Source organism: Canis lupus, chromosome 17 (assembly GCF_048164855.1).
Source record: "Canis lupus baileyi chromosome 17, mCanLup2.hap1, whole genome shotgun sequence".
Taxonomy (NCBI): Eukaryota; Metazoa; Chordata; class Mammalia; order Carnivora; family Canidae; genus Canis; species Canis lupus.
Genome location: NC_132854.1, coordinates 19873093 through 19945181, shown reverse-complemented (window position 1 = coordinate 19945181; position 72089 = coordinate 19873093). Strand labels below are relative to the sequence as shown.

The following is a 72089-nucleotide window of genomic DNA, read 5'->3' as shown; positions in this document are numbered from 1 at the left end:
TCCTTCTCCCTCCTCCTGTGTCTCTGCCTCTCTCTCTCTATGTCTATCATAAATAAATAAATCTTAAAAAAAAAAGAAAGTAAAGGCTTTGAATATAAAATAGTAACAAATATGTTAGATGTTAATTAAGTAACATCAGTAATGCTTTGTCAATGGTCTAAATGCATCAATTAAAAAAGAGATAGCCAGAATGTATTAAAAAACACAAATATATGTTTTTTATAAGAAATCCATTTTTAATATAAAGACATATATAGATTAAATGGATGGAGAAAAATATGCCATACTAACACTAATTGAAAATTTTAAGAGTAGCTATATTAATTTCAAAGAGCAGACTTCAAAGCAAAGAAAGTTATCATGGATAAAATATGTCATTATATAATGATAAAGAAGTCAATTGTCTAAGAAGACATACAATCCTTAGAGTGTATGCATGTTAGCAACAGAGAGTCAAACTATGTGAGGCAAAAACTAATAGAAATACAAAGAGAAAGAAACCATTATTATACCTGGAGCTTTCAACACCCCTTTATCATAAATAAACAGATTCAGCAGGCAGAAAATTAGTAAAGACACAGATGAACTCAACAATACCATCAACTGGGTATAATCAACAACAACTATAAGCTACTTCATTCAACATTAGCAAAATTTCCATTCTTCTCAAACTTAAATAGAACATTTACCAAGACACACCACATTCTGGGCTATAAAAATCCACCTTAAAAAATATTAAAAATAGAATTCATACAATGTCTGCACTCAGACTACATGCGATTAAATTAGAAGTCAGTAACAGAAAAATAAGTGGAAAATTTCTGAATACATGGAGATTAAACAACACAATTCAATATAACACAAAGCTCAAATAAGAAATCTCAAGGGAAATTAAGACATTTTAAATGAAATGAGAATTAAAATATAAGTTATAAAAATCTCTGAAATGCAGTGAAATTAGTGCTTAGAAGGAAATTTATGGTATTGAATATGTATATAAGAAAAGAAGAAAGACCCTAATAAGTCATCTGAGTTGCCACCTAGGGAAACTAGAAAAAGAAGAGCAAATTAAATCCAAAGTAAGCAGAAGAAATGAACAAATAATTTGAGCAGAAATAAATGAAATTTAAAAACTAAATGAATAGGGCAAACAATGAAACCAAAAGCTGATTTTTTGTAAAGATCAATAAATTAGATAAATCCTTACCAAAGCTAAGAAAAAAAATAGAGAAGACATGAATTACTAACAGTACAACTGAAAGAGCTGACATCAATAAGATAATAAGGAAATATTATACACTAATCTCTGTTTACAAATTTGTTATCCTAGATGAAATGCATCAGTTCCTTGAAGTAAACAATTTGCCAAAATTCAAATTCAAAAAAAAGAGTAAGCCTATATCTATGGAAGAGATTGAGCCAATAATTAACCTTTCAAAATAGAAAGTACCATGCCTAGATTGTTTACTGGAAAATTCTGGCAAATATTTAAGGATGAAATCATATCAATTCTTTATAATCTCTTTCAGAAAGCAGAACCAGAGGGATTAGTTCCTAATTCATTCTTTGAGGCCTGTACTACCTTAATATACAAACCAGACAGAGATTTTATAAGCAAACTACAGACCAATCTCTATCATAATTGCAAAAGTCTTCAACAACTTATTAGCTAATTGAATCCAACAATGTATAAAAAGAATATACCATGATCAAGTAGGATTTATCCCAAGTATGTTGGAATAAACATGCAAGGATTTTTCAATGTTTGAAAATCAATTAATATAATCCATTAATTAACATGCTAAAGAAGAAAAATCACATACTCATCAAGATGCAGAAAAAGCATTTGACAAAATCTGACAGTGATTTATGATAAAAACTCTCAGTAAACTAAGAATAGAGAATTTCTTCAAATTTATAAAAACACTATCTACAAAAAGCCTAAAGCCAATATCACACTTAATAGTGGACAATCAGAAGCTTTCCCACAGAGATCAAGTAAAAGGTAAGGATGCCACTCACCCCTCCCTCATTCCCTTTAAATATTATACAGGGGCACTGGAGAAGCTCAGTGATGCTTTTGGGTCAGATCGTGGTCCCAGGGTCATGGGATTGAGACCTGAATCAGGGTCCCTACCAGGAGCCTGCTTCTCCCTCTGCCTATGTCTGTCTCTCATGAATAAATAAATAAATATTTTTAAAAAATCATACTGAAAGCTCTGGCTAACACAATAAGGAAATAAAAGGAAATAAAATGTTTACAGATTGGGAAGGAAGAAATAAAACTGTGTTCATAGATGACATGATCATCTCTTTGGAAAATCTGAAAGAATTAAGAAAAAACAAAAACTCCTGGAACTATCAATTATGGCAAGGTTGTAGGATACAGATTAATATAAAGATCAGTCACTTTCTTAAACTAGCAATAAACAAGTAGAATGTGAAATCAAAAACACAGTACTTTTACATTACCAAAAAATAATAATAATTAGGCATGTATAGGATCTATACAAGAAAAGCTATAAGATTCTGATTAATGAAATCTAAGAACAAAATAAAAGGAAATATATTTCATGTTCAGGGCTAGGAAGTCTCAATATTGTCATGATGGCAGTTTTTCCAAAATTGATTTTGGGATTCAATAAAATCTCAGTCAAAATCCCAGCAGAGTTATTTTTCTGATTCTAAAGCTTAAATGCAAAGGCAAAAGGATCAATATGGCCACACAATATTGAAGGAAAACAAGGTTGGAGGATTGAAACTACCTGACTTTAAGACTTAAACTAACTATAGTAATCAAAACAGTGTGGTGAAAGAATAGACAAATAGTTCAATTAAACAAACTAGGCAAACCAGAAAAAGATCCACATAAAATACAGTCAACTGATCTTTGGCAAAAAAAAAAAAAAAGTGAAGGAAAGGCAATAAGGCAAAGATAGTCTTTTCAACAAATGGCGCTGGAGGGGCACCTAGGTGGTTCAGTTGGTTAAGCATTGGCCTTCAGCTGATGTCATATTTTCAGGATCTTGGGATCCAGCCCAGCAACAGCTCCCTGCTCAGTGGGGAGTCACCTTCTCTTCTCTCTCTGCCCCTTCCCCTATTCTTACTCTCTCTCATTTTTCTCTCTCAAATAAATAAATAAATAAATAAACAAATAATCTTTAAAAAGTGGTGCTGGAACAATTGGATATCCACATGCAAAAAACAAACAAACCAGAATCTAGACATAAACTTTATATCTTTTACAAGAATTAACTCAAAATGGGTCACAGAATTAATGTAAAATTAAAAAATTCCTAGAAGATAACATACAAGAAAATCTACATGATCTTGGGTATGATGATGGCTAAATATATAACACTGAAGGTATGATTCATAAAAGCAATAATTGATAAGTCGGACTTGATTAAAACTAAAAACTACTCTGTGAAAGACAATATCAAAAGAAAAAGACAAGCCACAGACTAGGAGAAAATACTTGAAAAATACACATATGATGTTTTGGGAATATTATCCAAACTTTTAGAGAACTTTTGAAAACTCAGTAAGAAAACAACCAACTTGAAAAATAGGTCAAAGACCTTAGAAATCTCACCAAAAAGATGCCAAATAATCATGTGAAAAGATGTTCCATATCAAAGGTTATCAGGGAAATGCAAATCAAAACAAAAGCTATATAGCCACTATGCACCTATTAGAAGAGCCAAATAGGGAATACTGACCAATGCTGGCAAAAATGAAGAGCAACAAAAACTTTCATTGTTATTTGGAATGCAAAATGATATAGCTACTTTGAAAGATAGTTTGGAGGTTTCTTGTAAAACAAAACAAACTTTTAAACTTATACTTAAAACTGTCTTTAAATCTCATGTTTTACTTCTATACTGATAAGATATTATTTTGTGAGGTATGTTTTAACTTTTATAATTGTGATATTAATGTAAAAAAGTCTATTATATTCCCCAAACCAAATGTGACCTAATTTGTGGATGCCCAAAACTGGTGGGTTTCAACCAGACAAGTATATAGGGGAATTAGCAGATAGAAGACACAGGAACTATAAGGCTCAGGTGTGACTGCCTAGGATATGGTGCCACATGGAAGTAGCATTTCAGTAGGAGTCCAAAGGATACAGAAAACAAAGGAGTTGCAGAGGTAGTAGGCCATGAACATCTAAGGCATAAATTCATGACACTGTCTTATTAATGTGAGGAGAATAAAACATTTACATTAGGCAACCAAATAAATGTATATAATATATCCATATACTTTTCTGAAGTCCGGGACACTGTATTTTTCATCTTTTAGTGATCAAAGTTATGTACTCCATTTGTGAATGAATGAATGAATGAATGAATATATGAGTGAGTTAATAAGGGTCAAATCTTTTAAAAATTCACTCTAATCAGAAGTCCTTTGAATTAATGTAAGCAGGTCTTCAATTAAGAATAGAAAATTAAAGAAATAATTCACTAATTTTCATATATTTGAAGTAATATGATAGATAATTTTAAATGAATTTAAAACAATAATTTTGGAATGTAAGTTTGTTTCTAAAATATATTAGAACTTTACATAGAATTTAAAATTTACGTTAACGGTAAGAAGTTTTCACTTATGCTGCAGAACTTTTGAATCGGTAAAATTAATTTGACAGTTCAATTATCATTCTATAAGGTGAATAGCCTTTTCAAAGCAATTAACTAATGCAAATGCCCCATTAAAGGTGCCTTGTAAAAGTGAACTAAACCTACAAATTCATAAAAAAATTTATAATTAGACCAAAATAACCTTATGGAATATATTGATAATGTACAATTAATTTTTGTTTTGTAAATTTAAAATACTGACCATATATATTTTTATTAAATTTGAAATTTTCACATGTTGTTGAAATGTATTTCATTCTTTTAGGTGCACTAATAAATGGAATAACTTTCTTCTCTTGCTGCTACTTTGTTATTACTGTATAGAAATACTACAATTTCTGGGTAGTTTGTTTCCTTCAAATTTACGAAATTCATTTATTATTTCTAGCACTTTTCTGATGGAGTCTTTATGGTTTTATATGTATAATTTAATGTCATCTATACATAGTGAAGGTTTAACTTCTTCCTTATCAATATGGATGTCTCATTTCTTTTTCTTCTTTGATTACTATGGCTATGACTTCTAGTTGAATAAAAGTGGTGAGAGTTGACTTCCTTGTCTTGTTCCTGATCTTAGAGCCATTGATTTTTTACAATTGAGTATGATGTTAGCTATGTGTTTTTATATATAGCCTTTATTATATTGAGGTATGTTCCCTCTAAACCTATTTTGCTGAGAGTTTTTATGATGAACCAATGTTGAATTTTGTCAAATGCTTTTTCTGCACCTATTGAGAAAATTATATTATTTTTATCCTTTGCTTTGTTGATGTGGTATATTATAATGATTGATTTGCAAATATTGAACTACCTTTGCACATCAGGAGTATGCCACTTGATAGTGGTGAATGATTCCTTTAATGTATTATTGAATACAAATAATATATCTGATAAGGGGCTAATATCCAAAGTATATATAGAACTTATACAATTCAACACACACACACACACACACACAAAACAAATAATCCAATTAAAAATGGGCAGAATACCTGAATAGATATTTTTTTCAAAGAAGAAATATAGTTGGCCAACAGACACATGAAAAGATACTCAACATCACTAATCATCAGGAAAATGCAAACAAAACCACAATAAGATACCACCTCACCCCTGTCAGAATGGGTAAAATAGAAAATACAAAAAATAAAAAGCGTTTTCAAGAATATGGAAGAAAAGGAACCCTCCTGTACCATCGGCAGGAATGTAAATTGATATAGCCACTGTGGAAAACAGCATGGAGGTTCCTCAAAAAACGAAACATAGAACTATTTTATAATCCAATAATCATATTTACCCAAAAACACAAAATCATTAATTCAAAGGGATACATGTGCCCCTATGTTTATTGCAGCATTCTTTACAATAACCAAGATAAAGGAGCAACATAAATGTCCACTGAAAGATGAATAGATATAAATACACACATATACACACACACACACAATCTTCCTCATCCATTCATCTTTATATAAATGGAATTTTATACAGCCATAAAAGGGATAAGATCTTGCCAGCTGCCATTATATGGATGGACCTAGAAGGTATTATGCTAAGTGAAATAAGTCATACTGAGAAAGACCAATATCATATGATTTTACTCATATGTGGAATCTAAAAAACAAATGAGTAAACAAGCCAAGTGGAATCAGGCATATAATTACAGAAAACAAACTGATGGTTGCAGGGAAGAGGGCAGGAGGTTGGGAGGATGGACAAAATGAGTGAAGAGGAGAGAGAGATACAGGTTTCCAGTTACGGAATAACTAAGTCATGGGAGGGGTGCCTGGGTGGCTCAATTGGTTAAGCGTCTGACTCTTGATCTCAGCTCAGGTCTTGATCTCAGGGTTGTGAGTTCAAGCCTTGCATTGATAGATGACGAAGGAGAAGAAGAGGGAGAAGGGGAAGAAATGGTAGTCATGGGAATACATATCACAGTATAGGGAATATTATCAATGATATTGCAATAACATTGTATAGTGACAGATGGTAGCTACACCTGCAGTGAGCATAGCATAATATATAGAGAAGTTGAAACACTATGTTTTGCACCTGAAAATAACATAATATTAAAACTAACATAACATTGTGTGTCAACTATACTCAAATAAAAAAAAAAAGAAATTAAAACATTTTAAAATATGGGATCCCTGGGTGGCGCAGCGGTTTGGCGCCTGCCTTTGGCCCAGGGCGCGATCCTGGAGACCCGGGATCGAATCCCACGTCGGGCTCCCGGTGCATGGAGCCTGCTTCTCCCTCTGCCTGTGTCTCTGCCTCATTCTCTCTCTCTCTCTGTGACTATCACAAATAAATAAAAATTAAAAAAAAAAAAAAAAAAAAACATTTTAAAATGTGTTTCCTATAAGATACACCTTAGAAAGAATAAATCTTAATACAAATAAGACATGGCAAAGACTTGTGTTTTTAAGACATTTATACCATAAGTTTAGACTCTTTCTGTACTCATCCTAGTTTAACCTTACTTTCAAAAATAATTCAATTAGCAAAAATCAAACAATTGAAATTCAACAGCACCCAAATGTTTACTCCATTACTATAGTTACCACTATTTTCACTTTTAGTAAAAGATATTTTTGAAAGAATTTTCTGAATTTTATTAAATTTCATTTTTGCTTTTCTTCTGAAAAAAAAAAAATAATGTCAAAATGTGAAGCATTCCTTCATCATCATTCCTTATTCCTCCACATTTTTAAAACTAGCACCAATGCCTTCAGTTAATCATTTTCCCAAACAGAAACAACAAAATGACATACTTCACTGGTTCCTTACCAATATGCCTCCATACCTGATTAGTATTTTTCTATTTACTTATTAAGATCAATGCATTAAGTTTCAATATTATAAATAATAATTTAAGAGTCCTATAAAATCTCATGTTATAGGACATATTGAAACTTCATACCTCCCTAAATTGAATAAGCACAAAAAACCTGAAAGTACTATTTCAATTTCAGTGTTGTTTTCTGTTGAGCCTTTTTGTTCCTTTTGCCTGCATTTTTATAGTGACTCTAATTCACTTTAAATTATACTCTTGGGATCCCTGGGTGGCTCAGCGGTTTAGTGACTGCCTTTGGCCCACGGCACGATCCTGGAGTCCTGGGATCAAGTCCCACATCGGGCTCCCTGCATGGAGCCTGCTTCTCCCTCTGCCTATGTCTTTGCCTCTCTCTGTGTGTGTCTCTCATGAATAAATAAACATTTTTTAAAAAATAAATTATGCTCTTATTCTAAGTATTTTTTCCACTGAGAGCCACTTTGTTTTTGAGAGACCGTTTCAAAACTACAGAAAAGTTAACCAGGTAGATGATGTATACCCATTTACTTTAGTTATTGGTTTGTTGAAAACCAGTGCTTAAATCTGTCGCCAGCCTATCTTCCAATGTTGCAAGCCATTACCACTCCAAAATACCATCTATGATATGACATTCATATTTTCCTCATAAGATGGACTATAGTATGGGGATATATTTAATGTCTCATAGTGTCATTGATAAAATACTTCTAAACCTGAATTCACTCATTGAAGAAATAGCTAACCTTATATTCTAAATGAGTATATTCCCAAAGAATTTAACACTTATGACTGATCATTTTATTTATTGAATCAAAACATAGGTTTTGATCTGATTTGGTTAATTCCTTAAAAAAATAAGAAATGACAATATCCATAGAAAAGAGGATACCCTAAAATTTAGAGAATAACAATTTCATTGATCTTTTTCTAATAACAATTTCATTGAACTTTTTCTACTTGCATTCTCACTATTCTGTTTTATAATTTGGGGCTGATCCACACCAATACTGAGACACAAAGTGGTGTTTGCCACTTTCCAGAAACAGGATGGTTTTTTCAGGAGTCCGTATGTCTTTTACATTGGTTGTCTTCCTCTTCCACCTGCCAAACCATACCTAATGTTATGAACTGAAATATTTTGCCTCAAAATTTATAACTCCAATGTGATAATATTTGGAGATGGGCCTTTGGAATAACTGATTATAAGAGTGAAGTCCTCAAAATGGGATCCTTATAGGAAGAGATGTGAAAGCTTTTTTTCTCTTCCTCTCTGGTTTCCAGGTGAGAATACAAGGAAAACAAGCTTTTTTTTTTTTTTTTTTTTTTTTAATTTTTTTTTTTCAAGGGGAATACCCGGTTTATTTTTGATGTAGGGGAATCTTGGGACAGTGGCAGATTCCAGGCTGAGGGGCGGGCATCAGGGATGGAACTAGAACTGCACCTTGCAGGCGGGGAAGGCCTTGTCTTGCATGGACTTGGTGTTGTTGCTTTCCAGTACGGTGATGCTAAGCATCTGGTGTCGAGCATTTGTCTCCTTGTACCACTCGTGCATTGCCACAATACTCCATTCCATTTCCAGGTTCTATAGTCTCCATATTCCTCAGCTCTGACCTCTTTTTGTCTCCAGAGCCTAGAACAACAGGTAGGATCCTCACTCTACAACTCTCTGACTCTCCTTTTGTGGACCATATGAAAACAAGGAAATAGGTCCTCATCAGACATTGGATCTCTAGGCTCCTTGATCTTGGACTTCCTAGCTTCCAAAACTCTGAGTAATAAATGTTTATTGTTTAAGCTACCCAGTTTGTGGTAATTTGTTATAGCACCCAAACTAGTGCATCTAGTATTCAAACCTAGATTAAACATCATATTTCACTTGAAGCTTTTTCTGACCTTAAAGCGATCAAGTTTCCCGTTCTTGTGAAATTTTATAAATTTGCACATATCATTTAATCCCCATAAAATTATTTTCAGTACGTATAAATATATCCCACTTTACAGATAGAAAACAAAATTATAGCTATTCTAGAACTTTCTCAATGTCATTCAACTATCTATCTATTATCTATCTATCATCTATCTATCTATCTATCTATCTATCTATCTACCTTTATTTAAACTAGCTTCGCTGAAAATTCTCAGGTCTTTTCATTATCCCAAACTGTCATGTTACCTTCCTTCTTCCCTCCCTCCCTCTTTGCACACACTCTCTCACTCCTCCTCCCTCCCACCCCCCCTCCCATCCATATCGATGCTTAATGGAATGCTTTCTAGTTACATGCCAATGAATAATGCTCAATACTTAATCAGTGTGCTATTTGAGGGCAGAAAGCATATTTTTTTATATAAATGTGTTTTTTATTGGTGTTCAATTTGTCAACATACAGAATAACACCCAGTGCTCATCCCGTCAAGTGCCCACCTCAGTGCCCACCACCCGGTCACCCCCACCCCCCGCCCACCTCCCCTTCCAACACCCCTAGTTCGTTTCCCAGAGTTAAGAGTCAGAAAGCATATTTTGTAGTATTTGTACACAACACACTCAGCAAATATCCTGGCACACAGTAGGTGCCAAATGAATATTTATTAATCTAACCTGGAAAAAGATTTTTTTTTTCAAGAAACACTACTATTAACTATGAGCAAGTGTCTTTTGCTTTTCTCGAAGACTTTCCAAGAAATAAATTACTTTTGAATGCACACATTATTTCATTTTGGCATGCCTGGAAGGATTATTTGAAGCCCTGTAACTAATATAATCAAGGTAGTGTGACTTAAAGGATGCACTGACTGGGAGGGCTCAAGAAAACATTTGGCACCTTAACTTAGCTCACTGATATGAACTAATAGGTTTAATAGTTCTGTCAGAATGCCGAGGTACTTCTCTGAGAGATGCTACAGGAATTTTTGCACATTAAAAGTAAAAGATATAATTTGTTATTGTTTCTATCATATCTCAAGAAGTCTGATCTACAGGAATTCTGTATCAGTTGTGTTCAAAGGTTATTCCCATTTAAATAGGAAATACAAAAAGAGCATTATCCAGTATACTTGAACTCCACAGTTAGCAGCATATCAAGTCATTTACACTTTTTGGCAGCTTCCTGGAGTATACCAGTGTTGTTTCCTGCCATTAACAGATGGTGTCTCAATATGAGCACTGCTACTGTAAAACCTGCAATATGTCAGGTTAAAGATTAAGCTAAATCAATGTTACAATTGTATGTACTGTGCCAATTATAAGCTTCATGAATTTACTTATTAAAGATCAAGATTTGTAACAAAAACTTCAATGTAGGTAAAGTGCACTATGGAAAACAAACTTATGTCCCTGATGTGAGTGACAGGTGCTACAGAAGCTGCAGAACATCATGCTCCTCTGCTTTCCAAATTAAAGATGTACAAAACAAGAACATTTTTTATGGGTAGGTTGATGGACCAAGAAGTTGACAACTCCTAAAATGTTTTAAATGCATATAATTGTATATATCAACATCAAAAATTTTCCTTCCTCTTTTTCCAGGAAAATGGTTTAATCTCAAGCAGGACTGTTTCAAAATTCATACATTTTATTGGGCACGTTCCTTAAGATATGTGGCCTTAAGATAATGTATTTTCTATTTGTGTTTAAACTCAAATATCTTTGTAATAATGCAAAGAATTGGATAGTCAGACCAGACAAAAAAAATCAGAGAACTTCAAGATATCACCAAGATTCATTAATAGTTTTGGGCACTTCCTCTTTTTCCAGGTAAATGGATTAATCTCAAGCAGCATTGTTTCCAAATTCATATTTTTATTGGGCATGTTCCTTAAAATATGTGGACTTAAGATAATGTATTTTCTATTTGTGTTTAAACTCAAATGTCTTTGCAATAATGCAAAGAATTGGATTGTCAAACCAGACAAAAAAATCAGAGATCTTCAGAGATATCAAGATTCATTAATAGTTTTGGGCACTAGGTATCATAAGCAACTGAAGAATCACTAAACTCTACCTCTGAAACTTATAATACACTATGTGTTAATTGATTTTAAATAATATTTTTAAAAGATTTATTAGCAGTTTTAATGATCTAACCTATAAAGAGACACAGGCGAAGATTGTGAGAGGCCTGAGACATTCTTTCCTTCATATATCAGATATATGATCTTTGGCCCAGTGTAATGAATGGGGTCCCTAACAAGGTGTATGGATTATTATTCACAGGAGGAAGCATGCAGATTATGAAACAACTCTATTTATATCGCAGATATCGTATAGCTTATGTAATATTATACAGAAAGCCATATGTCATAATTTCATTGACCCACATTTTTTCGACATAAGCAATGCTAAACCAAGGACATCCAGCTCAAAGTATTTCAGAAAATATTTCAGAGCATCTCAAAAAATATCTTTGCCTATTTATAGAAGGATAATCACTACCAAGTTTGTGAAGAAATTAGGTTGGCCATCTGCCGTCTTCCCTTCCAGGTACCACCCCTACTTTCGTAATCAAAGAGAAATGGATAATTGTTCTTGAAGAATTCCATCTAGTGCTTTGAAGTCTACAAACTACCGATTTGGTTTCACTAATACTGGTTATTTATGAATTTTGTAGAACATATTTCCATGACATCTGAAGTTTATGTTAATCTGTATGTTAACACCTTGTGATTAAAATGGTCTCATGAGCAAAAAGAAAGAGAGAGAAAGAGGAATGGATCAGCCATCATGTGTATTACATCTTTCTTCAACTCTAGGTCAATGCCATTAAAAAAAAAATTTGTGATCATGGAAAACAAAGTTACCATCTATTATGGGATAGGTGACCCCATATGTTCTATGTATTCAAGAAAAGAGAACTATATGAAATCATATGTAATGTCAAATTTATTTAATTAAATTTAAATGCAATAAAATGATTCCAGAACACATTAAACATCTAATAAGTTTATCAACATATATGATGTAAACTTACGTAGAGTATCATATATATATATAAAATCCTTATAATTTTAAGAAAAAAAAAACCCCTGCAAATTATAGAACAATTCTGCCATTGAGCCAGTTATTTTGAGGAAATTATTCTATTTCTTCTGGAAAAACACTACCTAGTATAAGATAGGAATATAATTTATAGAAACAATTAAAAAGTTAATCAGACCTCATCCTTTCATCCTTATTACACAGACCTTGAAAGTGTGCAATTTGTTTTCATTAATATATAATAATAAATGGGAAACCTGAGTGGCTCAGTTGGTTAAACTTCTGGATTCTTGATTTCAGTTCAGGTCATGATCACGGTACCCTGGGACTGAGCCCCACATCTGGCCCATGCTCAGTGGGTAGTTTAGTTGAGGATTCTTTTCCTCTCCCTCTGACCATCACCCTGCTGTCTCAAATAAGTAAATCTTTAAAAATAGTAATAATACTAACAATAAAGTGCTTCCATTTACTTTGTCACTATACAGAGTCCCCATCATGGGTATGTAACCATTGCAGTCACACAAAACCCCATTTAGGAATTTAATGCTCTGTGATTACCATCTTGAAATTCTTAATAATTGTATCTTTAAATTTGTGCTCTGCTTGTTACATTGGATAAGGCAGTAATGCGTATCCCTGGGGTTTGGATCCTTAGCTCATACATAAACCTGTTCCCCACTGTCTCTCTGGTTCTCACCTGCCCATTTCCTGATCCTGGTGCTCCCTCACCCCTGCTCAACTCCCTTTCCCCATCAGCACCTGTAACTCCACTACTCTCTACACCAGTAGGAACCTGAGCGTGACCCAGGAATATTTAGGCGTGCACTCTACACATTTCAGGGAGGAACAAGGAAATATCTGGCAACACCATAGCAACATTTGGCAGAAGAAGTGGAAGCCTCTCACTCACATCTAAGCCTACTACCAATTGTGTTGCATAACATACAATTCTCAGGTACAGTTTTTAAATTGTAAGATTATAAATTTCAAATGCAAGCTGAAGGCTGTACAGCAACAATAAGTTGAAATTATCCTAACCTAAAAACTTGGAGGAAAGTTTCCATTGTTCCAGGATTTGTGCCTCTAAAGAATGAGGCCATCTAGATGGTTGACGAAAACCTGTAAAGTATGGAGAAGTGGCTTCACAGAGGCAGGATTTAGACTAGGTGAAGGTCCCTTGCTAGAGGATAGCTTCTAGGAATAGCAAGCAAACTAGATGAAGCAAGTCCCGTCTCCCTTGTTTTGGCCTCCAGGTTTCCATTTAAAGCCAAAAAATTACAAAATATAACATATAAAGAAGGCAGGATGGGTTCTGGTATAAACAAAACCTTAATTTCTAAACAATCTAAGCAATCTATAACCTCAGTGATCTAGCTTTAACTTTCATCGATTCCTATAATATTTCATTAGCTTTCACTAATGGACATGGTATTACCAGGTATCCCATCCCAAATTTATAGAAGCAAACTAATTTCTCCAAAATAATAAGTGTCAATCATTCTAAGCAATATAGTAAACTTCTTAGCCTTTGTTCAGTGGAATAAAAGGACCAAAATCTACATGTGGTTTTCCTAACTTCAGGTTCAATGACATATTGTCATATATTTTGGTGGAAGTATTCTGTGCCTGAGAACAAAGTCCCCAAATATAGAGTTCAAAAATTCGAGAATAGAGATCAATACTTATTGATCTATTATTTAGATTTTGAGTGCTTTTATTTTCAGTCAACATTTATTTAGAGTGTATGTGTGTGCCCCTTTCTTGGTCATAAATCTTGCCAACATTTTCATATTTCTATTTGAAATAATCCTCTTTATGCCTGAAGGAATTATTTTGGCATGACTTTTACTGCAGTTGTACAGGTGTCAAATTTGTTTTTTGTCTAATGAGTATCTTTAACTTACACTTTGAAAAAGTTAAATTTTACTTTTGAGGGATGTTTCCATAAATTTGGAATTCTATGAAGTATTGAATCCAATGTCTCCTGGAATCCACAGTCTCACTTGTAAAATCATCTCTTAATTTTAGTGTTGACCCTTTGAGGTAATATTACTAACACAATATTTAAGACTTTCTCTATAACATTATTTTTAAATTTTAAATAATTTGGTATGATATGCCTAGATGTGGTTTCCCTAAAATTTATAAGGAATGTTAAATCTCTTGGTTGATACCTTCCAGTAGTTTTGGAAAATTCTCAGGCATTATTTCTAGAAGTATTGTGTCTTCCCAATTGTGTCATTTTCACTAGAATTGCAATTATACATATGTCAGATCTTTTCACTGTTTCCCACGTCTCATATATTCCTGCTATTTTGTTCTTTATTTGGACATTTCCTGCTGATATTATTTCCAGTTCACAAAACTTTTACAGTGACTAATCTTCTATTATATCCATCCATGGAGTTTTTAATTAGGTTATTGTATTTTGCAACATTTGCGTTTAAATTTATAGCTTAATTGATTCCAATTTCTGGTGAAATTCTCCATCTTTTACATATTTCTTAAACGAATTGCAGTTACTTAAATATCATGTGTGATAACTTTAATACCCAAATTAGCTATAATTATTTTTCCCTTTGCTGCTCTTATCTAAGTTTTTGGACTTTTGGACCAGGTATGTCTGGTACTTTCTATTTAGTAGCAGACATTATGAAAACAAATGCTTAAAGTTCTAATACATGCTACCTTTATTCAAAGAGTATTGATTTTGTTTTATGGAATGCTATTAGAATTAAGACAAATCATTTGTTTCCAGCTTTATTGAGATCTAATTAATATATACCATTGTATAAATTTAAGGTGTACATGTTGATTTGATTCACTTACTTTTGCAGTATGATTACCAGCACAGAGTTAAAACACCTCCAACAGGTCACATAATTACCATTTCTTTTGGGGCTGAGAACATTTAAGATCCACTCTCTTAGCATATTTCAAGTATATAATTCAGAATTGTAAACTATAATCACAATGCTGTACATTAGATCCCATTTATCTTCTAACTGGAAATGTGTGTTCTTTGACCAACATCTTCTCATTTCCCCCATCCCCCAGCCTCTGGTACTGGTAACCATCCATCTATTCTGTCTTCAAAAGTTGGCTTTTTTTTTTTTTTTTTTTTTTTTTTAGATTCCACATATAAGTGTTATCATATAGTATTTGTCTTCTCTGACTTAACTCACTTAGCATAACGCCCTTAAGGTCCATTCAAGTTATTGCAAATGGCATTATTTCTTTCTTAACTGACTGACCCACCCATGTGCTCTTTTAATATAGATTCTTCTGGATTTTATATGTTATCATATCCTACAAATAACTAATGTTATTAGTAGGTGTTTTTCCCCTTCTGATATTTATACATTTTATTGCACTGGGCAAGAATGTCAGCATAATGCTACTTAAAATGGTACATTTGGTATTAACATATTAATATGTATTAATGAGGTAAATCATACTGACTGAATTTCAAATGTTCAAACAACTTCACATTCCTAGAATAAACTCCACTTACTTCTTTTACATACTGATGGATTCATTTTACTAATATCCTGTTACAGATATTTTAAAAGATTGTTTACATCTGTGACCATGAACATTACTGGACTTTAATTTTCCTAACTTTCTTGTATTTTAATGTCCTTGTTTTATTGTGCTATTTTTTTTTATTGTTGTTGCTTCATAAAGTGGAAAAATTATCTTTTCTATTCCCTGGAAAAATTGCATAAGATTGATTTTTTTTTCCCCAACTATTTAGATAAAGTTATTAGTGAACATATTTGGGCCTGGAGTTTTCTTGTAAGTTTTTTTTTTTTTTTTTTCCTAATGATATAGAATTGTCCTTATTTTAATCATTACTTTTTGATTAAGTGTGAATTTTTCAAGAAATACGTCCACTTCATATAAATTGGAAAACTTATTGTCATACAAGTTACACAACCCAAATGTTTATCCACTGGTGAATTAATAAACTGAAGTATATTCATGCAATGGAATTCTATTCAAATAAAAAAGAATAAAATACATTTGCAATAATATGAATCTCAACCACATTATGCTAAGAGAAAGAACCTACACTCAAAGACCACATACTGAATAACTGCACTTACAGTATTCTGGAAAAGAAAAAACTATAGGGACAATGTTCATGAGAGGCTAGGATTGAGGAGAGAGCAAATACAGAATTTCAGAGACTGATGAAATTGTTCTATCTTTATTTTGGTCATGATGGTCTTGATGACATGATTCAATACAGTTGTTACAGAATTGCACACTGTATAAGTGTGTATTTTGCAGTATGTAAATATATCTTTCTATTTTTTAACAATCCAAAGAAAAAAAAAACCCTTGAAAAAATAAACTTGCTTTTAAATTATTCTTAAAATCTTATCAACTATAGTTTCTTCAATATTAGTTCCCTTTTTATTCCTTTTATCAATGATGTATGACTCCTGTCTTTTTTTTTTTCCCGTCTTTTTTTTAAAAATCAATTTGGGTTATGTAACATCTATGATACTTGAACATCATGAAGGTGATGACAAGTATAAGAACTGCGAAATTGCCTAGCTTTGTTTACCTGCTTTGGAGGAAGGAAGGAAGGAAGGAAGGAAGGAAGGAAGGAAGGAAGGAAGGAAGGAAGGAAGGAAAGAAAGAAGGAAAGAAGGAAGGAAGGGAGGGAGGGAGGGAGGGAGGGAGGGAGAAAGAAAGGAAAGAAGGAAGGAGAAAGGATAGATAGAAGAAAAGCAAAAGAGAAAAGAAAGGGAGAGGAAAGAAAAAAGAAAAGAAAAGAAAAAAGAAAAGAGAGAGAGAGAGACAAATGACAGGTTCAGGCCCATCAACTGTCAAGTGATAGATCACTCTAAAAATCAGAAGAGTTCTTAGCAGCATTTAAGAAAATCCGAAATTCTTGCATTTACTCTTGACCTAGAGTAAGGTCTTATAAGGGTTGAGAAAATAAGGAAGTAGAAATTATTAACCAATTTTGATGTGGGACCAGAGAAGCCACTGTCTGATTATATATATTCCTTGTCAGGGCCTCTGTAGAGGACACTGACATTTAAAAGGCTATTTGACTTCGCTTAAGTTCTCCTCGCAACTAGCTGCCATGGATAGTTCATTCATACACCTTTTGTGTAAGCACTAGACTACAGGAGGAGGCTAGCTAACATTCGGCAGAGTCAGTCCCCCTATTCTCAAGGCTGTTACATGCCTCTTTTTTAGTAAATATTTCCTGGAGAGCAAAAACTCTGTATATTTAAGGCTTAGAAATTCAGGGCTACATGTTATTCTTCCCAAAATTTTCTTCTTTCTCTCTCTGTCTCTGTCTCCCTCTCTCTTCCTTTTTTTTTTGTTCACCTTCCAAGCCCTTGATCAACCAGACAACATATTTACTACTTTCTAAGACTCTATCTTTTCCCACATCTTGGGACACTTCTCCATGAATTCAATATAAACATTTACTGTTACCATTCTCCAGCTCTGCCTATTGTTTGCTACCACATTTTAGGCATAGTGCTTGAATAGGACTCTCCCTATCAACATATCATACTGATCTCTCATGAGTGAATCAGGCTCCAATTTTTCTTCTGATGATTGCTGCTAGAAAAGCCATCATGTGTTCTCATAAGTGAGATGAGAAAGAGGCATCAGTTCAACAGATAGATGCTACAGGAACCTGGGCTACTAATTTATTTTTGACTTCTGGATTTTGGGAGGCCTTAATCTGGGTGTATCTTTCCATCACACAATAGATTATTGCTGTTCTCACTCACTAGAGATCACATATTTGTGTCCCCCCAAAATTCATGTTTTTGGTAGCCTAACATCCAATAGGATGGAAAATGAAATTGGAACCACTGAGATGTAATTAAGTCATGAGAATAGAGCCCTCATGATGAAATTAGTTTCTTTATAAGACAAGAAAGAAAACTACTCTTTTCTCTCTGTGAGAATACAGTAACAAGATGGTCATATGTAATACCAGGAAGAGAGCTCTCACCAGAACCTGATGATGCTGGCATTCTGATCTTGGACTTCCAGCCTCCAGTACTGTGAGAAATAAATGTTTGTGGTTTAATCCATCCAGTCCATGGTAATTTGTTACAGCAGCCTGAGCTAACAAAGACAGCATTAAAATGAATAATTCTGTGGATCTGTGAAAACCCAGCTCCTTGTGTATAACTCCAATTATCACTTGATTCACAGACTCTCTAAATAGTAGTAGCTGTTTTTAAAACTGGTTGTTCTGTCATGGAAAGTATGGCTTTGCTACAGAACTCTAGGGGTCTGTATTAGTCAGAGTACACCAGAATAAAAGAAGCAACAGAATAGATAGATAAAGGTATAGGTACAGACATATAGATATTTAGAAAGAGCCAACACAAGGTCTTCCTGCCAATTCTTTGTGGAGGCCTGGAAGAGACTCCACTTAGCATCCCTACTTTCTTTGGATACCACTTGCACAAAAGGCCCAAGTAGCAGAGCACATTTCAGAGCAATCTGGAACACCTCCAGTGGCCTCTTACCATTGAGCCCTGCTAAAATAGGTTCAAATCCAAGGTCTGCTTCTTATTAATCATAAGATACTTGGAAAATTATGTTCCACTAAGGCTTTGTTACCTGAAATAGAAATATTTTTAAAAAGCATACTCTACTTTCTAAAGTTATTGGAAAGAAATGTATATGAGTAATTACCTTAAGTGATGTTTAACTACCAAGATGATCTAAACAACAATTAAAATGGTAAAAAAAAACAAAATTAGACCTAATTGGTGTCTAATTACTAAATTAAACCAATATTTTTCAGCACATATTTGTTTTGGTTGACTTCTCAGTTAATTCTTACTTTTTCTTGATACTGCCCTTCCTTCATTTTTAAGGCTCTCTTCTCTTATGTGACCTAAGGCAAGTTTGTTTTCTGTTTTGTTTTTATTTTTTTTTCTCACCAAGGTGATCTGCAAAATAAATGACAAGGCCTTACTTTTTAGTTTATAACATTTTTGGTAGCTCTTCTTTCTCACATTTACAAAAAAAAAAAAAAAAAAAAAAAAAAAAGCCCACATATTTCTGAGGTTTCTGCCTGTGGCTTTTTTCAAGTTACATCTACATTCTTTCGCCTTGGATGATTTAATTTATGCCTAATGTTTTCTTCTCACCTGTATGTTGATGACTGCGAAATTTATACCTCTGTCCAAATGCCTCTTCCCACAGAACATTCACATATGTGGTTCAAAATGTTTATATCTTCCTCTCATAAACCTTTCATAACCTGTTATTACCAAATGTAATCATTTACAACAGTTTTTCCCTGTATAAGATTATAAGAAAACATGTATTATTTTATCTTTCTGGATCAAATAATATCTATTATCTATGGTGTAAAACATTAAAACTGTCCTTCTGAGGACTTTCTCTCTAGGGACCTGAGAAAGTTTAGAGGAAATAAATTTTTCAGAATACTCTCTCTCAGTCCTATAGCCTCCAAGCCATACCGCCGCCTGTAGGCATATTTATTGCCCGAGGCCTCAGGTTTCTTTCCTTTTTTTTTTTTTTTTTTTAAGATTTTATTTATTCATAATAGACAGAGAGAGAGAGAGAGAGGCAGAGACACAGGCAGAGGGAGAATCAGGCTTCAACGCCGGAAGCCCGAAGCGGGACTCAATCCCGGGGCTCCAGGATCACACCCCCACATCCCGGGCCAAAGGGCAGGCTCTGAACTACTGAGCCACCCAGGGATCCCCGGCCTCAGGTTTCTCTACAGGTGGTTGCATTGGCTGTTTCTGGACCATAACCAGATGCAAGGAGCTTTGAAAAATTAAGCAGTATACAGTCTAATTAGCCTTCCTGGGGCAAAGTCTGCTTCCATTCTCAAGATCCTGGCTGTTCTCATGTAATCTTTGCAAAGGAATGTATGTAATGACCCTAAATCTACAAAATTCAAAATCATAGTGTCCTTCCCATTTTGACTCTTGAGGATTATCCCTCTAACCTTGTTAGCAGTTTCTGCTTTGTTCTGCCAATCCTAATCTTCAACACCATACAACTCTGTGAAATTTTGCATATTCTCCCCACCACAACCTTTTGGAGTGAAAGTACAACAATCAGAAGTGATATGTCATCTGTTGTTTTGTTTTCTTTATAACTCACCTTGTTTCTGGTATATGGTGCTATTAATTCAATCAACTGTGAGACATTAGACTCATTCAAGTTTTTCTCTCTCAGTTTACTATCAATTCCTAATGATTCTATCTGTAGATCTCTCAAACCCCACCCCTCTCACTATCTTTACCACCGCCATTACCTTAGCATAAAACCCAATTCTTTTTCCCTTACTAGTCTCCCTACCTCCAATCTCAACCCCTTCAAACAATAGTCTAATCTCTTGAGAGAGCACCATTTTTAAAAGCAAATCTCATCTTGCTATCACCTACTCTAACCTCACTTATTTAAACCCCTTATTAGATCTCCCTTGGCCTGTGTTTCTGCCTCTCTCTCTGTATGCTTCTCGTGAATAAATAAATAAAATCTTAAAAAAAAAAAAGCTACTATGTACAGGCTTTAGATCTCTTATCTCTTCTGGTCTGCAATGTCTTGTGACATACATTATTCTAAGATGAGAAATCAGAACTTGATTAATTGATGGAAGTCATCTCTTTTGTTACTGATGGAATGAGGACTTCTACCCAGGTCTCTCTTAGACATATATCATTCATGTATGGATCTTCCCTATTTCTTCACATCCTTGTCAAAGCCTGCCACACCACCTGTATTCTAGTTAAAACAAAATACCTACATTTCCCCCCCAACCACCACCACCACCAAAAGCCGCCATGACTTCATTCCTTTGAATATATCCTTCACTCTACTTGCAACAATAATTATTTCCTTGGCCCAATTCAACTTGTACTTATGGCAGCAAAAGTATCACTATGTCTAGGAAACCATCAATGAGGGTCACTTTGTATGTCAGGTGCCTCCCTTTTATGCACCTGAAGAATCCTATGCATATCATCTTCATAAAATTTATCACCCCACATTTGTCAATTTCTTCTTGAATATTTTATGTAATAGAAAGGGAGCTCTTTGAGAATGAGAACTGTCTCTTTCTCTATTTATATAGCACAGAAGGATGGCAAACAGTGATAAGCATCTGGACACAAATAAAGATGCTTTTACTAAATGAATGAATAAATGGATGAATAGATTTATTTGAATGTTGTTCAGGCAATAGCAAGCTCTTATTCCTGATTTACCAGGTGAATTACTAATGACAGCCATCATTTCTTAGTGATATGTGTTTGGATCATGAGGCTTTTTTTCTAAAGGCCTCACCACTTCTGATTTCAGTGTTTACATTTAATGTTAAGGATTCTGTATAGATTGTAAAACTGCAGAGCTACAATTTGTTTATATATTTTTCTCTTTGGAGTCTCAATTCTTCACTACCCATCTTACACACTTTAAACCTGCCTTATTTTATGAGAATTATTAATGCTCTAATATTTTAGTGTCACTTATTCTATTCATGAATTATTCATCTTTTTTGATATGCTGGATGAATATGATATTTTCTACGTTTTCTCACTGAAGGCAATATTAATTTTGTTGACAACATAGCTCCCCATGGTCAGCAGAATCCTAAAATGGCCCTAAGATTCCTGTTATGAGTTATACGCAATCTGTATAATCCTCTCTGCTTGAAGGGGGCAGGACCTCTAAATATAATGGGTTAATCACTCCTGTGATTATCTTCTATTATATAGACCCCAACCGTCTTAACAGACTTGAAGAGACTCTACTGCTGAATCTGGAGAAGCAAATTTCTATGTTGCAAGAAAGGCACATGGCTAGGACCCAAGGGAAACCTCTAGGAGCTGAGAACAACCCTGACTAACAACTATGAAGAAAACAGGGAATTTACTCATACAGCCAAAAGGAACTGAATTCTGTCAAAAACTACATGAACTTAGAAGTGAAGACCCTGAACTTCAGATAAGGTGGTAGTCTCTGAATACTCTGAATTTAACTGGGGAGGCCCTGAACAAAAGTCTCGGCTAATCTGTATCTGGACTTCTAAACCATGAAACTGTCATATAATACACATGTGTTCTAAGCTGCTATGTTTGTGGTAATTAATCTGTTATGCCACAATAGGAAATTAATGCACTGGTCCTCATTCCTGTCTATAACTCTACTGGTAGAGCACTTCATTTTCATATTTATTGGCTAAAAGTGGAGCACATTTTAAAGATCTCATATCATTTCTTCCTTTTTTTAATGGACACTAAACTTTGAAATTTTTTTTTTTTTAAACTCGTCTCCAGATCTCAGAATTTTTGCTTCACAATGCTTTCCTCTGCTCCACTGACTAGATACAATACTGTCTGCTTCTAACAAATTGCCACCATTTATCAGCAATTAACGGCAGCCTAAAATAGAAGACAAAAAAAAATCTCCAAAGATTACCGAAGAAAACTTTACTTTCTGACCTTCCAATCTGTGTGTAAAAGGCAGGCTTTGGGTATGTGTGTTCTTGGAGCGTTATTAAATGGAGTTCTTAATTTGGATAATATAAATTTATATTTGCATAGTAATTTGAACATTAATCTTCACAATACTATTGTGAGAATCACGGGACATATTATCTTCATCTTATTATTTATTTGATTTCACCAGTTATTTAAGGGATAATGGTAAAGCTGATCATGGAGTCAACCTCTTTTTACATAGCATATTTACACATGCTGGTTATCTGTCTACACTTTCATAAAAGGAAACATAAACACCCATTTATAATTTTTATTTCAACTCCATATTATTTATAAAACTCTTACTGAGCCTTTGTCTTTTTAAAAAAAATGTCTGTTCTTTTCCCAAATATTTTATGGACATTTTCAAACATATAACTGAGTTGAAAGAATTTTACCATGTCCATCCACATATCCACCAAGATTCCATCATTAATATTACACTATACTTCATTATATATATACTTATCCTTCTATCAAGCCACCCATCATTCCATCTTATTTTTATCTATCACAAATTAAATGTCAGATATCACTAGTTTTCCATAAATAGCATGCATATCATCAGAGTTCATTTAAAATATTTTTTCTTTTGACGTAAGTTTTACATACACAGATCTTAAGTATATAGTGCCTCAGTTTTGACAAAGACATGCACATTTAAGATACCGAGAACACATTGGCAGCTTGTTTCAGGTTTATGTAAAGATTAGGATCTTTTGTGTAACCCCTCCATCAATATGCCACTAGCCTAAAGTTCTTGCTAAAACTCAAACTTGTTTAAACTGTCAGTTTTCCTTGTTAAACCATCTAACCCTGCAGAATGTTTCCCCAGCCTTGCTTACCCTTAGGCCATTTACTTTTGAGAATTGCCTTGTCTGGCACACTGTATTCTTGTTTACTTGTACCTTTTACTCAAGATCAACCTGCTTTTCTGAGCCATATAAAAACCTTTGCTTATGGCCAGAAGACAAGGGAGTCTTGTTTTCATAATGACCCTCCTACTAGTAGTGGTAAATACTCTTTCTTTGTGGTTCCACGGTGGGCAGGGGCAGGGGCGGGGGTGGGGTGAGCTTTCTTTTAGGGCATTTTGACAAGTGGACATTAAATTCTTTGTTTTAGGTCACAAAATAGTACCAAATTATTGCACACTTAATGGAAATGCCATTTCCAATTTACTAAAACAAAGAAAGATGATTGATTAACAGTCTTATTTTGGTATATATTTTTTTTGTATTTTTTATATTTGCTCTCCTGTTTAATTTTTATAAACACTTGTATGTAAGCAGGGAAGAATACTGAAAGAGAATAGCACCATTCCTAAAGCAATAGGGGCTTGTTGCAAATCGAACTTTATCTTGATACAAACCTTCATTAGGAACTAAAAATTCTCAAATAGGTATTTAAGGTAAAAAGAAATTGCAAGTGGGTAATAAAAAAAAATACATGAATATACAAGTTCTTTTTCAGTGCCTAGATCAATCAACATCCAGTTTACACAAGAGTCTAATTACTTTAACCAGTAAGGGATTTATTAGAAGGAGTTTGGTGCTCATATAAGTTATAAAATACATGAAGGACCAGATCCTTGGCTGAGCCTTGAAAAAATTTTTCCAAACATAAAGAACTAGCTCAGCTCTAGTCTACCTTTAGTGATATACTGGAAACAAGAAGTGACTAAAATGATCCCTAATGCTGTCAAAACAACTACTTCTTGACATCTAGGAATTTGAAGAATGGACACTGCAATTCCAATGCAAGGATTAAAAGGCTGTAATAAGGAAGGTGCCACTGTAATTACTTCTGCCATTGCTGCTATCATTTTTGCATACTTAAGAAGCACAGAAAAGTCTCATGTTTTTTTCAAGTTCAAAAAAAACAAACAAAACTCGGGGTAGATAAGAGCCAACTTCTGTGGAAAGCCATTTAATTAGTGAAAACTGATCCCATCTACAACTAAAAATGGACGTCAAGAACAGGTTGAGTGAGCCAATCTATGTTACTATTGATGCTGTGAGATGTAGTTAAGACCAGTTTATTGTATATTTATTGTATATTCCATTTTTTTTAACTAAGGAAAGACTATCCTTCACAAATCAATTTTCTTGTTTAAACAGGTCATGTTAACATAATTTAAATGAGTCTGAAATTAAATTGGAGAAGTGGATGGCAAAGTAATAGATACAGAACTAAAATGAGTCCTCCTTTTGAAGTAAAAAATATATAAATTAAAATATGTCTCCAACGAATTGGTGTAACAAGAACTTAACTACTGCATAGAGGCAAAACATAGTTTCTATTAATTAATTTAAAAAATAAAAGAAATTGCATGAAACAACTGTACAAAAATGACCACACATTTCCCCCAGGAGTTTCAGTTACATTCTTTGAAATCAGGTCTTAAGGGATGTTCCATGCTTATTCTTCCCTTTTAGAGTTAGCTGATGCCATTTGACAGAAACTGAGAACAAAGGGGTTAACCCAATTTCAAGTTTGTCTTTGATGCACTCCCAAATCTCCTCCTGTGAGAAATGAAAGTGAATTGCCTTAAGTGGTTAAAGAGTGGAAATAGATCAGAGCAGTCGATAGCTGGCCTTGGTAAGAGGATGGTTTAGCTTCTTTCTTCTTTAGAACAATGTGTCTTGGTTATTGTCAGTATCTTTTTGAAATAAAATGACCAGACTGATCTCTGAAGCAAGTTCATCTTTCAAGAAGTATAGTTTTTTCCAAGGAAAACTATTAATGGGAGATTATATGTTAATCACAATGCCATAAAGCTTTTAAGTTTACTTGAGAGGGTTCTTTTTATTTAGTACTTTCTGTTTCATGTGCTTCTTTAACACTAACAGAGGCTAGAAAAGGCAACAAAATTGTCAAATCAAATTAATTATGCAAAGTTATAATTGGAAAATACCCAAGAATATTTCACAGTTGAAAGAAAACTCCTGTTTTGCTTCTGAAAGTAATAAATATTGACTTCTCATAAAAACGGCTTCCTATTAGGTATAAACAAAAGTTTATTAAGATACCCAAAGAGTCCCTAAAGACCATTTAACTCAATCTCTTATAAATACAACCTCTCTTTATCACAAAAGAGGCTTAGATAGCATGATAGGTAATTATTTCCAGCAGGCGTATTTTGGTGCAAACTACAATGATGGGGGTTATGGCACACACTACTGCCCTATAAATCACTATCATACTGCCTGATTTTTCACATTTGTTCACATGGCAAATAACTTCAAAGACATGCAGCAATTGGAACAATTAATGTAAGTACTATCAACACTGATTTATTCAAAAAGCTTGAATGAAAATGTTTAAAGGCAACAATAATAGAGTAGTTACTACATTCCCCATTTCCCTTCAAAAAGTATAGTACAACCAAAACCATTAGGTAAAATCTACAACTAAACTGAGAACAAGGTATCTCCATGAACTCTAAAGCATGAGCGAAAGATGAAAAACCATTGGAAGTTACAATACCCCTATGGCAACGGTATCTGTTTAGAAGGAAACAAAGGTAAGGCAACTGGGCTACTGTTGGCTTGAAAACAGGATTTTAAGTTCCATACATTAAAACATTTATGGGGCGCTGGGTGGCTCAGTCAGTTAAGCATCTGTCTTTGCCTTGGGTTATGATTTCAGGGTCCTGGGATCAAGCCCCATATGGGGCTCCCTGCTTAGCAGGAAGCCTGCTTCTCCCTTTCCCTCTGCTGCTCACTCTACTTGTGCTCTCTCCCTCTCTCTCTCTCTCTAATAAATAAATAAAATCTTTTAAAAAATTAAACATTTAAAATATGTCTAGATTCCAGAGTTCTTAAGTCTACCTTAAAATGTTCAACCTTGAAAAAAACAAACAAACAAACAAAAAATGTTCAACCTTGGAAAATGCTAGGGAACAACTTTGTTATTTTGAAAGGTAATAAGTAAATGTCAAAAAAATCTAGCATATTATTGTCTTCTCTTCATGAATTTTACTTCATGGAACCAGATGATGTGAGCTATTTCAATTCTTAAAAGTAGTGCAGCTAACAAAATAATACAGCATGACAGAATTATACCATCACCATTTTGCAACCACAATGAAGAAATGAATAATTATTACTATTTTAAAACATTGCAAAAGAAAAAAAAACATTATTATTTGCTTTTTAAAATATATATCACCTATAAAGTATTCTTGACTTCCACTCCCCCCAGAAAACCATAGCCTTAATTTCATCAAAACTCTTTACAAAACATATAAGGAACTGAAGGAAATGCCTTTTGCCACTGAATAGATGCTATCAGAAATATCAAGACTATGAGTAGTTTTATAGGATAAATGATCTGGAAAACGTTCTGTAAAACTTCAATCTACAGATCCAAGAGGCTAAGGATACCCCAGCAGGATAAATCTAAACTGTGCATACCATAATTACACTGTCAAAATCAATAGCAAAATTTCTAGAGCAATCAGAGAGGTTAGAAACACATTATACACAAAGGAAAACAATTATAGGAATTATGGCTTACTACTCATAACCTTGGATGCCAGAGGCAAACAAAGGATATTTTTTAAAAGTTTATGAGTAGAGTTGGGGCGGGGGGGAAGAAAGAGGTAGTTAATTTCAGAATACTATTTATAATGAATCAATTAAAAAAAAAATAAGGGTGAAACAAAGACATTTTATGATAAGAAAAGATAAGTGAATTCATTGCCAATAGATCTGCACTATAAGAAATGCTAAATCAAGTTCAAGAAAAAAATTACTAGATGGAAACACATGTATAGAAAAATGAAAAATTTCACAAATTATAAATATATGAATAAATTTCCATTTTCTTTTCTTCAGTTCATTAAAAGTAACTGAATCATTAAAAATAATTTGTACTGTGGGTACTTTACATATTTAGAAGTGAAATATATGACAATAATAGTATCAAGTATAGTAAGGGGTACATGAGAATTGCATTGCAATAGTTTGTGTGTGGGGGGAATATAAAGGCATTTTTTCTTGTGTCAAAAAAAATGGTATAGTATTGAAGTGGTATAGTATTAACTGTCAGTAGATTGTGACAAATTAAAGAAATATGTTTTAGTTTCTAAATCAGCCACTAAACAATATTTGAAAGGTCATTCTAAAAAGCAAATTGCAAAAAATAACATGGAATGCTCAAATAACTAAAGAAAAGAAAAGATGTAAAAGTAGAGCAAAAGAACAAAAGAAGCAGATGTAGAAAGAGGAAACAAATAGAAACAATTTTATTGAACATAAAGAACTTGAATTTAAAGTAAAACAATACCAGATAGGCCTATTACTTGCACAGATAGATGAAATGTAAAAAGAGGAAGAAAATAAAACAAAGAAAATGTAAGCACAAGAAATGTACTGACTTGGGATGCCCAGGTGGCTTAGTGGTTGAGTGCCTGCCTTCAACCCAGGACATGATCCTGGAGTCCTGGGATTAAGTCCCACATTGGGCTCCCTGCATGGAGTCTGCTTCTCTCTGCCTGTGTCTCTGCCTCTCTCTCTCTGTCTCTCATGAATAAATAAATAAAATCTTAAAAAAAAAAAAAGAAAAGAAATGTATTGACTCTATTAATATCATCAAAGAGAAATATGGACTTTAAGACAAGGCCATAGATAAAAAGATGATGCCATGTATTAAAGAGTTGATTTTATCTTTAGAAAAACAATGCAAAATGAATATGTGCTTAATAATAGAATCCTAAAACATATGAACAAGTAATAGAACCAAAGAAAAAGAGAATACTATAATAAATTTAGAGGTTTTTTAACACTTCTCCTTCAGTAATTGATAAAACAATTCCATACACACAAAAAACTGAGAAATATTTATGTTTATAAACAATGCTATCAACATGAATTAAATTAAATTAAATTTATGACAATGCTCCCATTTATGCAGAACATACATTAGTTTCACACAAAAAACCGAGAAATATTTATGTTTTTAAACAATGCTATCAACATGAATTAAATTAAATTAAATTTATAAGACAATGCTCCCATTTATGCAGAACATACATTAGTTTCTAGTGCATATGGAGCATTCACTAAACTACACCAAAATTGGGGGCGCAAAACTAGACTCAATTTCAAATAATGAAATCTTACAAACTATTGTCCTTTGTTGACAATGAGATTAAATTAAAAATCAATAATAATAATAATTTTACAAAGCATCAAGTATTTGAAAATTAAACAAAACACATATAAGTAACCTGTTTGTTTTTTTAAAAAAACACAAGAAAATTAGAAATTATTTTAAAATATAAATGAAAACTACACTTATCAAACTGGGTGAGATGCACTGACAAAGCAGTTAGAAGTAAATTTATCATTCAAATACTTATGTTAGAAAAAAAGAAAAGTTTAAAATCAATGAACTAACATCTATATTAGGAAGCTAAAAATTATTTGACCAACCTGAATATTTTAAGAAAAATCATTTGAAAAAAAATTCAACATCCAATAATGATAGAGCCATTCAGCCAAAAATAATTGAAGAAAATTTTCTCAAACTGAATAAAAGCACCTGTGAAAATAGCTAACATCATACTTAACAATGAAACATTTTCCTTCTGAGATAGGAAAAAAGGCAAAGATGTCTTCTCTCAAGGCTCCCATTCAACGCTGTCCTTTTTAGCACCAGAAAGTAAGACAAATAAATAAAGGGTATAATGACTGGAAAGGAGAAAAGAGAAGTGTTTTCCTACAGAAGGTATGATAGAGTGTGTGCATATATATATATACATATGTATATATATATACACACTCTATGTAATTATATGAGATATATAAGTATCTGTAGAATTAAAAAATAAAGAGATTATAAGGTAGAACGTCTATAAAGAAAAATCTGTTGTATTTCTATATACTTGTGAAAATTAATAGGAAAATTAAATTTAAAAAATACCATTTATAATATCTAATACCCAGAAATATTTAGAAATTATTTTTAAAAGATGAGCAAGACCTCCACATTTAAAATTTCAAAATAGGTATACCTGAGTGGTTCAGTGATTGAGCATCTGCTTTCTGCTCATGTCTTGATCCCAGGGTCCTGGGATTGAATCCTGGATCGGGCTCCCAACAGGGTCCCTGCTTCTTCCTCTGCTTATGTCTTTGCCTCTCTCCCTGTGTCTCTCATGAATAAATAAAATATTAAAAAAAGGTTTAAAATATTACTGAGAGAAATTAAGGAAGGAAAATGGATAATTACATACAGTAATTATCATAGACAGGAAGATGTATATAACATTGTTTAGATCTTAATTCTCTCAAAATAAAGCTACAGAGTCTACACAATCCCAACCAAAATAACAACATATTTTTGAAGAAACTGACAGACTGCTGTTAAAATGTATAAAAAAATCAAAAGGACGTAGAATAGCCAGATATCTTGACAGAAAAAAAAAAATTAAGTTTTTTCCTGATTTTCTGACTTTCCATAAGGCTATAGTAATCAGGGAAATGTGTGACTGATATGAAAATTGACAACACAATTAATAGAATAGAATGGAGAATCAAGAAATTAGCCCACATATAACATCAATTAAACCTTGATAGAACCACCAGAGCAATTCAATCGGGAAAGAAGTATCTTTTTAAAACCTAATGCTATGGATGAACATTACAAAAAAGTAATCTTGATCCTTACTGCACAACATAACAAATACTAATTTGGAATTTCCACAGATCTAATGGTAAAAGTTTAAATATTAAATCTTCTAAAAGAAAATATACTAGAATATCTTTCCTAGCTTTTAGCCATCAGTGATTTCTTAGAAACTATAAAAAACGCTAACCATAAACACAAAAATATATAAATTTGGCATCAACAAAACTTAATTATTTTCTCATCAAATAATACCATTAAAAAAAAAAAGCAAGCCACAAATTGGGAAAAAACATTTTCATATCTCTAGTAGGCATAATTCTTACAAGGTATTTGTATCCTAACATGTAACTTAATACAGAACATAGAAATATATATATATATATGTAATATCATATATTTAATATTGTATTATACTAGGCTATATTATGATATACATTATACTTTATATATTATACTTTATGGTATATTATAGTTCATATTATACTTTATATAATGTATAATACATTGTATTATATTAACAACTATATAGGTATGTATATATATATATATAATCCTATTTTTATTATACCTTACTGTGTTATATATTTTACATTTTATGTTTAATATATTACATCTACATTTCTTTAATATATGCATTATATATTATGTATCATAGAAAATCAATACATAAGATATATGACCTATATATCAAAAATAAAAAGCCAAAAACCCAAATTAATTTGGCCATAATATGAAGGAAATGAGATGTTTATACATTGCTGATGAGAATAAAAAGTGAAAAATCCACATTGGCAGTTTAAGATTTCATTCATTTATTCATTTTAGACAGAGAGACAGAGGGAGAACACACAAATGGGGGCAGGGGCAGAAAAAGAGGGAAAGAATCTCAAGCTGACTCTACACAATGTGACATAAGACTCGATCTCACAGCCCGAGATCATGACCTGAACCAAAATCAAGAGTCGGCACCAAACCAACTGAGCCACCCAGGTACCCCAACAGTTTTGTTTTTAAAGTCAAATTTTATGACCAAGCAATTCCAACTCTCTACCCAAGAGAAATGAAAGTGTAAGAACAAAAAAGTAACTTTACATGTAACATGTTTATAGAAGCTTTATTATAGTAAAACATCAAAAACAACTCAGATGCCCATCAACAGTAGAAAGGAAAACACTGTGAGACAAGTCATATAATGAAATATTACTCGCAATAAAAAACTGATAATATGGGAAAATGTAGCTGAAGTTCATAAACATTTTGTTTGGAGAAAATATCACAAAAGACAACATTATGCATGGTATCATATTATGAATTTCTACATGAGACAAATTCAAAGTATTGTAGAAAAATCAGAACAATGGGGTGATGGCAAGTGACTAGAAGAAGGCACGAAGAAAGTTTCTGGGGTCATGAAAACATCTATGTTGACTGGAGTATTGTTTACATGGATGTATACACTAGCCAAAACTCAAAAAACTGTGACATTTGTGCATTTTATGTATATATTACTTCATTTGAAAAAAAGAGAAGATAAACATTAGGAAGACATGCAATTGCAATATATGGTCCTTCTTTGTATTCAGATAAAGAAATTTTATAGTCACTTAATAGGACACTTGGAGAAATGTGAATATTGAGCAAAAATTGTGAAGTTATTGTTCATTTTTAGTGTGCAAGTGATATTGTGTTGTAACTTTTTTAAGTCTATATATTTTAGGAAAATATACTGACATATTTATAGTGTCTGATATTTGGGAAGACTCAGTGCATTGAATAAAAATAAACTATTTGCAAGGTATAAATATCAGCTGTCATGAGTGCATTATACTGTATAATTTTATGCTTAAAAAGTTGTATAACATTTTTAAAAGGTATTCCTTATTGATTACTTACATTTAGTTCAATGTTGTCATTACAGATATTTAGAAGGTCTAATTATTTTCAAAAAATTCATGATCTACATAAAACACCAAATAAAATTAAAGCCAACTGAAATGATTTCATAACAATTATTGCTGTATGATATGAGATTTTTGTGAGAAGACTAAAGATTCCTTATTAATTGAAATCTGAGCAAAAGAGAGAGCACATCTGGAGTTGAAACTGGATGGGATAAGGATGTTAGGGAGTATGAGCAGCACAGCCATAAATAAAGGGAAGTCAGACAAATGACAGGAAAGCCCAAGTTTCAAACTTCGTATTTTGCCTTAGCCTAGCCTTGCCAATAGGGAACCAGCTATGGGCAAGCCTTGCATTGTTCATGACTGCACACATTTTGTTCAGGATTCATGCTCCATAACATGACTTAATGAAAAAGAAACAACAGTATGGCCCTGGAAAAAAATGCATGAGAAAGCAAAGAATACTTTTTAATAGGAGAAGGCTATTTTATCCTATTTTTTTAACAGGATTGGAAAGGCTACAGAAAAAAACAAACAAACAAACAAACAAAAAACAAAAAACAAAAAAACCCCCCTCTATTATAAACAAATGGAGGAAATTTGGCCTTGGGAACAAAGAAAGGAGATCAGCCATTAGTAGTGAAGTCACTGTCTAGTTTTACCTTTGTCCTTATTCGGAGCTCTGTTTGCTCAGCAGATAGACATTAGCCCTGATACATTTCTAAGAAATAATTTCTCCTACCAATTTATTGTGATATGCTGAGAAACCATGAGTGAGTTACTGGTGTCCCAAGACTGCAAACCACTCTATCCATGGGATCATTCAACAAATCTCAAGTACTGTCATGTTCTATCTTGCCACAACATAAAACACACTGTGAAAGCATTTTTCTAATCTAAGGCATATAAAGAGTTCCAAAGGAGACCTGGACTACTACTTTATCTTTTGTACGCTAAAGAGAAGTATCAGAGGCACTCATGCAAGTGTGACCAAGAAAGAATCAGCTCAAGTCCTATTCAGTTTTATTCTCCTTTGACCAGATTTCTCAATTCAATTTTGGTTGCTGCAAATTAATGTAAATACTCCTTTACCAGCCTCTAGTTTTGTATCTAGTGCTGGTATTTGAGTGATTTCTCCAAAGAAACACAAAATATATAAAAATTTCATATTGGTAACAATTATGTATTGTGTGAGGGTATTCCTATTTTTCATATTCTCCTAAGTGTGCCAGTCTTTCAGCATATCAGTGAAGCAAAGCCAAGCAAATCACCAGCAGATTTCTGAATTCTTAATAACACTTTCTATAATACTATATAGAAAAGCACCATACAAAAGACATTTTAAGAAAACTGAACACATAATTATAGTTATTTAATCTTTTTCTTTTCTCTCTTGTATCACTTGTTTTTTAAGCAAAAACAGTGGGAGGCACTGTTGGTTGGCTGACTAATCCTATCTACAACCACGTTTTCCAAAGTTACCTTCTAAGCATTGGTCTAAGGGTACCCATGTAACTCTGTCCAGGCCAATGGGATATACAAAGATGTCATGGGGTAAGGCTTCTAGGAAGATTTAGAGGGGGCAAATAGGCCATAGAGATATCATGTCCTCTCATCCTTTATTTTTCTCCTGAAACAGGATGCCCTAAAAGATTCTGAAGGTGAGGCAGGCATCTTACAACCACAGGAAAGAAACCTATATTCAAAAATGACAGAGAAAGAAATTGTAAGAGATCCCCAAGTACCTAATAGCACTTCCAAATATTTCATAAATTCCTCTACATATATACCTCAATCATAGGCAGGGATAATTTAAAACAGATAGAAAATGCATCATTTTATCTACTAAAAAATCTATCCAAATTGTATTTTAATAGTTCAAGGAATTTAATTAACTTTTTGTGCATGTTCTATATTTTCATCCTCAAAAAAGAGTAGAGTACTACCATTATCCATTACTTACCAAATACGTATCAGTATGTTTAATATAATGGTTGTTACAAGCGGTTTATGTCTTTATGTGTCTAACATTTCACTTTTTTATTGATTTTGTAAATGGGCTCATTCTCCCATTACTGCTATTACTGCTGTCATGATACCTTCAGGGTATGCATACCTTACAAATTACAAAATAAGGCTTTGAACTAGAGGAAGAATTTTCTTCCCAGCAATTGTTGATTCAGATGCTATTATACCAGGCAAAATTTTGAGTTAATGTATAGTTTAACTGTTTTTCAGTCCACTCTACTGAACTACATTGAAATCATATTTAACAGTTGAGATTATAACAATTTGCACATTCCCTTCAATAGAGCAAATGGATTAAAGGGCAAATAAATAAGGATAAATGGATTCATTTCTAATAGCAAGATGCATGCAGAAATGCACATTGTTTATGCTCTTATTTATTATTTAAAAAATGGAGATCTAATAAGGGCCAGGAAATATGTTCAGTTCAGGCAATGAAATGAAAAAGGAAAAATATCAAATATAATAAGAAATTGTTTCAGGGCTGTACATTTTTCCCCAGGTTCACAAGTGTTGCAAAATCTAACAACACAACGTAAAAAGTGTTAAGACAGAGGTATACATTTTGTGCCATGGAGGTACTTGATGACAAAGTATTAAATGTGCTGAAGCTAGGAGGAGAGGCAAGGGTAATGAGTTGTACCATTAAACAATTCTCTAAAGAAGTGACAAAAGCAACCTTGGCTTTTACTAGACTAAAACCGTCCTGAATTTATGGCTTAATATCTGTCTGTGTGTGCTCAACAAGGAAATTAAGAAGTAAAATAAATGTCACATACATCCATACAAACACAAAGAACCATTTTAAAAAATATGCAAGAACTAGAAGATATTGGGGTTTAGTTAAAACAACTTTTTTCACTAGTGACAATACTGTAGAATTTATCATATAGTACTGGGTAGCACCCAAGTTGCATCAAAGTTCAATTAAGTTGATTACCTTTGGTGATCACTGGTGTTTGTAACTTTCTTCCCATTATCCTGACATACTATTGCCAATAATACTATAAAATCTTTTGAAATAGCTGGGTTTAAACAGTATCACATTAAGGTACTCAAGTTCGAATATATCATTTCCTGTATTTCCTGGTTATTGCTATTTACTCCCTAGTATGAACCAGATTCTTGCTTCGTGATTTTTGACTTTATAGCAGCCATGGTTTAAGAGAAATCAGATGTACTACTACATGTTTTTTTGGCTTGACTTAAAGTTTTGTTTTTGTTTTTGTTTTTTATAGTTCTGATTTCTCACAGAATATTTTATGACAGTGTATTTTCCTTAGCCAAAACCTAATAATTGAGACTTAAAATATATGATATTTTTATATAGTAAGAGAGGTAACACCCTTCTCAGTTAATGTCATATTTATTCATAAAGAACTCATAGATTCTAGAAGAATTTGAGATTGATCAAAGATAATCAAGTTCACTATTAATGTTAATGATTATAGTAAAACACCAGTAAGAACTGCAAAAATATTTCTGATAACAAACAGGTAACTTTGTTTGAAATGATTTAGGATTAACATTACTTTATATTCAAAACCTCTCATAGTGTAAAAATAGATTTTTATGGACTGATTGATTTTGAAATGTATGAAGTCCTTACTTTAGGTTCCCTGTTAAGACAAGAGAAGAAAGGAAACTTGGTTAAACCAAAGGGAATGTTAAAAACCATGGCTGGGTAAGTTTTATTTTGAAGATTTTTATAAAATATTTACCCACAAATAAATACAATAAAGGGATCACAGAGTTACAACACTCAGAACCTTCAGTTGCCAATCTCCATCAGAGTTGCCTTCTGCCTCTCAAGAGAAAGTTACACTTCAAAGAAAAGGTGATGAAGTTCTCATCAAACAGTTAAAAACCCTTGCAACTCTCCTTGACTTTCTTTTCTCAAGATGGTTTAGTAGTGATTGAAGTAGGTAACATCTGTCAAAATAGTGTTATCTGAAAGCAATATCTTAAGAAAACCTAGCCGCTACACGTAATTTTCCCTCATAGTTTCCATCAGCCTTTGTACATAGCACTATTTATTCAAGCAGGATTTATTGAATTATGAACATGTTTAATTGGCAAGGTTCCCTGTGAGTTATAATTTAAAAAACTATAGTATTTGTTATTAAAAAAATTCTGAAACCAAACCAGACCCATGTTAAATTTCAGATTTTTAAAAATATGTAATTTTCAATAATTGTCAGATAATTATTATTCATTATTTGCCTTCAAGAGTTTAGCATTAAGAAAAGAAACAAATGTTTCACTGCTTCAATTTTAATTTTTTGATATTTTCAAAGGCTAAAAAATAATGTATATTACATGGTTGACTGGCTATTTTATTCAAACACTCAAGGTATTTGTTTATCATACACACCTCCTCTATTAGTTCAGGAAGTTCGTACAGCTTTTCTCTTCCTGGAGAGAGATGCCAGTAGACTGTTGATTATGACAAACACATTTGTGTGGGAAATTAGGTATTATTCTTCTATTGAAAATTGTGTTTTTCTCCCCTAACTCTAGCTAAGTACTGATTTCTAAGATAGGTTTATTGTTGCTCTTGAGTTTGGAATAGAAGCTATAAGAGACTTAGAACTTTAAGCTTCACCTTTGTAATTTTTTGAATCTAGTTATTGTACTATCCTTACAGGATAAATAAAAGCAGCAAAACAGTCTATCTATTATGCTCTTACAATGCCTCTTTTCAAATATACTAGTTCTTTTTGTTATTATATCCAATTCTAGCATCCTCCTTTAAAATAAAATCCTCTATAGTGGCTCTTGAAAGAGAAACTCCATATACTGGGATTTTAGACTAGAACTTAAAATACATTCAGAATTACCTGAATAACATGTTGAATAGCATGTACTAATATCTCACTGCTGGCCTGAGTGTTATCTCAAAGAGAAATGCCTCTTTGAGAAGTAGATTTTCATGGTAGCAAACCCACACATTTTTTACCTTGGAGAACTGTGAAATCTGAAAATGCAAACTTTATTCATGTTGTAGTTCAGGAACAGATAAATGAAGACTCAAAATTTAATTTCTGATATCAATAGAAGTTTAAGAAGTAAAAAACTAATTATACCCTTAGAAGTAAAAATACCTTTATCAATTTTAGGATGATAACATCAATTAATAATGGGGGTTCAATTCTTTCAGCTACCCTCTAGAGGCACTGACAAAACTCTTACTAGGAAACCATGGGGGGAAAAAAGTGTATTTCCATCCACTCAAGAGATTTACTTGGCTGCTGCCAAGACTTTGTCCTAGGCTGTGTCAGAAGTTAATGAAAGAAGTTATTTCTATATACTGAAATTCAGTGTGTTACCTGGGCCTCATATTACTAGTCAATTGTTGATAGAGACTTGCAAGCATCTTATATATTGTGAGCAAACAAAGCTGAAGGCTAAGTTAAGATAAAGGCGATCCTTCAAAAAAATACAATTTTTTTTAAGTCACTGCCCCTAGTATTCCCTGTCAGTGCTATTTATATTCACTGTGGTTTCCTGTTCTCTTCCTTTCTCAGATCCTAGTGAGCATCTGGATTAATTTGCAAGATACAAGATCTCACTTAAGAAGATGTCTTACACAAGGAGCATGTCTCATTATTAGGTAATCTCCTTCCATGTCTTTCTCTCTTGACTCTGTGGTCTCCCTTTTCTGTTCAGTCTTCCTTATTTTCACATACTTTTCTCTAAGCAAGCCTTTCTGTAATAATCTTAGCTCCTGCTCAGTCATAATGATTTCTTCAGATAGATTTGAATTTTTATACCTCCAATTGTGGCTTTATTTATAAATGATCTTTAAATTTATTGAGTACTGATGATATTTACTTACATCTCCCAAACCACCTCAAACTCCAGGACAGCTCTCCCTCAGGAGTCAATGGTCTTCCAGTGTCTTGGTAACTTTTCTCTAAAGATAATGAGCACCTCATTCAGATTAATACATTAGATACCAACTCCACAATGTCTCACTTCTCTTTTTATTGAAGTCTCCACCAGAAATCCAACTTTTCAGGTCCTTCTGTAAAAATGAATTCTAAAGTCTATGAAGCTTTATAAGTGCCAAATATAGGTGATCATAAGCAACTCCAAGTAAGCTTATCCAGCTCTCTCAATGTTCATATTCTTTCACTAAGTAAATGAGTTTCTTTCTACTGAAAACACCATGTCTCTTTAGCTTTCTCAAATAGACACTTTTTTTTTTTTTTCCCTCTCCTAATGTACTTAGCGGATGTCTTAGTGGAGAGGAATACAGAACATACTATCCTAGGGCAATTATTGACTATCACAAAGACAATGGGGGTTTCAGATGTTTTAACTTGGGGCTATTCCTATCACTCCCTCCTTCTCCAACTCAATGGCTCAGTAGCTAATAGTCAGCAGCACTGCAGACAATGGAAAAGTCTGATCTCTTTTGGAGCTCCCTTAAAAAGCACCACACTCAGAACAGAGTTAATATTTTGTCCAGACTTGCAACTTTGTACAAAACCTCTATTCTCTATCTCTGATGATTTTAAAAAATTTAACTCAGCAAGTTGTGCTCAGTTGGGGAGTGGAGGCAGATCATTCAACAATAATAATTAGAGATTTCAATACTCCACTTTTAATAATGGAATAACTATGGAGAAGATCAACAGGGAAACACAAGACTTGAACAACATTTTTTAAAATATTATTTATTTATTTATTCATGAGAGACACAGAGCATGAGAGAGAGAGGCAGAGACACAGGCAGAGGGAGAAGCAGGCTCCCCATAGGGAGCCTGATGTGGGACTTGATCCTGGGTCTCCAGGATCACAACCCAGGCTGAAGGCAGCACTAAACTGCTGAGCCACCCGGGCTGCCCAAGACTTGAACAACATTATAAACCAACTATACCTAGCAGACATATATAGAACCCTCCAGGCTACAACGGCAGGGTATACATTCTTCTCAAGAATACATGATTATACAAATGTACCAAAAACAACAATAATCAAGGCTGTGTGGTACTGGCATAAGAAGAGATTAATAATTTATTTGTTTCACTTTATAAACTATTAAATTTGACATATAATTTAAAATACCATGCATCCATCTATTTTTCAGTATGCTTGTACTTTTTTTTTTTTAACTTTATTTCTGCCTTGATTATTATTTTACCAGGCTGCAAACCATTACTGTTACTGGGCCTTATTTTATTATCATTAAACATAAAAAAAATCATATACATAAAATTAATACAACAAAGAAACCAACTTAAACATAATGATTACACTTCATGCATCTATTTATTGGTAGTATTGGAGGAACAAAATTTTTCACGTAAGTATATGCTTTTTTACATGCCATATTCCCTAGGAATCTTTGTTTTTGACTAAATATGAAAAAATCATTTCCAAACATTTCCCAAGAAGTACTTTTACTCTTGCTTACTCTTTTACATATCTGCAACAGGTTTGCAGTGATGCTTAGAGAAAATTATAAGACATGAATTGTATTCTTTCTGAATTAAGTGATCCCCTAATCACTTAATCCCCCCTAAACTAGAGCTCTAGTTTTTTTGTTATCTACAAAATCTCTATTGTTACAGGAACTTTAAAGGATAAAAGTTCCAGGTTATACCTACAGTGTTCTTTCTCTGACCAGCCTGATTGATTCCATGTGAGACTTCTGATCTACTGTCCCTCTAAGACAGCTATTCAATCAATAAATTTAATTTTATGAACAATTCTAAAATCCTATATATCTGAAAGGGAGTTCTGTTATTCTCCCTCCAAGTGTGTAAACTGTAGGGCAGACAGTGCCTTACCAGGCCACTTTCCTTTATTTCTGGACATGTACCTGAGCTATAAATACCAAATTTAAAGGCAATCTTGTATTTGGTGAAGTGGAAGACATACTTTTTTTTAATTAGCAAAATAAAAATAATACCCAAAAGGTATTTAAAATATGTAAAATATCATAATGATTTTAAAGGAGAAAATTAAGGCAGTACTAGGTGTTTTTCTGACTAATAATCTAGCACTTATGAAAATCCATGTCTTTGAGAACTTTGAATGAATAAAATGCAGAAATCCAAAATGATAATATAAATCAGATTCACATAAAATATATACAGAATAATATCTCACAAGTCTCTCATTTTTTTTAAGTCTCTCATTTTTAGAATAGGAAGTGAAAAAGCATTTTTGCTTGAGAAAAAAAAGCCAGAAAACAAACTTAGAGGAAAAAATATAAAGCTAGTTATAAGGAGATAATAATATATCCTTATATTATAATTATATTCCAATTATAGAAGTATTATATAATTATAATTATATTCCAATAATATAATTTCTTGGAATAACCACTGTGTTTAAGATAAACTATTTTAATTTTAAAATAAACAACAACAAAGAAAAAACTTAACACCTAGGAAGGAAAATATCTTAGTTACATAAATTTGAAAACTGCTGTAACCATAAGTACACCTAATGTGATTCCTTGAGTCAAAGTATTCTAAGATGATTCCCCTTAGTTTGATTGGAGGTACAATGAATCACTGAAAAAAGTTTAAATACAAATTAATAGTCTTATTTTATACAAGAATCATATATTAAAAAAAAATCTTAAGACCATATATTATCAATAACAATACTTTAAAAACAATTGATTCCATTAGAATTTTCAGTCGTTTTTTTCCTCTGTTTAAGTTTGTTTTGTGGGGGGGATGCCTAGGTGGCTCAGTGGGTTGAGCATCTGCTCAGGGCATTATCCCGGGTCTGGGGATCGAGTCCCACATTGGGCTTCCTGAATGGAGCCTGCTTCTCCCTCTGCCTATATCTCTTCCTCTCTGTGTGTCTCTTATGAATAAATAAACAAAATCTTAAAAAAAAAAGTTTGTGTTTTGGTTTTATATATATATATATATATATATATATATATATATATATATATAAACCTCTGTGTGTGTATATATATATATATATATATATATATATATACACACACACACACCAAACTAACTTGATTCTAAAGTCTCTTAAATGGACATACATATGACTATTTTAAAGAATTTCTATTTTCCTAAAGGTACTTACCATTTGCAATCACCTATAAAAGTAGGCCATTGCCATCACTGATACCTAGGGTTCATTTAAGTTCTTAACTTGTCTTGCTATGCCAAACCTTCCTGAAATGTAAGTCAATTTTTTTCTTTCTGTCATTTTTCTTTGTCTTTTATTTTTTTGTCCTGTTATCAGTGACGATGAAGAACAGCTGCCACAATCCTTTTCTTAAAATGTATTTTTTAGCCTGAGAAGGGCCTTGGGAAATCATCGATCCTTTCCACTTATGGAGAAGGTGCAGGGTAACAGTGAAGGTCATCTGGCAAATCCATGGCGAAGCTTGCACTGAAGAAGCATTCTTGTGACAAGCCTGTGCTCTCTTCAGTCTTCAGTGCTTAAGCACATTATCAGATCACCACAGAGCTTTTTTCTTTCTAGTCTTAAGACAAAAACATATTTTATGATTTTCCTTAAAGCTAATTTATAGAACCCCTGGACAGACATGCAGAAAATAAGTCAATGTAGTCAAACTTCTTAAATTGGTAAAAAGAAAAGTTTAACCCTTTATAAGTTGGTTACCTCAGTTTAAGTCTAATAGGGAAATATAATTAAATACCATCTAAGAATTTCTTTCAGAATAAAGAGTTTGCATTGGTACTGTAGTTCATGTATATAAGGTTTATTGAAATAAAGCCATTATAAAATAAGTGATCAGGAAATTACTGAATCATTTGTGTACTTGGTGTGGGTTGGTGTTATAAGATAAGTCTTACCACTAGTAAAAGTATTTACTATTACTTAAACAGAGTTCCTAGAATTAAACAAAGATAAACATAATTAATGCATTTTTAGTAAGTGGGTATACTTAGAACCTTGCATTTATACTAAGCTACTAGATAGTAAGTAATTATGATAACAACAAAAATCACTAGTTTTATATATGGGCATATCTTGGTAATAATTGTGGTTCAGTTCTAGACCACCATAATAAAGTAAATATCAAAATAAAGTGAGTCAAATGAATTTTTGGCATCCCAGTGCATATAAAAGTTATGTTTATACTATACTGTAGTATGTTAAGCATGCAATAGCATTATGTCTAAAAAAATAATGTGCATACTTTAATTAAAAATGCTTTATTGCTAAAAAATGCTATCATCTGAACTTTCAAAGAGTCATAATCTTTTTTTTGGTAGTGAAAGGCTTACCTCATTGCTGATGCCTGCTGACTGATCAAGGTGCTCTTTCAGGTGGCTGTGGGAAATTTCTTAAAATAAGACAATGAAGTTTGCTGGGACTCCTGGGTGGCTCAGTTGGTTAAGTGTCTGCCTCAGTTCAGGTCATGATTTCAGGGTCCTGCAATCAAACTCTGCATCAGGCTTCCTGCTCATCGGGGAGTCTGCTTCTCCCTCTTTCTCTCTCCCTTCTGCCAGCTCTTGCTCTCTCACTTGCTCTCTCTCTCAAATAAATAAATAAAATCTTAAAAAAAAAGAAGTTTCCAGATTGACTGACTTGCTTTCATGAATAAATACTCTGTAGCATATGATGGTGTTTGATAGGATTTTACTCACAATAGAACCTCTTCCAAATTGGAGTCAGTCCTCTCAAACCCTGTCACTGCTTTAGCAATTAGGTTTATGTATTATTCTAAATCCTTTGTGTCATTTCAACAATCTTCCCAGTACCTTCACCAGTAGTAGATTCCATCTCACAAAACCACCTTCTTTGATTATCCATAAGCAACTCCTCATCCATTAGTTTCATCATGAGATTGTAAAAATTCACACACATCTTCAGACTCCACTTTCAACTTTAGTTTTCTTGGTAATTCCATATCAGTAGTGACTTCCTCCCATGAAGTCTTAAATCCCCCTAAGTCATTCTTGAAGGCTGGAATCAACTTCTTCCAAACTCCTCTTAATGTTGATGTTTTGACCAGTTCCCCAAATCACATGTTCTTAATGTCATCTAAAATGATGAATCCTTTCCATAGTTTTCAATAGACTCATCAGAGGAATCACTATCTATGGCAGTTACAGCCTTACAAAATGCATTTCTTAAATAATAAGGCTTGAAAATCAAAATTAATCCTTCATCTATAAACCGCAGAACAGATATTATGTTAGTGGACATGAAAGTAACACTAATCTCATTGTATATCTTCATCAGGACTCTCAGGTGACCAGATGCATTGTCAATAAACAGTAGTATCTTGAAAGGAATCTTTTTAAATTATCTAAGCTATGTTGTCTGGATAACTTGCTGCAGCTTCTACATCAGCACTTGTTGCTCCACTTTGCACTTTTATGTTATGGAGAGGGCTTCTTTTCTCAAACTCATGAACTAACTAACCTCTGCTAACTTCAAACTTTTCTTCTATAGCTTGCTCATCTCTCTCAGCCTTCATAGAATTGAAGAGAGTTAGGGCCTTGCTCTGGCTTTGGCTTTGGCTTAAGGAAATATCATAGCTGGTGTGCTCTCCCCCCCGGACTACTGAAATTTTCTCCATATCAGCAATATGGCTACTTCACTTACTTACTCATGTGAACAATTATAGCACTTTATAGCTCCTTTAAGAACTTTTCTTTTGCATTCACAACTTGGCTAACTGTTTGGCGTAAGTGGCCTAGCTTTCAGCTTATTTCAGCTTTTGTCTGACATGCCTTCTTCATCAAATTTAATCATTTCTAGCTTTTTTTTTTTTTTTAAGATTTTAAAGATTTATTCATGAAAGACACACAGAGAGAGAGGCAGAGACACAGGCAGAGGGAGAAGCAGGCTCCATGCAGGAAGCCTGATGCGGGACTCAATCCTGGGACTCCAGGATCATGCCCTGGGCCGAAGGCAGGCGTTAAACCTCTGAGCCACCCAGGGATTCCCTCATTTCTAGCTTTTGATTTAAAGTGAGAAACATGTAACTATTCCTTTCACTTGATTACTTAGAGGCCTTAAAAGGGTTATTAATTGGTCTTAATTTCAATATTGTTGTGTCTTAGGGAATAGAAAGGCCTGAGGAGAGGGAGAGAGATGGAAGAATTGTCAATCAGTTGAACAATCCAAAGAGTCCATTTATTGACTAAGTTTGCTGTGTTATAAGAGTGGTTTGTGCTCCAAAACAATTATGATAGTAATGTCAAAGATCACTGATCACAGATAACCATGACAAATATAATAATGATGAAAACGTCTGAAATACTATAAGAATTAACAAGGTAACATGAATACATAAAATGGGCATACTCTGTTAGAAAAACAGTGTTGATAGACTTACTCAACACAGGGATGGCACAAACTTTCAATTTGTAAAAAGCACAATATATAAGAAGTAAAATAAAGTGAAGTGCAATAAAATAAAGTAGACTTTTTTTTTTCCTTATGCTAAGACATATGTATTGAATCTGATTACTTAACACATTTTCTGGTTAGGGATTTATTTCAATGCTATGCACAATGCGATATTTTTAGATACATCTTCATTCATAATTTTTTCATAATTACAATAATTTATCACATTATGTACATTTGAGGTGATTTATCTGCAAATATTATATCAGTTAGACACCTGATCCTTCCAGAAGTTAACTATAAACCATAGGGAGAATATATCACCATCTAGATTTTCTTAAAACAGAACAACAAAATGATGCTAAGATCCATTGTTTTTTAATTAAAATAGTAATAGGTTAAAATTTGCAAGTCTACTAACAGAAATCTATAAAAGAATCATAGGTAAGATGAATAAGTAACACTTTGCTACATATAAAGAGTAGATTTAATTTAGTTGACTTTTTGGTTTTAAATTTATGAAATCTTCCAGATTTCCATAACTCTCTCCTTCCTTTCTCACTCTCTCTCTTTCCTGACACATATAGACAATTTTAAATATGCATATATAATTATACACATACATACACAAATAGATAATACACATATACATATGTATACTTTGTAATATTCTTAATGTCCTGCTTATAAGGTTTTCTTGTGTGTCCCAATACTTATATCCTAGAAGAAACCAATCTGAACTGTGAAAATCCTCATTTCCACTGGGAATTTTATTTTTAGATTTTCACTCTCCATCCATCTGCCTTTGAGCAATTTTCTGTGCTTCAAGCATGAGCAAGCAGTATTAATCCAATTTCTAGTTTCTGTGAAGCACATTATGTTAGATCATATGCACTTCAGTGCTTCTTCTTAGAAACTTTGTGTTTACTTAACTATTTCACTATCAACCTTTATAGACAGACTTAACTATTTCACTATCAACCTTTATAGACAGGAGTAGAAAAGAAATATAAAATCTAGGTAAAAATGTTAATTTTATTTTCCATCTAAGAAAAGAATCCACTGATTCAAAAACAATGGAATCTTATGATATAAAAAATGCTGCCTGACACAGCAAAATTACACATTGACAGGTGAACAAATATCAATAAACTACAAAAAAATTGTTTATTGTTCTAATGGTCAGATACTCCAATTATGTTTGACAAAGCCTATGAAAACTTTTTCAGTATTAAGACAATATCATTTTATATGAATCCATTATGATTTATATGAATTTATTTCCTCGGCTTCAAAATTATTTTGAAATATCAGAAAATGCAGTACGTCCACTGAATATATGAATATATAAAATGAAATATGAATATATAAAATTAAATATATAAAATTATCATAGAAATTAGGTAATGTGAATTTAAAAGCCATATTAACTATCAAAAGTCAAATGAAAACATTGTGCAATTCATCCTTTGTTATTTTCCAAGTGTAGTCACTGCACTCCAAAACAGATTCATTATGTATGACTCAAAATTTTGAATAAACATTGAAAATTTGATTAAACATTAGATTGCATTGATGAAAAATTTACAATGAATGAACCTTTCAATATTCCCCCAAATTCCGGAGATATTAACAATACAAGGTTTCTTGTATTATCTAAAGAGAATACAATTTGAGCATATGGCATCAATCTATCAATATATTTAGTAGAGCTACATATAAACAGTTGGTCCTGAAAATTTCATGTTAGAAAGTATTAGAACATATGTTTTCCAACTGAAAACAAGCTGTAGAAAATTTAATTCAATTTTACACATTCTAGGTAACAAGTAATAGGCACTGTATTATAAGCTGTGTTAGTCAACGCTTTCAAAATTTAAAAAAAAAAATCACTGCATGGTAATAAAAAGATATTTTTTTAAATTAAAGCCTAATACAGGAGAGAATAAAATCAAATCAAATGCTCCTTTTCCCCACTTTATTGCTCTTTATACAAAAAAAAACTATATATATCTAGGCATGCAATTCATGTTTTGATATACATATGCGTTGTGAAATGAATACAACAATCAAACTAATTAATATCTATCATCTCATATAGTTATATTTGCCCCCTGTGGCAAGAATACTTAAGATCTACCCTCTTAGCAAGTGTGAAGTATACAATACAGTATTATTAACTATAGTTCCTGCTTTCTATATTAGATCTCCAAAACATATTCACCTTGCATAAATAAAACAGTATACTCTTTGACCAAGATCTTCTCATTTCTCCCTTCCCAGACCCTGGTAACCACCTTTCTAGTCTCTGCTTCTATGAATTTGACTATATTAGATCTCATATATAAGTGAGATCATACAGTATTTATCTTTCTGTGTCTGGCTTATTGTACTTAGCATAATGTCCTCCAGGTTCATTCATGTTATTGTAAAAGACAAAATTTCCTTCATTTTTAAGACTGAATAATATGATTTCATTGTGTATATATCTGTATACCGTTTCTCTTTATAAATTAATCTGTCATCAAACATTTGGGCTGTCCACATTTTGGCTATTGCAAATAATACAGCAATAAACACAGGATATCTCAGGTATCTGAGATACTGATTTCATTTCCTTTGGGTATAAACCAAGAACTGTAATTTCCCAATCATGTGGTACTTCTATTTAAATATTTTTGAGGAGCTTCCATATTGTTTTCCATAATAGGTATCCACATTCTTATCAATTCTGAACAAGGATTCCCTTTTCTTCACATTCTTACCAACATTTGTTATCACTTTTCTTTTTGATAACAGCCATTCTAACAGGCGTGCAGTAATATCTCATTATTATTTTGATTTGCATTTCTCTGATGATTAGTAATATTGGAGCTCTTTTCATATACTTGTTGGACATCTATATGTCTTCCTTTTAGAAATATCTATTCAGGTCCACTACCCATTTTTTTTAAATGGGGTTAATTGATTTTGTTTTGCTAATGAGTTGTATGAGTTCCTTATGTATTTTAGATATAATGCCCTTAAATATGTATGGTTTGCAAGTATTTTCTCCAATTCCATAGGCTGCTTTTTCATTCTTGATTTTTTTTCTTTGCTGGGTGGGCATAAGTTTTTTAGTTTCATAGAATTCCATTTGTCTATTTTTGTTTTTCTTGCCTGTGTTTTTTTAATTTTTTTTTTTATTTATTTATGATAGTCACACAGAGAGAGAAGGGCAGAGACACAGGCAGAGGGAGAAGCAGGCTCCATGCACCGGGAGCCTGATGTGGGATTCGATCCTGGGTCTCCAGGATCGCGCCCTGGGCCAAAGGCAGGCGCCAAACCGCTGCGCCACCCAGGGATCCCATTGAGGGTCATAACCAAAAACGTGTTGCCCAAACCAATGTCAAAAAGCCTCCGGCAGCCCGGGTGGCTCAGCGGTTTAGCGCTGCCTTCTGCCCAGGGCGTGATCCTGGAGACCCGGGATGAGTTCCCTATGGGGTTCCCTGCATGGAGCCTGCTTCTCCCTGGCCTGTGTGTCTCTGCCTCTGTCTCTGTATCTATCATGAATAAATAAATAAAATCTTTAAAAAAAAAAAAAAAGCCTCTAGCAGTGTAATGGTTTCAGGTCTTGCATTAAATTCTTTAATCCATTTTGAGTTGATGTTTTTTTATATGATGTTAGATAGGGATCCTATTTTATTCTTCTGTAAGTGAATACTACTAAATTTTCCTGGCACCATGAGTTGAAGACATTATCCTTTCCCCATTGTGTGTTCTTGACACACTTCTTGAAGATCAGTTAAATGTAAATGTATAGATTTATTTCTGGGCTCTCTATTCTGTTCCACTGGTTTATATGTCTGCTTTGTTTTCTCAGTACCATACTGTTTTTATAACTTAGCTGTGTAATATATTTTGGAATCAGGAAGTGTGATGCCTCTCACTTCATTCTTCCTGCTCAAGATTGTTTTGGTTTTATGGAGTTGTTTGTGGTTCCATATGAATTTTAGAATTGTTTTCTCTATTTCTGTATTGAGATTTTGATAGAGATTGCACTGAGTCTGCAGATAGTTTTAGGTAGTATAGATGTTTTAACAATATTAATTCTTCCAATCCATGAAATTGAGGTGTCTTCCATTTACCTATATCCTTTTTTTTATAATAAATTTATTTTTATTGGTGTTCAATTTACCAACAGACAGAATAATACCCAGTGCTCATCCCGTCAAGTGCCCCCCTCAGTGCCCGTCACCCATTCACCACACCCCCCTCCCCTTCCACCACCCCTAGTTCGTTTCCCAGAGTTAGGAGGTCTTTATGTTCTGTCTCCCTTTCTGATATTTCCCACACATTTCTTCTCCCTTCCCTTATATCGCTACCTATATGTTTTTTTTGTTTGTTTGTTTGTTTGTTTATTCATGAGAGACACACACAGAGGCAGAGACACAGGCAGAGTACCTATATCTTTTTAATTCTTTCATCAAAGTCCATAATTTTCAGTTACAGGTCTTTCACTTCCATTAATTCTAAGTATTTTATTATTCTCATTGTGACTATGATTAGAATTATCTGCTTTTTCAGATTCTTCATTGTTTGTATACAGAAATGCCAAGTTTTTATAAGGTGATTTTATAGCTTACAACTTTACTGAATTCATTTATTAGTTCTAACAGTTTTTGTTGTTGAGTCTTTAGGACTTTCTAAAAATTCTCTTTAGTAATTAGAAACTACTTGCTTTCTCTTCACAACAACTTTAATCTGCTATGTATTATCCATTCAAAGTATACTCTGAATTAAGGTGATTAATCATTTTTGATGTCTTGGATCAATAAGTGCCTGTACTTGACATAAAGGCACAGGCCTTTACTAGATCTTTGCAATATGAAATAATTAAGGCCAGAGCTTAGCTCCGGTGCTGATCTTCCTTAAATTGCAGGCCTCTTCCCAGCACATCACTACTGCTAGTAGAAATATAAGAATATCATCTAGGAGGGAGTACTCTGATCTATTATCAGCTATTGTCACTCATTTTAATTCTGTGGTATATTAGTAAAACAGATAAGATTAAGATAATTTCTATAGAAAACCACTTTTAAAGTGGAAGAAGGAAGAGATGAAGAAGGACAAACTAGATACAGCATCCTTGACAACCAAGGATAGAGTATGAACTAGAGGTGCAAAACCCAGGGCGTTAAAACAAACTAATTTATAAGCATACAGAAAAAAAAATAATACTAATACCACCAAAACCAAGGGCATAATTTGAACTGGTGATATTCCTGGAAGGAAATAAAATTTGTCCCATATGGCTAATACAAAGAGACTACTGAGAATTGTAGACAGGACTAATGGAGCAAATAAGGTTTAGTGAGACATCCAGACACTAGTAATGTTGGGGAACAATTACCATCTGTACACTTGAGGGAAAAGACAAATATTATTAAATTCCTCAGTGATCCTTGAACTAGTAAGGAAGGACTACCCACCCCCTCACTGTGCAGAGAAGCCCCTGCAGACAAAAATGCATCCCCAAAGCAAAGGAGAATAGAGAAACTCTCTCTACCCCTGCCCTCTCATGCTGGTGCTTTCCATTCTTAAACCTAATCAGAAGCCAGCCAGCATGAGGTTCCTGGTAATACTTTCCATAGGGGTTGGCCCCTAATGTTTAAGGGGCAAGGAAACCAAAAATAGATTACCTAATCTATTAGGTAATATAATAGGCAAGTAAAAAGAACAATCACATAATTCATCTACTGCTCACAGTCTAAAGGTTCACCCTGAAGAAAAAAACTAGCTGGCCTTTTACATTTTTATGAATTCACTTAAGTTACTGCAAGTGGTCAACAATGCCCATTTCTAGTTTGGTAAATCACTAGCAGTCCATGTCAAAAGTCCAGTCTATGGAAGACAGAATCACAGCACCAATGGCATTGTTGGTTGAAAACCAAAAATCACTATAATTTGGAGAATTTACATTGTCCCACTTTTCTCAGTTGGCATTTAATTTCATCTCTTAGTTCTTATTTCACTTAATATGGTAACTTATAGGCCCTACTTACCTTAGTAACTTACTAGTAAATACATTTTATTTTGTAAAACCTTTGCTTATAGATGAAAATTTTAAAGCAACTAAATATATATTTTTCTCCTTTGGGGAAGTTTACATATAACTTGAATTTTTAAAAATATGACTATTGCCTAAAAGGGAATAACTATCTGAACTCAGGAACAGATATTTCATTTTCTTAGCTACATAGTCAAATGTGTGTGTATGTTTAAACTCATAAAAAACCTTTAGATATAAAATGAGAAACTATCTCTTGAGAATGAAGGAAGCAGAGGACTGACTCCTTTCCAACTTCTGCCCTGTTGTTAATACATTTTAATTGGCATTATTTATTTAAGGGACTTAATTTAAACTATTTCTTGAGTCTCTTCTTTCAGTGACATCTGGCATTAATAACACACTCATCAAAATGTATATTAATTCTTTTTTCAAATTTTTGAAAAATGTGTATTAATTCTTTTTTCAAGTTTTAAAGTTAAATTAATGGTATGATAGAAATAGCATTCTATTTGAGAATAAGGCATATCTGAGCTCAAATCCCAACCATCCCTCTCTTTCAGCTCTCTCCCCACACTCACAAATAAACACATCCACATACTTATAGTTTTCCATTCCAACTGGATTTGTGCAATGATAACAATCACCTCCCTTCTGAGAGTAAAGCAAATATTGCTAATCCATGAGGATTCTTTCTTACTGATTAGAGATATAGCCAAAGGTTTTCTTTTTTCTCCACATCCGCACCAACACTTCTATCTACTCTTTTTGATAACAGCCTTTTAACATGTGTGGGGTGATATCTCATTGTGGTTGTTATTTGTATTTCCCTCATATTAATGATGTAGAGTATCTTTTCACATACTTATTGGCCATCTATATGTCTTTGGAAAAATGTCTATTCAGATCTACTGCACATTTTTAAAAAACATTTTAAAATAGTTGGGGTGTTTTTGTTTGTTTCTTTTGCTATTGAGTTGTAATAAATAGCTATTTTTGATGGTTTTGATGATGGCAGGGGGAGAAAGTAAGACCTAAACTAATGTTTATTAAGTGTGTATAAAATGTCAGACACTTTATATACACCATCATATGAAATATAAATAAATGATCTGAGATATAGGTATTTCAAAACACCACTGAAGAATCCAAAATTTGTGTACTATTGGCAAAAATACAAATTGGTGCAGCCACTATGAAAAACAATATGTGACGTTCCTCAAAAATTTTAAAATAAAACTACCATATAATTCAGCAAATCCACTTCTGGGTATTTATCTAAAGAAAATGAAAACACTAACTCAGTAAGACATATCCCCCATGTTCACTGAAGTCTTAATTACAGCAGTCAAGATATGGAAACAATGTAAATGTTCCCTAACAGATGAATAAAGATTATATACATATGTGTGTGTGTGTATATATATGTATGTATGTACACAAACACACACATATACACCATGAAATATTATTCAGCCATTAAAACAAAATGAAATTTTACCATTTGTGACAAAATGGATGTACCTCAAGAGCATTATGCTAAATGAAATAAATCAGAGAAAGACAATCTAATGATTTCTCTTACAAGTACAATCTACAATTAAGTAAGTAATTAAATAAATAAATAAATAAATAACCATGGCCATAGATAGAGAGAAAGGAGTAGTGGTTGACAGAGGTAGAAGGTAAGGGGTTTGAGAAATGAATGAATGGTTCTTGTTTTTGTTTTAGTTAATTGAATAAAAACTAGCTATGAGAAAAAAAAGATAGCTACTTACACTATTTCATTAGTTCCTTATTGGGTTACTACATAATTTTTGTATATTTCATAGTAATGAATTCCATACTATCTATTTTTCATATTTATTTCATTTTACATAATTAAATTTATCTAAATTAATATAAAATTTAGTAAATGGCTAATTCACTGCATATACCTGTATGTTTAGTTCAACAATCAAGTCTGAAATATTTATAGAGTAATAACCATATAAACAATATCAGACTTCCCTGGAAGAGACAATGAAGTTAAGAGGACTAAGGCAAAATGTTTGCATTCCAAGAGTTCAAAAATTGAATGAGAAAAGAGACAAACATCTAAATTAAATATACTTCACATCTTTATTGATGTCCTCATTGTTTTTTTACACTGGTTTCTGCAAAAATTTCTCCTTCTCCAGTCAATCTATAGAGACTGATCTCATCTCAGATTAAATGTCACTACCTTAGTCATATTCAGGCTAGAATAACATGTGGGCCTTAACAGAATACTCAGGAATCTCCTATTTATCAGAGTTCCTTCATGTAACTCAGGAGTGGCCCTGAGCACTTTACTGTACCCTTCAGTTGTTTCCCAAAGGTCAGATGGTATCACAAACATTTTGTTCTTCCAATTTTCCAATTGTAATATGTTGAAAATTTCTGGGTATCTCTCTCTCATATGCATCCATATACATGTGCAGTCTTTTGGAAGAGTGCCAAATCTAAACAGAAAAAATAAACAATTTTCCACTTGCCTCATAACTCACAAATTCACATAGTTGTAATGGAGTTAGATGGTCTCATTATTATGCAGTGCTGTGATGCTTTCTTTCCTTCATCTTCCCATCCCCCTTTTTAAATGTGCTATTTCAGGTCTACCTGGAATAATAAATGAGCTAATGGTGACCCATATATCTCTTACAGCCTGCTAACTTAGCTACACTAAGACCAGGTAGAGCCTTTGAAATTACTTCTTATAGGTACTTGATTAAATTCTTAGCCAAGGGCCATTCTTCTCCCAAATCTCTCCATGGGGAAGAAATAGTCATTTTCTTCTTCCACTTATAAGAGCTTTTCAAGAAGGAACAAGTGGTCTGTGATTTTGATTGCCGTGGAGAGAACCAGTCGAGTAAGGACTTTAGAAGAGACCATTGAATTTGTTAATTAGTAGGTCATTGGTGAACTGATCTCGCAAAGACAGTAGTTTCAGCAAATTGGTAGGAGGAAGAATAACAAAGAGTAAGTTGAGACTGGAAGAAATGGTAGTGAAGGCAATAGTACTACTTCAAGAATTTTGACAGTGAACAAATTAAAAGAGAATAGATTGGGGAAATACTGGTTTTAAACAGTAACATTTTAACTTTCAAATTTGAGAATGTTTGGTATTCATAACTAGTAAAACATTATAGTTGTTTTAAAGCCTGAACTTCTAGAAAAACATAAACAGAGCAGTTTGTGGAGAAACCAACTTCTCTTCTGAGATAGTTAGATAACTGGTATATTTTTGTTGGAGCGTGTGTACAAAGTATTTTGAATGTTGGCCTGATTTTTTCTCAGGATTTGTTCCATGTCAAAACCATAATCAAACTCCTGGAACTGCTTGGGATATCTGCCATATCATTATTCCTTCACTCTTAAGGTTCGAAGAAGTATTCCTTAAGTATCTGTGAGTATACCAGGGTAGCACTGCAGAGGGCATGGAAAAATTAGAGCTTTCACAGTTCTGGCAATGTTCCAATAGCCTGAGAGCTGAGGCTGTTAAAAGGCCACCCCAAATCTCATAGAATGTGGACTTTATGTTCATCTTAATCTCTACCCTAGCTCCATTCCACATAACAAGAATCTTCATGGACAGGACATGGAAGCAAACTGGTAACCCAGGAGAGCTTCTTTTCCTCATATCAAGGATGGTGGCAGTGAATTAGGCAATAGGCATCTTCTCTCATCTCTTCAGTGGTTTTCCACCAGACTTGAACTTCTCTAAAACCTAACTCACTACCGAGGTCCTAAATCAATCATTCCTGCCTCTAAGCAAGGCTGCTGTGAAGCAACCCAGCCACTGTTCACCAGGGAATGTGGGCACTAGGGTCAGTTCACCTCAGTTCCAGTTCTGTTCTATTGATTACTAGAAAGCTACAGTCAAATCACCTAATCTATAGAATTTTAAGACTCCTCATCTAACAACATGAAGGTAATAGTGGGTGGCATCTTAGCCCAGGATTCTTAACAATAATAAATAAGATCATATAAGTGATGCACTTAACATGGCCAATAACACAGAATAAATATTCAATAAATTAAAATTTATTAATACTATTTGTCCTCAAACATAACAGAAATGGAGTTGTGCTCCTTTGAAAAGCACATATTAAGTAATCTAATTTTTTTTTATTTTTTTTAAAGAATTTATTTATTTATTCATGAGAGACACACAGAGAGAGAGAGGCAGAGACACACAGAGGGAGAAGCAGGCTCTATGCATGGAGCCTGACGTGGGACTAGATACCGGGTCTCCAGGATCACACCCTGGGCTGAAGGTGGCGCTAAACCACTGAGCCACCTGGGCTGCTCTAAAAATTTTTTTTAAAAAGAACATGCTTAATTTTATCTAAAATTTCCCCCCAAATACTGAAATCTTACAATTCTAATGTTTTATACAATGTGCCGCATAAAATGCTGATGTAGTCTGAAACAGTATTTCTTATTCCATCTTTGACTTAGTTTGATCAATGTCTAAGTGTACAAAACCTATCCTCCTGCTGAAAGTTCACAAGGATGAAGAACTTGATAAAATTAGCAAATATAATGAAGAATAGGACAAAGAAAAAATCAGTCAAACTGTGCTTTGTGCAGGACAATAATCAGACCTATGGGGAAAAGCCAACTCGTTAAAAAGTCTTTCTTTCTTTCTTCTTTCTTTCTTTCTTTCTTTCTTTCTTTCTTTCTTTCTTTCTTTCTTTCTTTCTTCTTTCTTTCTTTCTTCTTTTCATAAAACACAAATATGCTCTGCCTCAGAAAATATTTCACTTTCTGTAAAATTTGTTTATACTTTTCACTCTTCCCACAATCTAAGAGAAGTGGGTTAGGCAGAGCCAAAGTGCTCAGCTAACTCTTACAGCTCTGACTCCTCAACCTTGGTGAAACTTAGCATCAGAGATGTTTCTCTGCTGTTATTACACTGCAATTTGATACTATGTTGAAAAAAATAAACCATTTGACTGTACTGTTTAGAAAATACTATTTCCAGGTAAAATTTCCTTTGATGGCTTCTATTCCACAGTGATTGAAACATTTACTATATCCATTTTAAGCCAAAGGCTGTTGGTCATGGTTTGGTACCAATTACAACCTTGAACTCCATATATGTTCTTCTTTCATCATTATGGTTTTTGAGATTGAAAGCATTTTTTGAGATTTCAATAAATTAAGGTTAAGTTTTATTTTCCTACTAGCATATCATCCTATAAAGGAGACTGTTTTAGGCTCCAACAAAAGGTAAATCTAGGTAGTTCTCTTTTTAAAAAGTAAGAGAAATTGGTTTATTTATACCATTATAGTATTCATTCTTTTACTGCTTTGTGGCAGTGTTAGCAAACTGAGTTTCAAAGACAAAAGGTATAAGGTTCCTATATTCTGGAATCTTACAGATTACTAAAGGAAACAGACCTTTAATCAAAATAATTCCAGTGAAAAATGTGAAGTACCATAGTAGGATAATGTGCCAAGTGCCAAATACTGTGGTAGTACAAAGGTTGAAATAAGTTATTCCCTTTAGTGTGGAAGGGAGTAAAGAGTGGAATAGACCAGAGTTGACCTAAAACAATCTTTACAGAGGAGATTACTGAGGCTTTATTTATTTATTTAGGTTAACATATTTAGATATGGAGACTTAGAGGAATTGTTTCTATTTAATCCAAGAAACAGAAGGCAGAGTCATGTCTTAAGAGTAAGGACTCTACCAGAGTCCTCACAGTTTGAAAGAAGTACAGAAAATTAAAACAGATACTGTGAAAACTATGAGAGTGAGGAAAAATATGAATAATGTGTGACATTGCTGACATCTAGTTGAGATTGGTGATGATTATGGATCCTATGCTGCAAGTTATATTAATTACTCTCACCACTGCCAACCTGTCTGGGTGCCATCACAATAGCAGCTGATAACCAGATACGTATGATTTGGGAATTTCACCAATGAAATGTAACACAAGGAAAATCATGGGAGTAAGTTTAGGATATTAGAAAGAAAAGAATTGAAATGATTCACCATTGGTCTCAACATTTTAGAGGAGGTAATATTAGAAGTATTCAATAAGGAGAAAGTTGAGAGATCCACATATAGATGAGGCTAAGAAGGCCAAAGGACAGGTGAAAAGGGAGAGATTGAGCAGACAGGCTGGTCGCAGAAATTATTTATGAATTAGTAAATTAAGATACAGGAGTTTCTGATGAAAAAAGAAAGTTTGCTGAGTTCAGTAACTACTCACATTCCGCAACTCACTACCTACATGGAATTGAGCCATTTGCTTACTTTTTCTGACCTTTCTCCTTAACAGTACAATGGTAAAAACCAGTGTTTCTCAAAATTTAGTTTTTTAAGACTCACTAGATAACTTGTTAAGCCATATATTCGAGAGTTTCTAGCTTTTGCTTTGTTTAGCTTTTTGTTTTTTTCTTCAATTTGGGATGTGGCCTGAAAATACACATTTTCTACCAGTTGACAAAAATAACTGAGGTCACTATTTGAGTTACACTGCTAAGGGCAATGTGATCTCACAGAGATAATGAGATAATGTATATAAATGTTATGTGGTATACAGTATGCAGGCAATCAAATATCAGTTTTTCTCATCTCAATGAATATTTGCTTGTTGCTCACATCTGAACAACTGTAAAAGTGTGAGGTACCATACTAGAATTTTAGAAGGAATTCCAATTACCTGAGTAAGTTACCTTTGGGTCATTTTGAAATTCTAACATTTAACATTCCCTCTCCCTAAATCGAGTGATGAGAAAACAGATTAAGACAATAATGTGAAAGGAGACTCCATAAACATTTCTGAGAAGGGGCACACCAGGTGGCTCAGTGGTTTAGCACCGCCTTCAGCCCAGGATGTGATCCTGGAGACCCGGGATCGAGTCCCACGTCGGGATCCCTGCATGGAGCCTGCTTCTCCCTCTGCCTGTGTCTCTGCCCCCCTCTCTCTCTGTCTCTCATGAATAAATAAATAAAATCTAAAAAAAAAAAAAAAAAATTTCTGAGAAATTTTGATCTAAGCACTGATGTTACATATCATTAAAATGAGATGGTCTTTGTAATTATTCCCTGTAAATACCTAACAATTCATCTTGTGATTCCTTTACCAAATACCTATTCAGTCTGATAATTCCTATATAACCATTTTCACCAATAGCTATATTATCCTTGTTCTGCCACCATGATCCCTACAGACTCACTTCAAAATTCTTTAGTTCATCAATTATTTCAACAAATATGCGCTAGTCTTTAAAGAAATAACAGAAGAGGCTGATTAATCTTTGTTTTCATTGAGCTAAGTGTATTGCTTCCATGTTGCTTCCTTCCAAAAAAGATCTGAGGGATGTTTAAAAATATGTTCAAACAATAAAACTGGTAATATAGAATGTTTATAATAACACTGTAAATAATGGGGAACCGTACATAACATCATATATATGAGTCATATATATGTATGAGCCTATATATATATATATATAGTCACTGTAACTGAGCATTCAGTTTAGCTGTCAATTTAGATACAGATAAAATGGTTTTATAATATTTTTATTGTGTAATAAAAGACAAAAATCAATTCCTCAGGATAATTAGTATTATTTCTTAAAATTAGTTTTTAAAAGGAATTTATCACTTGGGACCGTATTCAATGGATACTGAACAAAACAACAGACAATACAGTTAAAGTTACTTCTGCAGCTAAATAGAATTCAGTGGTCATATAATGTGATGAATTTTTTATTTAACTTGGGCTCTGTGCTCCCAGACATTAGTGATGGTTAAGAACATCCCCTTCCACACTTTCTGTTCTAGAAAGAGCTAATGTCAAAAAACCCCCTTCATATAATTTACTGTCCATGGACTCCCATAAGATTTGAAGATAACTCCCTTGCTTATCTGTCTCTATAAAACCTCCACTTCCTTTTTTTTTCTTTGCTCATTAAAGAGCATTCTTCCTATGTAATAAGGCTGAACAAAATCATCCTCTTAATCATGCAGGGCATTTTATCTTTCACATTATTTTGATGCTGCATAGAAATTCAGGGGGACAACATTAAAGTATTTTTCTTTTCAAGGTCTCAACCTTTTTCACTTGGCTAACTTCTTTTCCCTATTAGAGAAAGTTTAGAAAATAGGTCAGACTCCCCATTCCCATTACTTATTTAAAAGTTTAATTTTTATACATTTATTTTGCAAGTCTCAAGGCTTTAAGCATTCCCAAGTCCTGATGTTTCTTTCCATACATACTTAGTGTTCTAAATCAGAGAGAATAGCAAAGTAATTTTTGTAAAGGTGAAGGGATAATGAGGTAAAATTGAAAGAAAAAAGAAAAAGGATAGCTTCAGGGTTTTATTCTCTTCAAGTCTTTAGTCTGACTTGCTAATTTTTTTCAGAATCTTCCATCTATGAGCTAAACATTTTACGGTGGCCATTTCCAAAGAAAAGAGTTCATTGTGACACATCTATTTGCATATCCTGGTTTACTGCCTGAACTGCCAGTCCTTTTCTGGTGATAATGAACCAAGAAGTTCTGCTTTTTACGTGTATAAATTTGGGCGTTGGCACTTTCTGTCCTAGAGTTTAATTTTCAATTCCCTTCTTTACTCATTGTTCAACTTACATATTTTAAAACTTTTCTTCTCTTCAGAAAATAACAAAGATTTTCTTCACTCTATTTTCCTTCCAATTTGAAACAGAACTATTCTAGAAAACAGAGGAAGTACTCTATTAACATGAGAACCATTTTAGCCTATTGTCTTAGCTGGAATTCTACTCTGGTGCCTTAATTAGGATTTCTGCAGACTCAATCCTAAATAGTCCACATGTTTTCTCAGAATTTGGCTTCTAATCCAACTACTAAATATTTGATAAATGTTACATAAAATTTTACACAGTAACCATACAGGCTAAGTGATTGATGAACTATTCTGAGGCACCTGGGTGGCTCAGTTGGTTAATTATCTGCCTTCGGCTCAGGTGGTGAATTTAGAGAATCCTGGGATCTCTACTCAGCAGGAAGTCTGCTTCTCCCTCTCCCTCTGCCCCTACCCCCCCCACCTCACTCTTTGTCTCTTAAATAAATAAAATCTTTGAAAAAAAGAGTATGACCTGTTTCACTTGTTTACAGATACAGAAATTAATTTGTCACCAACACATAAAGCTGTTTGGTATAGAAGTCAGAACTTTTGTTTTTACTTCCTATATTAACTATTAATCATTATTATACACTCTTATTCTCATAACTTGTTGCATGGCAGCAGGTTTATTTCTTATAATAACCTTATAATAACCTAAATACAGTTGGTGAACTGTATTTACTAAGATCAAAGGAGACATGGCCTCTGTTTTATCCTAACACATTCTTTATCTGCCATAGTGTCCATAGTTATTGTAAGTGATCCTTAAACACAATTGAAACAAAAAAAATACATTTTGAAATATCGTTTCCATTTACATTACAACTAGATCTCAAAAACACCATTTGTTGTGCCCAAGATTCCGAATCTGAGAAACCACCAAGGAGCGAACACCTATGCAAACACAGGAGGGTTTATTTACAAGCTAAAGCTTGGGTCCAAGCATACCCTACACAGAGGAGCAGGGACTTGGACCCCGAGGTGAGTTCCAGCTTAGTTTTAAGGGCTGGTCTAGGGGACCTCCAGAAGGGATGGAGGAATTTCTCAAGTTCTGTTTACATTCTGATATGGGGCTTTCAAGGGCATTAAGCTGTAAGTTGTTTTTTTCTTATAACTGAAGTAATGTAAATTTGAGCTTTTATTCACAGGGGCCTGGGATAGCTGTACTTGTGCTAATGCTGAACTTAAAGTGGAATGGCCTTAATTTTCTCGGCCTCCACACATTCTCACCTTGCTTATATTATGAATGATGATGCAGAAAAAAGGAGACAAAAATTTCAGTAAAATATTTCAAATCAAGCACTTATAAAACTGCATATAAATATCCTCATGAAAATTGCTATATTTCACATAAACTTTTCAACAAAATGCTATTAGAAATATGAAAATAGTATCTCCATTCTAACTACGGGAATTTTTGTTAGCCACTTTACTAAAATGAACATAAACAGATATTCATTTTAGGTCTAATATTTACTTGTCAAGTTGATAACAAATAGAAATTACTCGAGTAAAATACATCATCATCTTACAAATATTTATTTAAGTTTGAGTTTATCATAGTCTTGATGTTCACACTGATGTAGGAAGAAGCACATGGAACATCAGATAGTTGCCAGTTATAGGTATTCCTTTAAATGTGAATTTTTACTGAAGTTAAATTAGATGCTTGTGCTGAGAACCTATTGTTCAAGGTGTTCATAGTTAATCTCCTTAGAAAATATTATTTGGGCTGCTAAAGTTTAAATTAAGAAAAAAAAAAAGATATGTTATTAGTAAAATGGCCTAGAGGAAATAAAGACTATTATGAATAGAAATCTGTCATTAGGGAACTCTATTGATGATGGGCTTATTAGTTGCCTTAATTTTAGAACTCAAGAATTAAAAAAAGACCAAAAAATTAACTATTAAAACAGAGCACAGTATGTAAAAATAGTCTTATTTTACCCTTATTTTACCTAAAATTAAAAATAATTTTCTCCATGTATAACTTGGTTCAGATTTCACATAAGTTATTTTTGACTACAGAAAAATTAGTAAAAATGAATGTTCTCAATAAATTTTGAAAAATAATCATCAGTTGTTTATTGAATCTAGTAGACTACTTGGTAGTCATGAATGCATATTCCCTTTGACCAGTAATCCACTTTTCCTATAGAAATAAAACAAGCAGTTAGTAAGCATCTCATATTGTTTGTGATAATAAAAATAGGAAATGCTCCTAATACCCATCACTAAAGAGATTGTTAGATAAAATATATCTATGCTATAAAATACTTGGAACCATTTCAAAAGAATGATGTAGATTTATATGTACTAAAATGGAAATGGGAAGATGATGATTTAAGTGAAAAAACAAATGATATAAATATTATATTCAATATTTATAAGAAAAGTAAGTATATGTGTAGTATGAATACAAATTTCTACTTCGAACTCAAGTGTCCAAAAATATAACTTTTAAAATCTTTTCTAGGGATCCCTGGGTGGCGCAGCGGTTTGGCGCCTGCCTTTGGCCCAGGGCGTGATCCTGGAGACCTGGGATCGAATCCCACATCAGGCTCCCAGTGCATGGAGCCTGCTTCTCCCTCTGCCTGTGTCTCTGCCTCTCTCTCTCTCTCTGTGACTATCATAAATAAATAAAAAAAAATTTAAAAAAAAAAAATAAAAAAAATAAATAAAATCTTTTCTATATTTCAATTTAATCTTTAAATTATCAGTTGGTGGAAATTTAATCATCTCAAGGATTTTAGTTCATCAGTCAATTTAGCATAAATTTTCTCTCCTCAGGGGTTCCATGTAATCCTGAGATCTTCCACAGTCCTGAGGCACTGATGAAGAGTGAACATCTAGCCATTGTTTCTTGGCATGTATACATGCTGGCATCTGCTAGCATTGATTCATCATTTATTTGATCTTTTGTTGTCACTACACACAGCTGGAATGTATGGTTCCCTTGACCAGTGAGAACAAAACTCTTATGAATAAACAGCTTTTAAGTAAGAAAGTTTAGGGATGCTTATGTAGTAAAGTTAACCATGGAAGATGTGTCCAGGTAGTCACTCTTCTCCCAGGATTAAGGAACAAACCAGAGTAGGGGATAAGATATAAAATTACTCTTCTGTACAACTTAATATCACCCAAAATTGGTTCAAGCCAACATGGGCTCAGAATAAAAATACAGACAATTCCATCTAAATTTGCTAGTGAAAAACCCTTTGTAATGAATACACCTTTTAACATAAGGCAGGATTTTTTTTTTTTTTTCCATTTAGAGCTCAAGACAAAATGTGAAAGGAATTCTTTCAAAGCATTTGCCAAATTTAAGTGGGAGCTGGAAAGTCCAGAAGAAAGTAGCTAATCATAGGCTAAGAATCTGAGCATAAATTTTGGCTGTCACAGATTATGGGCTACAGTGACAAAAATTAAAGAACATTGCAACCAGATTAAATAACAAAACCTGAATAGTCCTATATCTACTAAAATATAAATATGTAACTAATTTTTCTAAATTATCAAATCCCAGATGTCTTCTCTGCCAAATTATACACACCTGTATGTTTCTTTCCCACTTGGTTTTATGAGGTCAGCAAATTCTTGATTCCAAAATTTGACAAGGATATTAAGAGAATGATAGCAGACAACCTCTTATTTTTTTTTTTAAGATTTTATTTATTTATTCATGAGAGACACAGAGAGAGAGAGGCAGAGACACAGGCAGAGAGAGAAGAAGGCTCCACACAGGGGCCCAATATGGGACTTGATCTTGGGACCCCGGGAGATCATGCTCTGACCCAAAGCCAGACGCCCAACTGCTGAGCCACCCAGGTTGTACCCAGACAACCTCTTATAATCATAGATGAAAAATCCTAACCTATATCCTATGAAAAGAAAAATGTAAGTACCATGACCAAGTGAAGTTTTTTCCAAGAGAATGTAAGAGTCCAGATAATTCACCCCATAAACTGAAAATGAAACAAAAGATTATTTTGATACAGATAACTAACCTGATAAAATTTAACACTAAGTGATTAAATCTGTTAGCAAACTAGACTAAAACTAAGGACTCTTAAAAAAAAAAAAAAAAAAAAAAAAGGAGGTGTATGTATATTGGAACCAGAAATCTTAGGGCCATTTTAGAATTCTGCCTACCATGGGTAACTACCTGCAATTGTCAGCATTCAATATAATCAGTGTTAAAGTATTTGTTCCCTAAGACTGGAAAGGAAACAAAATGTCCATTCTCATAACTTCTATTCAAAACTAACTCTTATAAAGTGCAATAATGCAAGACTAAGTAATTGAGAACACAAAGATTAAAGAGGAAGAGATAAAAATGTGATTTTTGTAGACTCAAGAGAGTATATATAAAAATTTCAAAATAATTTCCCCAAAACAATTAGTATCAATAGCTGAATTTCTGAAGTGCGTTGAATGAATTGTCAATATACAAAATCCAAAGGTAGCTCAATATATCATTAAAAATAATTAAATATGAAATAAGTGAAACCATTTATTATAGCTTCAAAAATCTTCAATACCTATAAAAAAACCTAGTGAACATGTTTCAAACATTCAATTACCAAAACTACAAAATACTGAAAATAAGTGAAACCTAAGTGCTTTCACTATCCATGTTCATAGATTGGAATATTGAATGTTTATAAATGTCAATTCTTCTAAAATTTCTCTATAGATTTAAGGCATTCTCAAGATCTCAGATTTTTGTTTTGTTTTGTAATCTGGCATGTAGATTCTAAAGTTCAAATGGAAATCCAAACCTTTTGAAATCCAAGAAGCATCAGCAATGAAGGCAATATGAAATTGACACTTGAGAAAAAAAGAATATGTAAATATCCTTGAGAGATGAAAAAGTTGCTCAAACTCATTAGCCATCAAAAAATTCAATTAAAATCCCAGTAATAGCTGAGTGAAGTAAGCCAGTCGGAGAAGGACAAACATTATATGTTCTCATTCATTTGGGGAATATAAATAATAGTGAAAGGGAATATAAGGGAAGGGGGAAGAAATGTGTGGGAAATATCAGAAAGGGAGACAGAACGTAAAGACTGCTAACTCTGGGAAACGAACTGGGGGTGGTGGAAGGGGAGGAGGGCGGGGGGTGGGAGTGAATGGGTGACGGGCACTGGGGGTTATTCTGTATGTTAGTAAATTGAACACCAATAAAAAATAAATTAAAAAAAAAATCCCAGTAATAAACCACACCAAGAGAAATCACTAAAATTAAGAAGCCTAACAGATAAATTACAGAGATAGTGGTAATACTTATGCCAAACCTGGGGGCATTCTACATTTACACAAACATTATGAAAAACTATTTAGCAATGTCAATCTTAAATAAAACAAATGGTAATTAAATAATTAAACAATTATTATAAAGGGGAGTTTAATTAAATAAAGGGGAGTTTATTTAGGAATAGCACAGGAAGGGGCACGTGGGTCGCTCAGTGGTTGAGCATCTCAGGTCGTGGGATCAAGTCCTGGAATGGGCTCCCTGCAGGTAGCTTGCTTCTCTCGCTCTGCTTATGTCTCTGCTTCTCTCTGTGTGTCTCTCAAGAATAAATAAAATCTTTAAAATAAATAAATAAATTGCAAAGTTAGAATATTTAATGAAATATGAGAAGATGAACAAGATAAAGAAGATTAATGTTAGTGAAGGTCTGCCGTTAGCAGTGGGCAAGAGAAAAGCCAAACAGTTAATATACAGGAAGCCTTCTCTCTCTGACTATGTCTCTGCCTCCTTCTCTGTGTCTCTCATGAATAAATAATCTTAAAAAAAAAAAAAAAAAAAGGAAGAGCAGAGGAATTGCGATTTGGAACAAGCAAACTATGGCAAACCATAGACAAGTTCAAAGGGACAAAGTAGATGCTAGATTTTATTAGGTTCTGGGAGGAAAGTATGGAGAGTTGTTTTGAACATGAGTTCATTGGAGGAGAACAAGAGTTTGATGTTACAGCAGCTTCTCATTGGCTGCAAGTGGTGGGCAGTTTGCTTACTGAGGCATGTAGTAATCTTCCATTTTCCTGCTGGTCATGTAAGTTCAAACAAGTGTTACCTGCATAAGACCTCTCCCTTCACGGCTTCTTGACTCCACTTTAAATCAAGACTCATTTACTCATTTTCATAGCAGTATCTTATAAATAGGATGATTTTTACCTTCTAGAACCAGTAGTTCCATGCCCTGACATGTATAAACTATATGTAAGTAAAAGTGTGACAAAATAATATATATGTATGTTTATAGAAGTGTTATTTGTTATAGCCCCAAGATGGATATGAGCACTCTCCTGCAATAGTAGAGCACATATACTCTGGTATGAGGACACAATGCAATATTATATAATAATATAAAGGAAAAAAGAAAACAAAACATGTTATAGACAGTAATGTGGTTAATCACACACACAATATTGTCTGAAAGAAGCCAGACAAAAAAAGTAAATACTGTAAAATTTCATATATGTAAGTTTCAAAAAAAAAATAGTAAAAACTAACACATGTGCTAGAAATTAGGATAGTGATTACCTTTGGATATGAGTGTGGATACAACTGGGACAGACCCTGGGGGCCACCTGGGGTTCTTGATCACTGTGTTGATTATATGGACATGTTTACTTTGGAAAAATAAACTCCACACTTAGGATTTCTATAATTTTTAATTTTTTGTTCTTCAATTAAAAACTTAAAAATTCAGGTTATTGTTACCTAGACATCATCAGAATCCTCTTTCTACTTTTGAAGGTAAAGTTCAAATTTAATGTATTAGCTTTATTCTGCTACATCCTGTTACTTAAAAAATAGGCATCTGCCATTGAACACCTCCTATACTTGTATGACACCCAACCATACAGGTTCTCTGGGATCCCATGCAGGAGGAACAGTATTCCGGCTGTTCTCTGTCTGTCTGAAATCTATTCCTGAATAACTTTCAGCTGGCTTAAATGCAAATCTAATTTTACACAGGTAATGCTTAGAAGCAAACATTAAGGTCTTAAAATAGTGGTTGGTAGAGACACCCAACTAATAGAGGCTTACTTTACAAATCATCTACACTCAAATTAGTGACAATCTGGACATATATAACACAAATTGTTTTCAAGAGATTACAGCACTGTATCCAAGATGCTTATAATCAAATCTGCACTGTGATCAAAATCAAAAGACCTACACCTGTACTACATTGTTTGACATATTCATAATAACTCTCTCATAGTAATAAATTAAGGGCAGCAAAATGTTTGTAGGGATGGCGGCAATATACTCTGGAAGGAAGAATGTGTATACCAAAATTTCAGAACAATTTGCCAAGGACTATATTCACAGATAATTCCACCTCACCCCATTCTCCACACATCCAGTATTCCTAAGTCTATTGATTTTGTATATAAATCCCTCTCATTAATAAGCAATTATTTCACTGATTTCAAGTTGGTAGATGTTTCATCTCTAGGGTCAATTTTATCTGCGCACCAGTAAACAAAGCCTAAGGCCACAGATAACAGTTGACTGTAAATAAGCTGATTTTATATTTTTCATCTTTAACAGTGTATTAGAGGCCAGAGCAAGTAGCATACATATAGAGATGATTAAATAAATAGTTGATATAAATGCTAATGCCTTTTTATAGTTTTTACTTTCTCCCTGTCTTTCCCAAATGGGTGGAGACTGTATACTTCTGAGTTCTATTGCAAAATTTTTGACCCAACTTCCCTTCATGTTTGAGGATTATGTCATCTTGGTGTAGAACCTTCTCCAAACTTCTATCTTTGATCTATTATTCTCAACATAAGGAAAATGATTCATTCCTTTCCTAGTTGAAGATTTTCTTTGTGACTCTCTTTCCTTTGGCTATTCCCTGGGATTCCATCGACTATTCTGTAAGCAACCTTGTGGTAAACCAGGAGCCAGAAATAATTGTCCTCCAGGTAAACATATGTTTAAATATGTTTTAAAAATATATATTTTATTTGCTATTTACAAACACATGCCTCTGAAATTTCCTAAAAGGATGGGAAACCGAGTCAAGAGCAAATTCAATCCCACATGGCAGCTGTAGGCCATGGGCTGTGCAGAAGCTACCTTTTTTTCAGTAGGGCTCACAGCCCTAGTTAGAAGCATCGTTATTACTTCACAAGCATTTATTCCTGCCACACCTCATTTATTTATATTAAATCATAGTCAAATGGGCATTTGAACTGATAACCTCCATTAAAATTCCTAATGGGCTACCTAATAGCTCTTGTAATTTCCCTTGAAATTTAGAAATTTCTCTTGCCTCTAAAACTAACTCCTTACCAGGATAAATAATCACTATTAAAATCTGCTTCCAGTTTATTCTCTTTGTGGGGCTGAAGATGTGTCATCTGTCCCAGGTTTATTTTCCATGCTTCTCTCATTTGAGAGTTATTTGATAAAACTAAGCCATTGATTACTTTTTGTAACCTCTTTTCCTTTACTGAAACCTGTTGTTAAGAATATTAACTTCAAAATTGTTGTGCCCAAGATTGCGAATCCGAGAAACCACCAAGGAGCCCACACCGATGCAAACATAGGAGGGTTTATTTACAAGCTCCAGCTTGGGTCCAAGTATACCTGACACAGAGGAGCAGGGACTTGGACCCTGAGGCTAAGAGGCGGAGCAGCTTTATAGGGGCCAGTGGCCAATGAGATTGTAACATACGCAGAAAGTTGCACAGTCATGTGGGTCCACACGCAGGTGGCCAACTGAACTACATCTTACCCTATAGTATCCTTTTGAACTGGCCTATTACTTTGGTCAGAATTGGCGCGCAGTTTTGGCGGGCACAAGGCGGGGTTACATTTTTATGAGCCGATTTCTGGTGAGGGTGTGCTCAGCGCCTTGACTAGGGCGGGGCAGCGCCTTGAGCAATAAGCAGGTCATGTGGGGGTCACGCAGGAGGTGGCGGGTGCAGCACAAAATGGAGTTAGTCCTGCTCTGCTTGTCCAGGGGTGGGGGATTTTTGTTAAATTTCCTGGGTCCCACAAAAATATTTTAGAAAGTTTTCTAGCCCAAAGACACATATATTGGTTTTCTACTGTGGCATAAAAATCACCAAAAATTCAGCAACTTGGAACAATATTTTCTTACCATTTCAGAGGGTCTGGCAGGGCTTTCCAGTCACGCTCTGCTTAGGGTCTCGCACAGCTGTAACCAAGGTGTCCCCCCGAGCATGGCTTGACCGGACGGGCCCACCCCCAGGCTGATGGACAACGACTGTGGGCAGAACTATTTCCTTGCGGTTGGTGGGCTGAGGGCCCCAATTTCTTGCTGGCTACTGGCTGGAGGCCACTCGCTGCTGGAGGCCACCTGTAGTTCCTCGTGACGCCCCCGTTCCCGGGCCAGGGTCTCTCCCAGCATGGCCGCCTGTTTCACCAAGGCCAGCAAAGGTTCCCTGGAGCGGCCTGCTAGCAAGAGAGTCTCGCGGGATACCTCACATCACTGCGGCACGTCCTCTTGGAGGAGAAGAGAGCCCGCAGCCATCATGAACTACGTCGAGCCCCGGCGCGACCGACTCCTCAGACTGAAGGAGGCTCCATCCCGGGCACCGGCAGGGACAGCCTCTGGGTCTGAACCCTGAGAAGCAGCCGACCGGCGCGCCCAGCGGGTGCTGCTCCCAGCGGCGGCGTCCTGCTGGCGGCGCCCTCGGGCCTCCGTCCCCCGGCTCTGCAGCGCCCACCACCACACACCCCGCCTGCCGGGCTGACACCGCGCGGCGCTGAGGTGGAGCCGAGCGCTCCTGACACGAGCAGGCGGGCGGGCCGGCGGCGGAGCGTCTGCGGGAGCGAGAGCGCGCCCCGCCCCCGCCCCCGCCCCCGCCTCGGCCTCAGCCTCGCGGCCTCTGAGGGCAATCGGCCTTGGGCCGGGGGCTGCGGGGTCCCTCCCAGCGACGGGGCGTGGGGCTCAGTGTTCTCACGGACACCCGAAATCTATCGTCGTCCCTTAAAGGATGGAGAAGTGCATCCAAAAACTTCATATAAAGTAAAAAAAAAGAAAAAGAAAAAAAAAAGAAAACTGCAAACCACCAATTCGGGGCAAAGGAACGAGCCACCGCGTCTGAGCAAGGAAAAATACCGCCTAAGAAAGCAAGCTGTAGCCTCAGGCTTGGCCTTAAGGGCCGTCGAGGAGAAGGGATTACACAATGGGGACCAGGAACCTGAGAAGCTCCTGGAGACACTTGTCCTAGGATATGGAGGATTTCCCCAGCTTTGCTGAGATACACTCAACAAATATTGTACCTAAGGTGTACAACCTGATGTTTCCATGTACTTGTCCATTGTGAACTGATTACCACAATCCACCTAATTAATACGTCTGCCACTTCACATAGGTGTGTGTGTGTGTGGGGGGGTGTGTGGTGACAACACTTAAGGTGAACTTTTAAAGCAGCCCAGGTGGCTCAGCGGTTTAGCGCCGCCTTCAGCCCAGGCTGTGATCCTAGAGACCCGGGATCGAGTCCAGTGTCAGGCTCCCTGCATGGAGCCTGCTTCTCCCTCTGCCTATATCTCTCCCTCTCTGTGTCTCTCATGAATAAATAAATAAATAAAATCTTAAAAAAAAAAAAAAAATGAACTTTTAATAAATTTCATGTATACAATACAGTATACCGCACTCGATGTGTTTCGTGATCTCTTCCTTTCTAGCATTAAAATTAACTGTCACTGCATTGGTTACATTGGCTTCCCACAATGTTGAAGAAACAAAATTAATGAGCTTTAAAATATCTATTTGATGTAAACTATGAAATTTCTTAACACACACACACACACACAAACACACACACTTTTTTTTAAGACTTTATTTATTCATGAGAGACACAGAGAGAGAGGCAGAGACACAGGCAGTAGGAGATGCAGGCCCCTTACAGGGAGCGCGATGTGGGATTTGATTCAGGACCCTGGAATCACACTCTGAGCCAAAGGCAGGCACTCAACTACTAAGCCACCCAGGCATTCATCCCTTTCCTTTTTAAATAAAAACCAGAGATTCCAACTTAGGGCATGATCTTCTAGATAAATGAACTGGAAAACTATTTTCCACATATAATATGCCAACATTTATTTGTGTAAATAGTAAAATCAGTCATTGAAAATAATGACTGACTTACACACCATTACAGAAGATACAAAATGCCTACCAGTCTTTCGCACAGATGACTAACTGCAAATATATAATTTATAATTAGTAGAGTCAAGAGAGTCAAATAAGGAAAAACTGAAGCTTAAAGATAGAGTCATTAAAAAATAAAGAATTGGACAATGTATATCCAGTCTGGATTTATGCATAGAAATTCAGAATGCTTCAAAGAAGGAGTTTTTGGTAGTAGATTTTTATCATTGAATTTTTATAAATAACCAAAATCTATAATAATAAACAATATATAAAAACCACAAGTTAAATACTTTCAAGTACATAAAATAGTCTTTTAGATTCTAAAAGAAAATCATTCGGTGTGTATGTGAGTTTTGAGGGGTAGGTGGCCAGCATGGGGAGAGCTGCCAACCCCTCTATCAGAGCTGCAATTCAGCCTAATATGAGTTTTAACTTAGTGAGTGTTCAAGTCTTTTATTTTTCTCTCTCCCTAATAAAATATATTGTAGTGGATAATAATGTAGCCTCTCAATTCAAACTTAACAACTCTAAATCTTCACTTTAAAATATATTACATGAGGATTTGATAATTAATGAGATAATAGACCTGTTATGCTGTATAACAATACCTGGAAAATACAAACTGCCAGATACATCATGGCTATTTTTATCAGGGAAAAAGATACATACTATATACATTCATATGGATGCTGTTGTGTATTATACACCTAGATATGAATGTACATAAAACATACATGCTATCATATAAATATTAATATAATATGCAAAGAAACTAATTTTCTTCCACATAAAAATTAATGAAAAATGAAAGGCATCAGCATTTCATAGTAACACAAAATGTTGAATTAAGTGTTTAAACAACAGTGGGACTTAACAGTTTTCAAAAGTCAGAGTAGAAGAGAAAAATATCACTGGGGGAAACCATACTGTGGACTGCTTAATCCACTTTGACTATTAGGTAAAGAATTCTTAAGTTTTCAAGAGTAAAAATTGTCAAATGTTTACCTCACTTCATGTTGTTTATATAGCACTATAACTCCCCTAGCCAATCAGATTTGTTATTTCCTTTAGTATTAGCGCCTAACTTGGTATTCTTCAATATTTGAGACTATTCAATTATATTATAAACTTTCTAAATAACAGCAATCTTATTTGTTCTAATGCAGTTCTGCAAATTCTGTCTGGGTACTGTCAATTATGTTAAAAGCATACACAGCAACACATTATAATATAAAGAATAACACTTTCTTCCATTTCACTTTATAGCATATTTTACTTGCAAATTTTGGTATTTTAAATTTATCATTTATATAAGCATCAACTCTAATAATATTTTGTAAATGCACTGTAAATATAACCTCATGGAATGAGGCTAATTACTCCATCATAAAA

The 72089-nt window shown here is 33.9% G+C and overlaps 1 long non-coding RNA gene across 1 annotated transcript; it reads right to left on the bottom strand.

Annotated features, from left to right (window-relative positions):
• Positions 1–38740: 38740 nt before the first annotated feature.
• Positions 38741–69283, bottom strand: LOC140607950 (uncharacterized). Its single transcript, XR_012009874.1, has 4 exons — positions 68676–69283; positions 42767–42914; positions 41592–41997; positions 38741–41053 (listed from the first exon to the last, which is right to left on the bottom strand). It is a non-coding gene; the product is annotated as an uncharacterized lncRNA (long non-coding RNA).
• Positions 69284–72089: the final 2806 nt, after the last annotated feature.